The 72,089-nt window shown below is 35.4% G+C and overlaps 1 long non-coding RNA gene across 1 annotated transcript; it reads right to left on the reverse strand.

Annotated features, from left to right (window-relative positions):
• Positions 1-38,592: 38,592 nt before the first annotated feature.
• LOC146762129 (uncharacterized) lies at positions 38,593-45,254 on the reverse strand. The gene is made up of 3 exons (XR_014943725.1): positions 45,060-45,254; positions 39,564-39,651; positions 38,593-38,741 (listed from the first exon to the last, which is right to left on the reverse strand). It is a non-coding gene; the product is annotated as an uncharacterized LOC146762129 (long non-coding RNA).
• Positions 45,255-72,089: the final 26,835 nt, after the last annotated feature.

A 72,089-nucleotide genomic window follows, 5' to 3' on the forward strand; every position in this document is an offset into this window, starting at 1 on the left:
TAAATCAAGCTACCTTGGTATAATGAACCTCCTTGGTCATATCAACAATATAAATTGTGTTAAGTTTTCCAATTTATTCTACCCATTCTCCACATACTCTAACTGATATTGGATTTTTTCTTTCCCTGAAAATCCTAAAGTCTATCTCGCTTCATCTCCATTCCCTATACTTTATGGCAAAACAAGCTCTCTCTCCTTCAGAACATCCAAGTGGAATATTTTAGCAGTTTTCCCTAGGTTATGCTCATCTATAACCACTGAATCTTAAGTAATTGTCTATCTTTGTGCTTGTGATACCGCTTTTTCACAGTTTTCCTTGTGTGTCCTCTTATTAGACACTTGACTGTGTCTCATATATTTAGTGCTTGGTTCTTCTTACATTTGCTTACAGGGCTTTCTGTAATTGGTGCCTACTTATGGGTAAAAGTCCCAGCAGTAATACAAACACCATTTAAAAAATTTTGTCATCCAGAGAATTTCTGCCCAAATACATTCAAGCTGTGAATACAGGAAAAAAAAAAAAATAGTTTGTAGATGCTCAGTAGAAATTTCTTGGTTTAACAGCAAATTCTCTTACTTTTCCAATCCCAATGAGCCTTCCAACTCTTGTGTGCCAGGCAGTTTGGGCATCACCAGAAAGCAGAAACATTTTCTTACATTCTAATATATTTCTTTTAAAATAATATCCCTAGAGACATATAATGGCATGAAAACATGTGCCACCAGCATCTCTTCTGTAAGGAAAGGTGGTGCTCCAAGTTTAACTTACCAAATAAAACAAAGCTATGTATATGAATCAGAAAGGATGGGAGGCAGGAGGTAAAAGAGATACTTCTGAAAAGAAATTCCAATCCCTGTCCTAAGCAAGGTGCCAAGCTGATCATTTCACTCACTACCCTGACACTATGGCAGTGAAGTGAGGACTGTGTTGTAGAAAAATAAAGATCTTTTTTTTTCCTTTCTTTTTTTTCTTTTTTTTTCCCAAACAAGCAAATCCATGATAATATTTTTTTTGTTCACTTAACAAGGTAAAACCCTCCCACTTTAATATAGTAAGGTCTAGGTCTACTTTTTATATCATGCAGTAAAAATGAAGTCAATTTTACCATATTTTTTATTTTCCCTAATATAACTTAAAACTGTTGTGTGTGTGCATGTATGTCTGTGTATACGTATAATTTCTCAGGGCTCAAGAGTTAAACCCTTGCTTCACAATGACAGTAGCAACAGTAATAGTTACATCTTTACATTAAAAAAATAAATAAAATAAAGATCGTTTGTTACTTTTAGTAGGCACTGGGAGGGACTGTGCATAGGTCACAGTATGTAAGCTATTAGGATCGAAGGCATCTGCACAAACAGCCTTGACTGCTTTTTAAAGGCTAAGCTGCACACTTTGTCTTTCATTAAGAGCTGTTGTGCAGTTTTGTGATTTGTAGCCAACTTCACTGAGCTTCCAGAGTGTGTACTTCTATTTTGAGATCTTGTCAATAAACAAATAAGACATATGCTTCAGTGAGTCATCTCAGCAGAGCAAACTATCACAAGAATCAGTTGACCTGCACTTCCTTCCTGCTACTGAATCCCTCTCTACCTTTTCTTGTTAGCACAAAGTGTGCCCCTAAACACCTCACGAAATAGAGAAGCCAGGGTTGGGAAGACAAGGTCTCTTTCATCCATATGGCTTTATTTGTGTTCTGCTGGCACCGTTATAGTCATACAGTAACCAACATAAATTTTTAGTTTTATTATCACCTCTAAAAAGAGACAGAAATGTGAAAATTGAAGCCAGAAGGTTTGTATCACAGGATTAATTAGGCAGGGCCAAGTGGAGTCACACTCCTCCTGGCAGTGAGTGCCTCAAGAAGGTGCCTGCCTTCAATTATGGAGCACACAAAGCAATTAAAAACCCTGTTTCTTTTTCCTGAGGTGTTACTTGTTTCTTGATAAACCTCTTTTTTTTTTTTTTTTTTTTTTTTTTTTTTTAAATTCTCAGGAGATCTGCACTGGCTTGAGGTATAATCTACTAGTGTAGATATTCATGAAAAATTGATTTAGCTGGAACCTAAGTGCAATAGGTTTAAAATGAACCTGAAAGGAATGAACACTGTGTATCTTGGCTGACATTTTATTGGCCATTTTTTTAATACACATATACACACCCCAGAAGACCAGATAATTAAGAACTCAGATATTATGGATCTCCAGGAAAGAATTTTGTCACTGGGACATATGAATCAAATCAGTCAGCCACACTGTGCATTTCCTTAAGTTGTACTGCACCCTTGATTAACCTTTTCCTCAGTACTATATATGGAAGTTTTTGAATGGAGGGGTTGTGTGCACATGTCAGTTTTAAACATATATTTCAGGCAGCTGCCCTCTCTTGCCCATTAGAAATTAGTACTCTGTTTCACCTACACCTAGTTTATAGGATGTGATAGCCTTTTGCTGGATTTACGAGCCTCTTTGCTCTCATGGTATTACCAAGAGTTCTCCTGCCATCACTGCCTCTGACCCTTTCTACCAGGACTCAACATCTGATTTTGTGCAGCTGGACCCACATGTTAATGCTTTTGCCACATTCATTTCAAACACCAGCTAACTCCTTATTATTCCCCATGATGGATAAATAATTCAAAGTATGATATAAACTACGGCGCATATCTGGTTTGAATAGTGCTCTATCAAGACGTGTTTGAGCTATAACAATGACCTCATACTTCCTGTGTAGGAGGGAGAAGCAAAAGGATATTTAAATCAATAGAGCAAGGGAGCCATAGCTGTCGCAGTCAGAGTACATGTGAGATTTCTTTACAGGTATCATGTGGAGGAAAAGACAATAACCATACAGTTTGACATTACAAGGATACAAATAATGGTCATTGGTTTCTTATTGTTTCTAACGTTGGAATGCCTTTTTTTCCCAGACTTCCTCATTAATGCTGCTTAGGAAATAATTTTATTTAAAAAAAAAAAAAAGTAACGAGGGAGATTTTTTTCTCCCATTCTGCACTTTATTTATATTATTCCATAGTTTAAATAGAACCCACAGAAGAATGAGAAAATTCTTTATAAAAGTCATTAAATAAATGCTACTGGAACAAATCTTTAAGCAGTATCATCACTGAAATGAGAAGTTATGCATATGGAACACTTTTACTTGAAGTACAGATTAAACAGTTGGCAAAATAAAGCTTCAGATTGCCAGACATTATGTGTCACTGGAAATCAATTCTGACAGATTTTATTGAGCCTTTTACCCATATTATTGCTGTCATGGGTTTTTGTTGTTGTTTTTTTTTTTTGTTTGTTTGTTTTTCTTTTTTTTTTCAGTTGAAAAATAAAAGAGAGAAGGGAAGAGGGTTGTTAGCTTGTCACATGGCACTTTTAGACTGATTTTGATTTAATGTGCAAAACACACTTATCAGAGATCAATGTCAAGAAGACAATAGTTTCACATTTCTGAGACAGTGCTAAAATAACTTAGTCACACTCTTTCATGATTATTTCAGGACATTTTAAAAGTTTCAGTAATTTTATCACACACATAAACCAAAACAAAAACAAAACGTTTTTTCTTTCTTTATGCTCCAATTTTACTTTTCTTTTGATTTACGAGCTGCCACTATCTGGGGGGAATACAGCAATATATATTCTTAAACTCTATTTATTATCTTATCCCAAAGATGTTTCAAGACTGGCATAAAAAATTTGGTGTCAGTGGATTTTGGAATGGGTTGCCAAATTATCTATACCATATATTCTTCACAGATTCATATCTATTCTTACACAATAATGTAGAACACTTCTGTAAAGGACTAGTAATTTTCACATCAGCTAGAGAATTATTGGCACAGTTTACTTAAGATGTTATATATATATATATATACACACATATATATACATACACACACACATATATGAAAATATATGAGAGCATATAAGAACAACCACAGAAGAGGTATATAAAATAATACACAGTGTTCATGTTGTAGAATTGATTCTGGTATTTACTGTCTTATTACAATAACTAGCTAGTATTAAGTTGCAATTCAACACTCAAAAATTATAAAGGGAAAGTTTTCAAATTCGTCATCCATAATTGGAGGTGTAGCTGAGGCCAGAAGGCACGATGAAGAATCACTGGTAGAAGTACTTTAGGATATTCATCAACAAATAAAGTAGCAATCTGGAAAACACGTGAGTCTTCTATTCACAGCTGCAGTTGGGTCAGAAGTGAGCTGAGTATGGTGTGTTTCGCTCACTAACATCAAGTCCTGGCTTTGTAAAAGTATCATTGTCCTTAGAACTGAGGCCTCATTGTTTGAAAATTATCAGTCCTGCTGGTTTCAGAAATAAAACCCACATTTTTAGGCATCCTGCTTACTTATGATCATCTTTAATCCTCTCCCTAGATTTTCTCTAGGCAGTTTTCAAAACTGAAGTTCAGAAAGCTTATTTTGTTAGGATGAAAATCAGAAAATTGTTAAAGCTATGACTTGGTCTCTCTGGTTCCAGTATAAGGCTACAGTCTTAAGTAAACAAACATCATCTTGTCAGTTACCCTCTGATAGCTCATACTGAAGAGATATTATAGGACAAATTATTAGGCTCAGTGACTTAATAAAATATTCCCCATCCTCCAAAATAACTAACCAACCAAGCACAATCAACTGACAGACTAGGATCAAACCAAACCAAACCAAAACAGCTGTATTTCTGTAACTCAGGTCCCGTCCATGGGTATTGCATCCTGTTAAGGATATCCAAGTGTACTGCTCCCAATCTTCTCTGTAATAACTTTCAACAAGATCAGCAAATGTGGAGGGACTGCTCTAGCCAGTTTGCCATTCCTTCCTGAGAGACCAATGCTCCTCTGCTGTTACAAGAAAAAAGATATCCACTATGACATCAAAATAAAGGTCACTGGGGGCATCTGAGGTGATTGCAGTGGGTCGTGAAAAGGAAATGTGAAAGTATATTATATGTATATAGGCCTGTATGATGTGAACATCTTCATTTTGCTTGTGTTTCAGGATATGATGAATTTTAGCTTTCACATATCTACAGAGAGTCATTAGTCCATCCTTACACTTAAAAGTTCAATGTGTTGATTACACATTTACAGTATGCGTATTGTAAATCTACTTAAATGTAAAGACATTGTTCTTATTAATACTAACAAAAGCAGTGTTCATAAATTAATAGAGCATATTTGCATACAAATGAACTACAAACACACCTATTGTTAGATCTTTTTTATTTCTAAGTAGCATTTTTAATAAGTAAAGAGAATGACTCTTGCCAGAGTTAGCAGCTGTTATAGCAGGGAGCTCTACCTTTGCATATAGATGAGAAAGGGGCACAAACAGAAGGAAGTCAGATGTTCAAGACAGTTCAATGGGAGACTACTCCATGCTACTTTATTTCAGATACTGATAAACATTAATTGAATTAAAGATCCTTAACAATAAGGATGCAAGCCTTGAGAGCACAAAGCTTCAACTGGAGAACATTAGAGACTCATGGTAGGCAAATCTACAAAGTATTTTACTTGTAATTCTACTGAGAAAAAAAAAAATAAATCAATGTGCCCTGGGTCATTTTAGGAAGAATTTCAGCATGAAAATAATTAATTAAAATTTTATATCTCTTATTCTTTCTTAATTCCAATAAATAAACTTCAGTATAATTATTTGTTGAAGATAAAATTAAGCTACTAGTGAAATACCTGATTTGAAGGTCATGAGCTTAGAACTGTCCTGTTTGTGTGTAAAGAACAACATCAATACTCAAAAACACTTCTAGAAATATTTTTCAGGAGCTGACCTTTGTGATACTCTTTTGTTTAACTTTTTAAGAAAGGAAAATTAACACTCCAATATCATAAAAGGCAGTTTGTATAAGGCACATGGCTTTACACCAAGCTATAGAAATATTTACTTGACAAAGTATTTAATAAATCAGACATCAGATTGGAACCCTGTTAGATAACTTATTTCTAAAAATTAGGGCCATTTCAGCATATACTATTGTATGTCAGAAATACCTTTTCTGAGTCAATAGAACATGATAAAACTAACATTCAGAAAAGTGAAGAGAACTGTACTCCATGGGCCAATTCAAGAGCACTTTTGGAAATGTGGTTCTAAGATCTCCTCTCATGATTTCACCGATTTTAATACAAAAACTGTCTAGGATTTTCTAGTAACACATTTGCCAAAGCAAAATTACTTTCACACTGTTGATTTTTTGCAATGAAGGACAAGACATACTGCTTTGTACTCCTGTCTCATTCTTCACTCTTAATGCCAGTTGATTACTTAACGAGGCTGGAGGAACACAGCAAATCATGGTGGTTTTAATACAATTAAGCACATTTTAAGAGCCTCATTAGACTGTTGAACAAACTATCCAAACTTTGCATTTGCTGGTAAATATTTCTAGTATATTTTGATGGGTGGGAGAGCCAATCATAACCATTATCAGACTCATAGACAGAATATTTCAATTAATGACAGTGTTTAACAGTGTTTTGGCTAGGGATCTCTAATTACAAAATTAGATATCTACTACCTGTTATTAATATAACTTACTTTTTTAGACTTCTTGTGCACAACTATTTGCATGCTCTTAGTTACTTCTAAGACCAAAACTAACCCTGGTCCAAAAAGTACGAATTTTGAGATGTGCTAAATCAGCCATTAAAAGTCTGTGGTAATATAAAGAATTTTTGTGTGCTTGATTAATAGATGAGATAGTTTTCAGTTTCTCCTGTTTGTAATTTTTAAATTCTTCATATAAACCACGTAATTTATTAATCATCCACTTGTGGGATCGTGTATATATATCTTGATTTCTTTAGTCCCTGATCAGAATATGTTTCTTCCATCATCGACACAAGCACCCTAACAGTGCACTCAGATGTGTCCACAGCTTCAAGTTTATCTCATGATATTAAGTGGTGACTAACTGTCCATTAACTGTTACCACCAATTTAAGTTCTGGGAAAAGTTGCCTTTATAAATGAACATCCTTCCTATGCTTTTATATAAAACACTATTGGTCTAATAATAAAGCAAGTCCATTTTCTTTAATAAATTAAACAGGATTTTCATTGTCCTTTAATAGCAAGATAGGAAGTCCAAAACTTATTCTTAAGCCTTTAAATTTAGGGGAACATTAAAATAGATGCAAATTCTCAAACTTAACAGTATTTCCAGTCAGTTATATAGAAAATTTCACTAAAAGGCTAACATAGTATACCACAGGTTTTAACTAGATACAGATAGGTCAACACAAGCTAATAAATTTTGATTGACTGATTGTTCTTCATTGTGGATTGAACAAGCCATAGTGTCATGAAAAAGAGACATAAAATAAACTAAAATCTTAGCATTAAATGGTTTATTCTCATGTAGGGATTATCTGATGGACAAATAATAATAATAATAATAATAACAATAACTTTCCTAAAGGTTTTCATCAGAAAAATCAATTTGACTGAGACACTAGGGAGTTATTACTATTTTTAAGAAAAAGTTTTATTGACAGGAATCTGCTTTATAACTAAATGCCTTATGAAATTTTACTCCACAAAAATAAATATCACAAAGAAAAGGTGAACTTGAGTTACATCTACTTCTTAAATGCAACTATGCAGTCAACTTTTGACACCAAAAAATGACCAAATTTTCTGATTTTCACTAACAATTAAATGGAACTTTTTTGATGCATTCAACCAACCAACCAAAAAAAAAAAAAAAAACAACAAAAAAACAAAAAAACAAAAAAACCACACCTCTACAAACAAAACCAAACCTTACCAAAAGGCACAAATATTCACAACACATGCGAAAAATATTTTTTGGGGGGGTGGGGGTGGGGGGGAATATTATTTAAAAATATGAAAATATTTATTCAAGTAAATAAGACAGCGATTACAAGTATCGGTTATCCTATATGGCAGTGCCACAATTTCCAGTAGACAACAAATTAATTCTGTATTAATAAATAATGAAGATATATATATCTTGTTGTTTGTTTGTTTGTTTGCTTGTTTGTTTTTTTATCATGAAAACATGCTTATTATGAAACCATTGCATAAACAATTGTTGCAGAAACAAACAAACAAACAAACAAACAAAACAGGCCTTAGAATGCCTTCCCACAAATTGAGATGAGGAAACCTTAGAGTGGCCTTCCAGCACCTGAAAGGGGCCTATTGTACTTTTTATAAGGACAGGTAGTGACAGGATGAAGGGAAATGGCTTTAAACTGGAAGAGGGGAAAATTTAGACTAGATATTAGGAAGAAATTATTTACTGTGAGAGTGGTGAGACACTGGAACAGGTTGCCCAGTGAGGATGTGGATACCCCCTTTCTGGAAGCATTCAAGGCCAGACTGGATGGGGCTGTGAGCATCCTGGTCTAGAGGAAGGCATAATCACCTATAGCAGGGATTGGAACTGTATAATCTTAAGGGTTCTTCTAAATCAAAATATTCTATAATTCTATGATTCTAAATGTGAAATTATGTGTATATTTCAGGGAATAAATTCATCACTTGAATAAAGTAAATTGAAAGACTACTACTGATTTGAAAAGAACAGAACTTCAGAATAATTATCTGTGGAATAAATTGTGTGTGCACTTTTAGATATCAAAGCAGATGATAATGAAGAGATAATACAAATGTACTTAGGGAATTTTCAAAGGGGAATTTTTAGCTAATAAGCCTTGCTTCAAAAGAACACTACTAAGGATTATTATTTACTCTGCTAACTTTGACACCTTGGAAATTCATATTACTGGAACAAAATTACTCAAAATGCATTTAAAATTTCAATGTATATTAAAAGAAAATTGAGTTCTTTGTTATATTTGTACATAAAATTGCAATTGTATAATACAGACACCAAAAATTGTGTTTGTTAAGGCTTGAATATTGATTCTTAATGTCATTTTTCATAACTGTTGTGACTGTAATTAAAATAGTTGCACATTTCTGTTGTTCTTGTTATCATACAGAGACATCTTACAGAGTTTTGTCCCATATTTTTCAGCTGAATGATGACAGGACTGAGCAATCTGCCTGAAAAACTGTCAGTTTTGGCAGTTTTCTAAACAGAGGCAACATTTCTATTTTCCTTTGAGCAAACTTGAACCCAAGCTCACCTTACTAACGTGGTGCCTGGAAAGGCATGAGCTGTGTTGTAGATAAAAATGGTAGGACAAGTGACATGGGCCAGAGTCTTCTCAGTTATGCTCTTATTTTCAGTGCTTACCCCTGATATTTCTGTCCAGCAAACTCCTTTCCCAACTTGCAGTAGTGTTGTGCTGTCATGAGGTGGACGAAAGGGTCAGGATCCCTTTTACAAGGCTGCACAGTGCAGGAATTACAGGCAAAGGAGCAACAGGTGCCCACACTACTGCACTAGAGACATTCTTGACTTTAAGCACAAGTATAATGCCAGTTATCTGCAAATAAGAGAATAATAGGCAATGGATATTAGTTTTTTTTATGAGCTACAGAGAATGAGTTATTTTATGTATGTGGTAAAATAGTTCTGCTTTATTTCAGAATTTTATTTTTTTTTTTTTCTCTTTTCATGATATTTCATCACTTCTCATTTCCCTCAAAATTAGATTGTAATCTAAATTGTTCATTCTTTATTCCAGTCTCACAGAAAAGGAAAAAGAAAAGCCAGGCCTGAAAAGCAAATCTGCAAAATAAATATTGCTGGTGTGTACATAATGCATAGACTTCAATATACTGTGTTTATGCTTTTTAGTACATAGTTATGATATATTGGTTGAAATAAACTCAGTAATGTTGACAAAAGAATAAGAATGTTGTTTAATTTGTAAACAAAGTGAGATAGGAGGTTTTGAAAATGAGCCTTTTTATTTTTTTTTCCAGAAATTTTAAATAAAATAAAATAAAAATCTTATCTTCATTCAAAAATGTGGAAAATTTAAATAAAGTAAATAAAAATTGACAAAGGAGAAGCTTCTGTAGAGCTCGTAAACTTTCATCAGTCAGATAGGAACATTTTTTTTTCTCATTCTAAGATAAAATGTTTATCTCAGAATTGCTTAATTTTTAAAGCTTATACTAAGCCAGTAGCAGAGCAAATGCTAGCATTTAACAGTAAATCACGTGGAAAAAAAGGAGTTCAGTTAGAATTCTATAGTTTGCAGAAAACACGCACTTAGGAATATTTATTAATTTGAAGATCACTGGCACCTGTAATATGTTACACATCTTTTAATCTGCAGCAAGACTATTGGCAATTTTAGCAAAACCTTAAGGAATGTGACAGCAAAGACACAAGAACTTTGAGACTGGAATATATATATATATATATATATATACACATATATATATATAGTTAAAGTAGTTTAAAATTAGCTATGTAGTTCACATAAGTCTAGATGATAAGCATGATACTATCTGAAATCATTATTGTCATTTTATTTTCTTGCACACTGTAAGTGTAATAATAGTGTATGCCAGATCAAAAGGGATGTTTTGGAGATTGGAACATGGAAACTCAAAGAGAAATAGTAACTTGTATTTAACCAAGGAAGAGAGCTCTCTGCTGATTAACAAAGCTGTCTGTGAAATTCATGATGCTACCACAAACTCAGACTGGCAGAGGATAAAATGTCCATTTGGAGATCAGTAAATTTACTTTGCTGGCCAGAGGAATGCTGTCTGTCACTGAATAAATGTACTGTGAAATATATTAGAACTTACATTCTGCAGGCACAGGCTTTTTTTTCTTTTTTTTTTTCTTTTTTTTTTTTTTTTACCAATTAGTATTTCATTTTAATTGCGTGTCTGTATAATGCCTTGATAATATATGAGCAAGCTTATTGAAAGTTGAGAGAGAGATCAAAAACTGTCACTTTGCATACAGACAATGCTCTTGTTCTTCTCTCTCTCTCTTTTTTTTTTTTTTTTTTTAAAGTAAGAGTCAAATAAGAGGTCCCAAAGGAATCAGAAAATACTAGGAACAGCTTTTGTCTATCCTCACTATCATTATTATCATTATTATCATTATTATCATTATTATTATCATTGTAGTTGAGACAGCAATGATCTGAATACAAAGTTTGTAATTCTTATAATATGAAGTACTTGCTAGTGACAATTTTGCCCACCTGAGTCATCTATTTTATCAGATTATTTTCTCCTGTTAGGAATTGTATATGTCTGTTGGAAAATCCTGCTGGAATGCTCCTTGCAGCTCACAAAAATACTCATTAATGAAATCTAGTGCACATCCTGTATTCCCTGCAAACTACCTGCCAACTCTTTATGTTGTAACCAAGTCTTAGGTGAAACTGAGTATCCACTCAGAGATAATTATTTATCCGAAAAATAGTTAAAAGCAGCATCAGTTTGCTGTAAGTCAAATATCTAAGATTGTAACTGAAATTATAAATTAGACAATGTATATATTTATTGTCCCTGCCTATTTTTATTTTAATCAGAAACTTTGTATATCATTATACATCTTGAAATAATATTGGAAGGAAGACTACTCTGAAGGGTGCCCTGCATCTGGGGTGACTAACTGAATCTTCTTGAGCTAAGATGTCCCTTGTCCCAGTCCTTTGACAGGAGACTTGCTTCTTGATCCTTCCCTGTTAAATAGAGAGGGAAACAACATTGATGGAAAACCAGTGTCATAATATGGGAAAGATGGTTCCGTCTCTACTGCCATACCTCTTCTATCCATCTCAAAAGTCATGGGCCAACATAATAAAATAGGAGGCATTACTTTCCAGTAGCCCTCATAGACTGAAGGCACTTTCACTGAACACCAGTATTTTTGCATTTACTGCTTTTGGACCATGTGGACACAGCAAAGGGATGAGTTAAGGTCTTGTGCATCTCGCAGTAAGACAACTGAATGCATGCAGCATGATCAAAGGAACATACAGGTGATCTAAAAGGTGTGTCTGGGGTTTTCCTTTCCTTAAGTGAGAAGCACAACAGTGACCTAACCTTTTAGAAAAAATAATCAATACAAACCTTGCAATATATTGTAAAGCTCAGAAGCCTCTTAAAAAATAAAATAATTAATAAATAAATAAATGACTAGGGCTATAAGAGAAATAAATATACTTATCTCTAGTGATTTCTATGAACTCTGCATAATAAAATAGTAGTAAATGAACTAATTCTTGAAAGCAATGTATTATTCTTGGTTACACACTGAATTTCATGTAAATACATCTGCAAGAATTTTTGTGACCGTGTCTGTTCTGGAGATCAGTTGTTTGTTGCTGCTGTGTTGTTTTCTTGTTTTTGTTTTTTTTATTTTATTTTATTGGATCAATGTTGGAGAGTATAAAATGTCAGAACTATTATTTTCTATTAACTGTATCTGGCATTGGCATAAGCAGTCAACTTTGCCAAAGAGTTAAGTGGATGAAGTGAGAAAAATAGAAGACAGTCTTTGTTAAAGTTAGTAAAAATGTTACAATCCACATACAAAAAGATCTCATTTGCTTGCACTTTTTTGTTAAAAGAGAAAAAAAAAAAAAAAGGTTTATAAGAACAAAATCCTTTTGATATTGTTAAGCTAAACAAAAATAATCTCACACATGTAAGGGTTTGAATGTCTGGCTCATCACAATTTTAATTGTAAATCCCAGGAAATGCAGAATATGAAAATTAAATTAGGAAGTGCTCAATGGATTGCAGAGTAGTAAATTTTATTAAATTTCTTTACAAAATAACATTTGAAAAATAATTTAATAAAAAGCTGTATGTGCCTTACCAAGAAACAATGAGAAAGATTCAAACAAATTTTCATATATCTAGAATATTTTTACAATCTCTAGGGACTTAAGCAAACTCTAGCTCAAGAGAATTGTTCAAAATCTATGGACTTTTAATCTTACACATCATCTGTGTATCAATAATTAACAATTTGATTTATGACAAACTACGGCAGGTTTGTTTAAAACTAATATATAAACACTTCATGATTTACAACAACTCTGAGGGCTGTAACATAGTGTTTGTCAGACAACGCATTCAATTTCAACTTTTAAGAAACTATATAATTTCAGAACTGTATAGACTTGTGTAGTGCATTCATCAGAATTTATATCCTATTGTCCAGATTTTTTCTAGCATAGAAATCCACATTTCAAGAAATGGGCAAAATATGAAATTTAAGTAAGCTTTTCTTATATATCAAGTAAACGGGACATCAACATTACACAAAGAATACAAAATTTTCAATAGTTTGTCTTTGGAAACAAAAAAAAATTATTTATTTATTTATTTATTTATTTTTGTAGTTACACTATCAGCTAAATATGAAAGGAAAGACAAATTGAAAAATACATTTGCTGTTATCTTGGAATAACTCCACAATATTAGATCTTACTGAAATTAATGGGACCTTTGCCATTTGGATAAGTAAGAAAAAGATTTCTGGTTGGATGGAAATATGGTATTAAATCTGAATTTAATCATTATGGTCAAATCAGTACTGCAGAATTGCCTTTCCTGTTGCAGTTTAATGAAGGACGCAACAAAGACAAAACATGTCAATCTTCCTCTCAGGTCAGTTATTATCATATTGAGCAACTGTAGTGTTTGCAGAGGTAGACCTCCAAATCCTCCAAGCCTACAATTTCTAAATATATTCCACTAGCAAACTGTGGCAATGTTTTTGAAGTCAATTTGCCACATTAGCCCAATGAGCCAACCTCAGAACTACTTATGATATGTGAAGAAAGCACAGTAATCATCCTTCAGATTAAGAGAATAATCCAGTGTTAAATGGCAAAATCCTGCCTTTTTTTTTTTTTTTCTACAGGTAAATGTTCTAAACAAGCCACAACAATTTTCAACTTCCTTAGCTTTTGTTCATGAAACAGCTAGAACACTGCTGAGATTGATCCACTTGATTTATATAATTAGTATGAAAATCTATATTACAAACGGAGAATTACCTAATGGGTTATTTGTGACACTGTCACAGTTTACACCCAATTCAAGAAACTTTTTGTTTTTTAAAGATAAGAAAAAGAAAGAGGAGAAGAAGGAGAAGGAGAAAGAAAGTGAGAGAGAAGGAGAAAAAGAAGGACAAGGACAGGAAAAACTTTCCTAAATCCTGCAAAATCTTGATTTTTAGTCCCTGGCATTACAAAGAAGAAAAATAATAAGTGAGATATCTTGTAGGTATCACCTGTACAAGCACAAAGTGATAGCTCTGCAGACACTGATGTCATCTGTTCAGAGGAGTGTGTCATGCAGAGGACTCACCACTCACTGTCCTAGTCCCTTACTTAATGCCTGTACACTTCTCCGTGATAGTTTTCTTACGTACCTGAGGATCAGCAGAGAGTGAAGAAAATCTTTTATTTCATGGCTTATTTCTTCCAATATCCTTAGAATGACTTATCTCACTCACATTCTCCTAGCAGCTATGGAGAAAAGAGAGTTTCCATAGTTGTGTACACAGGTGCAAACATCATAGCAACAGAGGTGCAGCAACATCTTCCTGCAACATTTGTTGATGAAAATGATCATCTTAGCTAATTAACAGGCACTTAGCTGGCCCACTTGTATGGACTGCAAGATGGGGGTCTTTTAGTCAGTACTGATCTGCTTCAAAGAAAAATACTATTGATTTATTTAGGGTTATTTGATGAGTCATCAAAGAGGATGGTTGCCTGCCTTTTGTGCCCCAGATAGGCCAATACACAGTCATTGTCTGAGATACAGTTGAATTGCTGGTGTGTCACTCAATCAATATCTACATGACACCTAACATCAAAGTATCAAGATATTTTGGATGTAGACACATGAAAATTCATCATTTTGGACTGGGTTTTGATCAGTTTTCAGACACTATTTTAAGAACTGTACCTGAAAAGCACTACCACTGCCTGTAACACCAGTCACCAATAAAAAAAGTTAATGAATTAGATCTGTAACTTGTTTTAATATAAAGTATAATATTGAAAAATTAATAAACATAAGAAAAGTTCAACATCTTAAATTTACTATCATCTTTTTACTTTAAGTAAGTTTCAGGCATAGTCTCTTTCCTCCCAGTCTGTCATTATGAATGATGGATTGTGGTACTTCCACAAAAAAAATCTATTGCATAGCAAAGATTGCTCCCCTTCCAAGGAGTCGCAGATTCCAGTGGAGAAGGATGTTCCTACCAAAAGTTGCTGCTCATCTCAGCTGATTCCAAAAAGGGAAAAGTGTGATTAAAAAAAAAGCTATCGTGTACCTAAAACAGTTATTATATCCAGACTCTTAGCTGTATCAGCAAAGGAGTCACTCTGTTGTCCTTTTTTCAGGCAGATGAAAGCTCACTAAATATTCACAAAGGTGAGCAGATATAGACAAGTTCTGCAGTTCCTAGGAGGTTGCTCATATACTGAATAATAGCATCAAACAGTAACACCGTAGTAGTGTTTAAACCACAGGTGGGACAAGATGCAATAGACTAAGGGAGCTGCACTGAAAATTGTTTTCCTACAGTCACATTGTATGATGCCTGAAATTAGCTATGAGGTGCAACTTCAGTCTTTGGCTACAAATTTCCACCTCCCATTAGGGAATATCAAGACAATATCCTGAAAGAACTTTTAAAAGAAAATGAATTAAATGTAAAACAGAACAATCCTTATTTCTTCTTTGTCTCTTCTTCAGCTTTTCACATCCTTATGTATTCTGTGTTGAAACTAAAATCAACTGTGCAGTATTTATAGTGATGTTACTCTCCTGATAAAGTATTACAGAGGCTGAGGCAACAATCTAGGGCTCAGCAGGGAAGCTGTAAGACAGCTATTTTTGTAATGTTTAAAATTATACTAAATTAATAAAAATAAAATCCCCTGCTGGGCTTCCAGTTTTAAATAGCACATTGTGGTGTAAATGATCAGAGCATCAGGGTTCTGTTAATTTAGTACATATTATAACAGTGAAGACATTAAAGATCATAGCATTTTTCATTATAAAACAACTCTCTGAGAACTGCATGAATAATTATAGGTTATGCTAGGAATTGCTAATATGTGGTCAGTAGGAGAGAGGAAAATGGGAAAGTTGTATGTGGAAATGTAAGGGTTGGAAGGTATAACTGTTTGAAATTCTGACAGGAAGGAATCTGATCCCCAGATTTGAACAGTCTAACTTACTAAATTGCTACCTCCTAATATTAGAACAGTCCTTTAAAAATAATAACTATATTTAATCTTTTATTAAAGCAAGATGAAATATTTCCATATAAAGTAAGAAGGAGAAAAAAAAAAAAAAAAAGGGAAAACGACTGCTTTAAAACTGGAGAACTTTTATTTTCTCATACTTGGCTGTAAAGTGTTTTTAAAAACCCCACCTCAAAGACAGTTAGCACCCAAGTCTTTTAGAATCAGATGAAAAATGCCCAGTAACTTCACCTACAAAGAACATACAGAGGGAATTAGTTGAAATTATTTAATTATGTGTTGGACAACATGAAATGTTAATGTGAGTGCAAGACCAAGACCTATACAGAATAATAGAGGAAGATGATGACATACGTTTTCATAGACAGGAGGTAAAAATTGCAAATATACACTTGACAGAAAATGCACATTGTGCCAATTCATTCCTGGCTGAAAAGGATCAGAGTAACTGTAAGGCAAATGGGCCACAGGCAACTAAGCTGTCTAGTAGGCTTTGAAGAGATTAGACAGATGAGTAACCATACCAGTGATGTGTATGTGTGTATTACTATCACCCACAGGTGAAGCTGTATCTAGAATAAAGACAATAGGACATTTCTAAGGGAAGTACAAGCAAGATCAGGCACTCTGGGTCTTCTCTTCCTCATGGCAGGTTTTCTCACTCTTTAGTTTTAAAATGCCAAAAGCTGCATGTGGAAGCATGGAAAACAACTTCTGACTAGGTCTTCTAGCATTCCTGTTTCCTCATGTCTTTCTTTTCAGAAGTACTGTTTGTTATGTAATTAAAAGATGATACAGTTGGGTTAATTATTATGTTTACAGGGGGTTTAAACAAGGTGAAAGACACTAGTATTCTTGCTGAGCTAGCTGACACAATGCAACCTGAAATAATATGTTACTACTGAAATCATGCAAAAAAAGTCCCTAGAGCAAGTACATTGAGACCATGTCAGCCTTGTAAAGAGAGTAATTTTCAAATTGCCCTGTCAAATACTTAATATCTTAGAATATTGAACCAGAGACTAGAAACAAAATAACTGCAGCTTCTTGAGATGCATTTTAGACAGCAAATCAAATCATCAAAACAGACACTTAAAACAGCTCACTTTTCCTAGATACCCTGAGCTTGAGCAAAACACTTTTTAAGCCAGATGAAGTACTTTGCTGGCTCACTCAAGCTTTGATAAATTGTGAGCTGATTTAGCAAACCCTTGCATTCAACAAAGATAAAAAAATTTAAATCAGTCCTGCTGTAATGAACAAAACTGAACTTGATCTTCAATATTTATTTTATTTTATTGCTAAGTGTCAAATTTTCAAAAGCTGGAATTTTGAATAGACAAATGTAATGTTTGGATAAAAGCTTTGGTAGTGGGGACTGATTTACATCCCCCTATCCACCATCCTTGTAGCACCTCAGAATCTTAGTTTACTCAGGAAGAGTAGATAATGAAATATTGGTCCAAAGAAGAGAAATAATTTGAAGCTGGATCTCCTATACAGCATGTCAACATTGTGATTATGGGTCACAATTTGTTAAGAAGCTGAATAAGACTGTTGGTCATATTGTGCATGAAAGAAAGCTATGTCTGATTTTTGAGTTTTGCTAAACTGCCAAACGCAACATTTTTTTGAAACTGAAATAGTTTTTATTAGCCAGCACTATCGCTATTATTATGTAGCCTTTAAAAAATCTAGACTTCTGCACCTTCACCACTGATTATGCAGAGATATTTGTTTTTGTTTTGTTTTGTTTTGTTTAGTTTTTCTGGTAGACAGTAGCTCTGTGTTTCCTTTTCAACTGTTAGTGTGAGGACAATGCATTTCCAAGGACAGTGCATTTCCCCACCCTTCCCTGGAGGACTATAGAAAGGATACAGTTTTATTCTGTAAGGTATCCCAAGAACAAAGACCAGAAAAAAAACACCTGTACTAGGGAATGCCATGGGACAAAGTCTACTTTCCCTGGCCCAGAGAATATGTGACATGGCGCAAATGATGTTCACCTAGCTTTGCTCCTTACTCCTTGAACTCAGCAGCTGAGATCAGAGTCCTTGGTTGGGAAGTCTCACTTCACATGTTGTGCTGTGCTCATATCCTGCCCCAGAGTGTGCCAGTTGTTAAACATTGTGATAAATAAAGTGCTGGAGTTATCTTTGTGCAGTTTATTAACATAATAAATTTGGAAAAAAGAAGCAAGTAGAAGGAGGGAGAAAGACATATGCAGACCCCTAAAGCCTGAGGTAGTTTTTGTCTTAGACATATCCCTTGACTCATGCTTCATTTTGCGAATTCTTCTTGTAAGATGTCCTGTACGATCCTACATTCTTTTCTAGAAAATCCATGTCTTAATAGGTGCCCATTCAAATTTAGCTAAAGTTACTGTTTAGAAACATCAGTATTTGTGAATTAGTATTTAGAATGGAAATAATATTTACTGCCTTGAATGCAATAGCAGGGAAAATATTGATACAATGTTGAAGTTTACACCAAACATTTATGAATAAAGGTAAAACTAAAAAAGCAGCAGGAATAGTTTGGTCCACACCCTGACTGCTTTGATTGTGAATGCTGTCCTTTATCATTTGTGATTGTTGCTCATGGAGACCATAGTCTTTGTGCCCCAGAGCTTCCTTTTGTTAATCACTTGCACACTGTTTGCCATACTTTGTATGCAAGTGGATTATAAATAATCGCAAATAAGACATGTCCACAGAAGGACAAGATTCTGTATTTTTTCAGCTGCAAAAATCAGCTGCTGAAATTCACAGTTGCATGGAAAAGCCAGTTAACACCTTAGCCTGCAGGCACACACTGTAGAAGAAGGGAGTAAACTGTGTGATGGTATATTTAATCTTCATAAAATAAGACCTGATCTTAAAAAGACCTTTAGCCCAGATATTTCTTCCCAAAATTTTGTGATGGAGTTTCTGTCCACCTCACATGCTGATTGCCTGAGTCTCCACTATTATTTCTAAGCACTTTATATTCTCTTTTCCAACTGTTTTTTGAAACTGCCTCCTTCCTTATGCTGGCTTGTATTCACATGGATTCCTGCTGTTAATCACAGACAATGTTTCTTCTTCATACTTTAATGCAAAACTAGACTAAAATGGACTTTTATTGAATAAAGATGCAATGCTCTTCACTACCAGCTCATATGCTGCTTAGGCAGATTCTGAAGCCTTCCTTCCCCTATCTACTGCCCCTGTCACCCTTTAACCACAATTTATTAAGAACAGCTCTGTCCAAAATCTGAAACTGCAGCTCAGCAGCACTAATTGCCACTTCTGTTATTAAAACTGTGATCCATGATCCCTTGATGCAACCTAACCAAAGAGCAGCAAGACAAAGGAATCCTGTGCACCCTCCATATAAATAAATAAATAAATAAACCAATAAGCTACCACCTACCAAAAACTCTTAGAAAAGTCTAATAAATACAAACAAACATCAAGCAGTGAGTATTTACATATCCTGGAGTTGTGATCCTGGAATTTTATTCATAGTTTGATGGAAACAATGGAAGGATTATAAAGATAGCCAAAATCTAGAGAACAAAATTCAACACATCTGTTTGGTTTTGATGAATTCAAACTCAGAAAAATTATTCTAATTATTTTTTAGAATTTTAGATAACCCAGATTCTGAACAGTTGCAGAAATAATTACAAACAAATATGCAGATTACATATTAAGTTAAGATCTCCTTGGAGGCAGAATCATATGAGATATTTACACACATGAAACAAAGTATGTTAAAATACTTTGTTTCTTCTGTCAAGACATGAGAGAGTTAGTTTGTGAAGAACAAATACAAGACTCGCACAGAATTATTGCTTCTGCCACACTAGAAGTAAGAATAAAACATCTAGATAGAGCATAGTCAGTAAAATGCTGTGGAAATCTGAGATAGCCCTGGTGCTTTGTGATATTTCTAGAATTTGTTTCCAAATGACAGTCTGTTTGCAGAGTTCTTGCCAAACACCAATCCCAAACCCTTTGGGAAGTGGTAATAAAAATGAGTACTTCATTTCTGTATAGACATATACTGTAGGGAAAATGTTCACCTGAAGAAAGGAAAGATGAAAAGGACTGTAAACACACAGCATCCAGAGAAAGATAACTTCTGGATTTCTACAAGGATTGTTGCTAAAATCCATATTGTCCAATGTACTCACAGGTACCACAACAGATGATGAGATGAACACGTATATTGATAATGCATTCATATGACTGTCTATGTACAAAGGAGATTGTGAAGAAATGAGAAAGGACAGGGAGAGGAATGAAGGATGTATGGCACAATTACATCCTTGGGGGAGAAAAATATCTCTCATTACTGACTGCTGTCCGGAAAGGTGCCCTTACAAGAATACACTCTGCTGCCATTATCTCCTTTTGCATCTGCACAGCCCCAGGAAAAGATGCTTTCCTTCACTTCACCACAGACTCACACCCCAGCTTCTCTTCTGCCCTGTGTACCTACTACTACTCAATGGACTGCAAAATACTATTCAGCTTATGCTGTGGCACTCTCCCACTCCCTTCTCCCCTTAAAAATAGATAAATAAATAAATAAAGATATCTGAGAAGCTCAGATTAGAATTTGATACAAACAACAAAGCTTTTGGATATTGCTTTGAACTTGATTGGGGGGCAGCATTTTTTGCCTTCTTTCCACAGTAGTTTAAATATGTAAGAGCAGAAGAAGAAAGACCAAACACACCAGAAACTGCAGGGATATTCCTGTGAGTAGATAAAAATAACAAATGCCAATATTGTGTTCATAGCACACTATCAGAAAACAAATACTCTTAATGTCAGATTTTAGAATTTGTTTGAAAAACAAACATTGAAAAAAAAAATGTAAAAGGAATGTGTGTAACTAAGATCGAAATCTCAGAAAACTGTAATAAGATGTTAAACAAGGTGAATGTCTCATTATATGGAATACAATGTTCATAACCAGTCTTCTAGTCACCTTAAAAGAAGAAGCAATTTTTCTCTGGCAGAGAGGTAACCATTTCCATGTATTTCCATTTTCCATGTATTTCTATGCATGCTACCCTTCTTTCTTTGGGCTTACCACTGTATCCAGCATCATCTTTTACCTTTTTTGAACCCTTACTTCTGATCTACTTTATTTTGTAGAGAAAATTGCTTTGAATAAATTATTTACATAAGTTCAGACTTTCTGTTGTTGAACATCCATAAGCTAAGTACAGCTTTGTCTAATTTTTTTTTTATTTTTTTTTTTTTTTGTAAATATGAAGAATTTTGTGTAAAGAACTTTAACCCGACAGCTCAGGCAGGCAAGAACTTTGTAAGTATCTTGTGGTAAGTCTAATGCAGAGGACCTATATCCAGACAAGTGAGTGAACTTTTACAAATACGGGATTTGAAACCAAAAATATCTTGGCATGTAAAATGAGACTGCATTTAAGCTAATGACCAAAATTTTGGGGGACCAATGTTATACTGCTTGCCCTTTGTACAAAGAATTATTCTTTGTGAAAATGAAATATTACTTGGTTAGAATTGACTCTACAACACTGAACAAATCTGAGAAAAATGACATCTAAATTAAAAAAAAAAAAATTATTATTGGGTTGATTTTTCTTCTCCAAAAGCAGGTCTATTGTACAACAGTTAGAATTCTTTCAGTTGGAACTCAAGAATTTTCTTGTAACACGAGCTCATTAGAGAAGACTAAAAACATATTTAACCTTAAAAAAATCCAGTATTTTTTATTTATTTACTTATATATACATATTTGTAATAGAGATGAGAATTATATTTATAAATATATAAAGCAGTGAAAAACTCAGGCTGACTAGGAAAGGCAGAAATAGAAAAAGCTTCATAAAGAGATTTCTGCCAAAATCTCTCCCTGATTACTTTGTCCCTTCATGGAGAGTCTTTTGCAGCCTAGCTTCAGTCAACTTGGCGGCTTTTTGATTTACAGCAAACTGCACAGTAGCCTTTGATATGTGGGAACTTATTGTTTCTGCCATCTCTAAAGCCAAAGCTGTTTCATCATTGGCTTTCACAGCAGTCTCCAACTGTCTCCTTGAGACACAGAGCCCCAGCTATATTCTGTGACTCTCTCCTGCCTGGATTATTCTCTAAACCAGAAGTTTCTATCCTGTTACCCCCAGAGGATGAAGGAATCTCTTTACTTAACAAATCAGAGTTTCTTTCCTCCCTATGGCATGTTCTCATTCAGTTGTCTTTTCTTGTCATGGAGTCCAAGTTCTGATAATATGCTGGATTTGCCTGAGCTGTCTGCTTCTTTCATAGCTTCCTGATGAGTTTGTCTAAGAGGTGCTGGAGCTGTAAACACAGCTGTTTAAAGCACAGTGAAGCTTCCAGACATTGGAAGAGGCAAAATTGCTATTCAGGAAAAGGATATTTCTGCTTTCAAAACTCTGAGAGGGAGGCAAGGTAGAAAAGGGATAGAGGAGGCAAGAGGCAAGCCAGAATCAGAGCCCTTTCATACAAGACACTGAACACCCATATCTTTACACAAACACAAAAAAAATGTAGGACAAGCATATTTTCATTAACAATGCATCATGGAGATGAAAATAAAGACCATCAGATGTTGAGGTTTTAGACTTTGTTTCAGTTTAGAGAAAGAGGACACAACCTTTTTTTCATCTAATCCATAGCTGCTCTCTAAAGTAAATAAGACTCACCATTTTTTCCCACTCAGAAGTTTCCCTCATAAAAATGGGAAGCAGCTTTGTACGCTCCTATTAAAATTTTCATAGAAAGCCCTTGGAATTGTTACTAGCATTCAAGTCTAAATAATGTAACAGACTTAGACCAAATAAGCCTTAGATAAACAGCTGCATAACCACAGAAGCATCCAGAATGTTCAGTAGTCACAAGTTATATGAGACCACCCAATATGTCCCATAGGTTACCCTTTCTCAGAAGAAAATTTCACACTGTAGTTTGCATTCTCTGCAGTAGACTTGGTGACCTCTGAGTGAATACAAATATATAAAGATGAGCCACATTTGCACCAAAAGGGATAATTAAAGAGAGGAAGGAAATTAAGCAAAGAAAAATACACTGCAAATTTCAGAAAATCTACCTAATAGTGGAATAAATGGATTGAGGGATAAATAGTCTCCCAAGAGATACAACAGAAAGGCTATCTGCTTGGATTAGTACTAAATGGAATGAACAAAACACTAAAAATTGCATTGCAAGAAATAATTTTGCACTGACAGGGGAATGGTCAAGATAATCTAATAGTACTGTTCATTCCTAACCCACAAAAATACAGGAAAAATTATCACAAACAATACTTTTTGATTCTGTCACTTTAGTACTCTCCTATAGTCAAACTTTTTAATCCTACCAAGAAGTGCTTGTTATGTGATATTAAACTGCTTCCAGTGCATAATGAACGGTAGAGTCTATGATATACTTTGGGAGGAGCAGGTCTTTACTATCCTGAGGATTTCTGGCAGTTCTAATATGTCAGAGAGAATGACTGTTCTAACAGGTGTGATGTTCTAGCAGAGAGGCTGTATTTTCCCTCTTTTTCATTCACTGCTTTAAAAGGAGAGGGCTACAGAAACCTTTGCTATTTTGAGGAAGATTTTCCAATTGCTTTCAAATGCAGTGCTGGACTTAGGGAAACTGCTGACAGAAAAATATATAGATTTGTAGGTTTTGTTTCTGTTTTTCAAGGAAGCATGCCTCTTGGGAAACAGCCTTATGACAGCAGGACAGAGGGGTGACATACGTGTGAACATATGTCACTACCCCCTGGGGTAACGTACATGCAAACATATGGCACTGCCCTCCTGGTGCATATTAGTTGTCAACAGACACAGGAAGGACCTTGCCCTGGTTATGTTTTCTATCACCCATATGGTTTTCTATTGCTCTTGATAGCAGATAAATTACAACTACTTCCAAAAATTCTGTCTAATAATAGTTTGTATTTATTCCAAATATAGATGCTTACACTTTCCCTTTGGTACTTCCACAGAATTCATTGAGAACAAGCAACATCTTTTCATTTAACTGCAGGGGCCCTGATGAATTAAAAACAGAGGAAGGAGAGATGTCTGCAAGCACACAGCCAATGAGGGGAATAGCCAAAAGAGGACATGCAACTTAACCTCTGTAATCTCATTTCCACATTATCTATGCACCACTGTGGCGAACAGAGGGAAATAATATAGCAGCTCTAGAGTTTCCCTAAAGACTTATCCAAAATTACAATGTATCAAAAGAACAGTTGTAGGATAACAAAGTGAAATCAATTAACATAAAGATTCTTCTTCATTCAATGAGAAATTCATCAAATGGAATTTGTTATGGTCAAGGCTCCACTGGCAAAAGACCAGATCAGTCTAGATAATGCTGATGTTTATGCTTTCAAGGACTAGTTGTGTAAACCAGGAAGACAGAGAATATGAGGAGTAGTTAGAAGTGGTTCTGTGTTTGCTTACTCTTTATCATCTTTTTTTCAGAAGGAACACCAAATCCACAGCTAGTAAGTTCTGTTGCTATAATAAAAAAATCCTAAAATGCAAGCATCCAAAATTTGGATTTATGTAAAAGTGTCCTTGTAATTTGTGTTCCAAACTCAAAATACATGAAAATCTTACACCTGTTCCTCCATAAAATCAACCTCCTTACCTCTTCCATTCCTCATCCCCAAATGTCAACCACACCATAGCAGTTAAAGCATCTTTCAACCATACTGAATGAGACATGACTTCTGCTGAGAAAATAGAAGATCATAGAATCGTAAAATCATAGAATCATAGAATCATAGAACAGCCTGGGTTGAAAAGGTCCACAGTGATCATCTAGTCTCAACCCCCCTGCTGTGTGCAGTTTTACCAACAACTAGATCAGGCTGCCCAGAGCCACATCCAGCCGGGCCTTGAATGCCTCCAAGGATAGGGTATCCACAGCCTCCTTGGGCAACCTGTTACTGTGCATCACCACCCTCTATGTGAAGAACTTCCTGCTAATATTCAACCTAAATCTCCCATGTCTCAGTTTGAAACCATTCCCTCTTGTCTTACCACTATCAACCAGTGTAAACAGTCATTCCCCCTCCTGTTTATACACTACCTTTGTACCAGAAGGTCACAATGAGATCTCCCCAGAGCCTTCTCCAAGCTAAACAAGTTCAGTTCCCTCAACCTTTTTTCACAGGAGAGGTGAAATATGCACTGCACTAAAACAAAGGAGAAAAAATTATCTTGAAATGAAGATCTCAGCATAATGATGTATTTGGAGATTTTATCTCTCTGCTGTTTGAATGGTAGGTACTTGAGCCATAGCAATTCATAGAATCATAGAATTACTTGGGTTGGAAGGGACCCCAGAGATCATCAAGTTCCAAACTCCCTGCCACAGGCAGAGCCACCAACCTCCAGATCTGGTACTAGACCAGGTTGCCCAGGTGGTCTTGAACACCACCAGGGATGGAGCATCCACAACCTCTCTGGGCATCTTGTTACAGTACCTCATCACTCTCTCTCTGTATAGAACTTCCCCCTGACATCCAATCTAAATCCTCCTTACTTGAGCTTTAAACCATTCTCCCTTGTGCTATTGCTGTCTGAGTAAAAAGTTGATTCCCCTCATTTTTATAATCCCCTTTTAAATACTGGAACACTACAATGAGTTCCACTCACAGCCTTCTCTTCTCCTGGCTGAACAAGCCCATCTCCCTCAGCCTGTATTTGTAGAGGAGGTGCTCCAGCCCTCTAATAATCTTTGTGGCCCTCCTCTGGACTCTCTCCAGCAGCTCCACAACTTTCCTTTATTGGGGAGCCCCAGACCTGGATGCAGTACTCCAGATGGGGTCTCACAAGAGCAGAGAGGGACAATCACCTTCCTCTCCCTGCTGGCCACCCTCCTTCTGATGGAATCCAGAATACTGGCCTTCTGAGATAAAAGAGCACACTGCTGGCTTGTAACTGGTTTTTCATCCGCCAGGACTCTGAGGTCCTTCTCCAGTGTTACTCTCAAGGAGTTTTTCTTCCAGTCTGTATACATATCCAGGATTACTCCAATCCAAGTGCAAACCTTTACACTTTGCTATGTTGAACTTCATGAGGTTAACATGGGCCCATCTTTTGAGTTTGTTGAGGTCCTTCTAACACATCAACCACACTACTCAGCTTGGTGTCATCAGTAAATTTGCTGAGGGGGCACTTGAGCCCATCATCAGTGTCATTGATGAAGATGTTGAAGAGCATCAGTCCCAAGACAGACCCCTGGGGGACATCACTCGTCACTGGCCTCCGCCTGGACACAGTGCCATTCACCACAACCCTCTTTCTACAACCTCCCAACCAGTTCCTTATCCACTGAAGAGTCCACCTCTCAGACCTGTATCTCCGCAATTTAGAGACAAGGATATGATGGGGGACCATGTCAGAGGCCTTGCACAAGTCCAGGTAGATGATATCAGTTGCCTTCCCTTTGTCCACCAGTGTCATCACAGATGTTGAATTGAGTTTGCACAAGTGCAAAAGATCAAGGAGAATAATTCATAACAACTTAAGAATAGGAAAAAATTAAAATGCTATGGACTTGTACTATAATTCAGCTTAAGTGATCTTGTGGCACTGAGAAGTCTTTCAACATTGCATGTCATGAAATACATTTGAATTCTTCTACATCTTCTACATCTTCTGAGGTCTCAGAACAGTTTTTGATTGAGAGTTCATAGAATGATTGTTATAAAAATGCTCTTGTGCAATCAGAATCCAAAGCCCTAGATCCTTTGGATGTTTTCAAAAGCATTGTGGTGGATCAGAAATTCTGTTGTTGTTAGCCAGATTTTGTACAGTAATTAAGAATGGGCAGAAGATGAGCATTGGATGCAAAGGCAAATGGTGCATGGACAGAAAGATTTCTCACTTGCAGTCAGGAGAGGATTTTGTAGAATCATGCTCACTGGCCATTCTAAACTAACTATATTTCTAGCAAGTAAGGAATATTTAAACAAACAAACAAACAAACAAAAAAACTAATAAATAGAAAATTATTAGGACATTTTAACATCTTAACAGGTGAACAGAACTTTATGGCAGGAAACAATGATAGGCTAATGTAAACAGCTTATTTTGCCTACCTTTGTACTTCAGTACAGTAGTTCAATATAACCACATTTCTCCAAAGACTCATATTCTGTTATTGAAAGGTAATGGTGGGAACCAACTTAAGAACATGTAAAATGTAAGATTTTTTAATCAATGAGAAGCTATTAATTTAACCAAGCCTTCCTGTAATAATATTGAGACAGACTGGCTGCCTGTTTTTACATTATAGCTAGCTTTGCAATCTGTATGGAATCTAATGAGGTGTGGACATTTTGTGAATTTATTGCTTGAGAGTAGTCCTTAGGAATTTAATGTTGCCAAAAGCATAGTGTACCTCCTTTATTTTTTGAGGGTTTGCTTCTTTTCTTAACTATGCCTGCTTAACCAACCTGATCTCCTTCTATGATCTAGTGACCCATCTGGTGGACAAGGGAAAGGCTATTGATTTAGTCTACCTTGACTTCTTCAAAGCCTTCAACACTGTCTCCACAGCATTCTCCTGAAGAAGCTGGCAGCCCGTGGCTTGGGCAGGTACACTGTTGGCTGGGTAAGGAACTGGATGGAGGGCCGGGCTCAGAGAGTGGTGGTAAATGGAGCTAAATCCAACTGGCGACCAGTCATGAGTGGTGTTCCCCACGGGTCAGTGCTGGAGCCTGTCCTCTTCAATATCTTTACTGATGACCTAGATGAGGGCACTGAGTGCACTCTCAGTAAGTTTGAAGATGACACCAAGTTGGCTGGAAGTGTTCATCTGTCTGGGGGTAGCAAGGCCCTACAGAGGGACCTGGACAGGCTGGATAGCTGGGCTGAAGCCAATGGGATGAGATTCAACAAGATCAAATGCCAGGTCCTGCACTTTGGCCACAGTAACCACAGGCAATGCTGAAGGCTTGGGGCAGAGTGGCTGGAAGACTGTGTAGAGGAAATGGACCTGGGGTTATTGGTCAGTGCTTGGCTGAATGTGAGCTAGCGGTGTGCCCAGGTGACCAAGACTGCCAATGGCATCCTGGCTTGTACCAGAAACAGTGTTGCCAGCAGGAGCAGGGAAGTAGTTGTACCTCTGTACTCAGCTCTGGTGAGGCTGCACCTCAATTACTGTGTTCAGTTTTTGGCCCCACTGCAGGGAAGACATTGAGGCCCTGGAGCATGTTCAAAGATGGGCAACAAAGATGGTGAGGGGTCTGGAGCACAGGCCTTATGAGGAGCTGCTGAGGGAGCTGGCATTTTTCAGCCCGGAGAAGAGGAAGCACAAGGAAGACTGTATTTCTCTCAATAACTACTTGAAGAGAGGTTGTAGGGAGCTGTAGGTTGGCTTCTTCTCTCATGCTTCTTCTGGTGATAGGACCTGAGGGAAGTTGTGCCAGGGGAGATTTAGGCTGGACATTAGGAAATAGTACTTCTCTGAAAGTGTGGCCAGGCAGTGGAACTGGCTGCCCAGGAAGGTGGTGGTGTCACAGACCCTGGAGGTGTTCAAGGAACATTTAGACATTGTGTTGAGGAACATGGTTTAGTGAGAACTATTTTTGATAAATGAATGGTTGGACTGGATGATCTTGTAGATCATTTCTAACTTTGATGATTTTATGATTCTATGATTCTTTGATTCTATGTTATTGTATCAGTTAAGAGATGCTGGCTCTTTTTTGTAACTGTGCATGAAACTCATTTAAATTTTCTCAACTTGATCACATTTAGCTCAAACTTGAGCTCAAAGCATCAGTGATCTAACCAGGATGCATACTAAGGGAATCAGAGTCCTGTGTAAAATATATTATTTGTTAGGCTTCTTAAAGTTGTTTTGCACATGTGTGGCCCAGTAAGAATATGCATATTTATGTGCCCAGATACAATGAGACTGTATATGTTTTTGAGCCTACTATATATCTGTAGGTCATTAAAATCTCAAAATTTTGCAGAAGATACATATATTTAAGAAACTCAGTAGGGTTTCCTAAGCTAAAAATATGTCTTAATCCTAACTTTATGTTGCATCACTGCTGATTTCAGTTCAGAATTAGTTCACAGCTGAAATCCAACACACAGGTTTTTTGTACTTTTTTTTAATTGTGGCTTTTTCATATTCATACTTTATCAAAAATATGACTAATCTCTGGATTACAGTATATACTTTGGAAACATTCTTACTTTGTACATGGAAAAACAAGCTATTGTCATGCAGAAAAATATAATCAGTATACATCTCTCACTCTTGAATAGAGTTGACGGAAAACATCCTTTTATCTTTTGTGAAAATACCAAAATATTACAACTTGTTTTAATCCTCCATTTGAACAAACAAAATACAGATAGATCCCACTTCACCTTATTCAAGAGTATGGATCTGAGAAAGACAATTTTATACATTCTCTTGAAGTTAGAGACATAGATGAAATTTCTATAGATTAGCTATCAGAGACAACAAATTTTCTGCTGTCAAGTAGATACACATCATTCTATCATTTCACTTCTTTTTAAGTTCCAGTCTGAGAAATGAGTTATTTGAATGATGGAAGTGATGGAATTGAGACCTCCTTTGGTCTGCTCCAGACCTCCAGACCTCCACAGTCTGCTCCAGTGGATGGCATCTTTCTTCTCACATGGCAGCAGCATAGACAGAGCTAAAGAAATACTGAGACCGCAGTATATTTAGGGAAGTCACATATACAGTCTAAAGATGAATTTTACATTAAATTACCTGAATATATTAGTTTGATTACCTTGTTTTATTACTTATATACTTCAATTATTTCCATTTTAGTCTACACATCAGCTAACTGCAATATAGTTTTTAAAAAAATGTTTAAATTGTTTGGAAAACTGGAACATTTATTTCTGTTTGATAGAATAATGAAGAGAACTTTGAATTTTTTCAGAAAAAAAATCTAAAATATCTTTCTAGTACAAATCAAATGTATAATAGGTAAAACTGGCAAAAAATTATTTGAAAGTCGAAAGAATACTTAACTATGGGCATTACTTGTACTCAAAGGAAGAAATTCATTAAAGTAAAAGGCAGTTTTACTATAGTCATATTTTGGGCCAGAAGTTTATGCTTTAATTTGAGTACAACAGCTTATGTGATTGAAGTTTATGCTTTTAAAGCCTCAGGTAAGTCATTTAATCTCACTTATTCAAGTCAGAATCAGAATAGGATGATCTATATTCTGTTACCTGTGTGTATCTATACCCATTACTTACAATTAATTTTAACTTAAAAATAGGGAAAGAAATCTGTCCATTTGTAATTTTCTGCACTTGGTCTTTGAAATCTCAGGTTGTCCAAGTGCCTTATAAAGGTGATTCTAAAGCTTTATTTCTCTAAAAGTAACAAAGAAAAACAAAGTGTGTTGCCACATTAGGCTACAGCTCAGTGTAAAACAATTTCCTTTGCACAATGAATAGAGATCTGCAAACTGTTTAAGGTGTATACTGTTAATCTGCCAATTAAAATGTACATATAATGTGAATCTAAGCAATTCCAAAATTAATTCAGTGGCCTTCTCATTTTTATGTGTTGTTAGTTTCAAAAACTTCTAATAGAACATTTATAGAGATGCTAACAATAATTATTTAGTCAAAAATATGTTATTTGGTATAGTGCATTGATTTTTACCTTTATAGATAAAGTGAATATAGAAACAAAAATGTAAAAGTACTTAAATCATCACAAGAGAAATAAATATCAAATGAGAATAACCTATGAATGTGTTTCATGGGAAAAGGAGACCTGAGGTGACTGGATATGTACCCACTAGCTAACAGTGTATGATAAATGAAACATATTTAAGAAGCCTAATTTTCTTTCTGATTTAATAGGATCCAATAAATGGAAACTGTATGGCCAGAATAATGAAAAGAGCACAAAATTTATCTCATTTTGTTGCGTCCTCTCTGTGTTCTTTTGTCCTTTGATTGCACTGGTGGATAATATTATTTTGTTCCCAAGGAAATATGTCCCTTTGATTAGGTTGCAGATATTCTCTCATTTGTCACTGTTCTATCAAGCTATGCCATGTAACAGCAGGAACCCTTGATTATTTAATTGCTTGTAAGAACTCATTAAATCTTACTATCAATCATTGGACATATGGCAAATATCACCCAATGGCATGAGAGGTTTTAACAGTGATCTGTCACTGGGGCATACCCTTTCTTTAGTATCACAGGCCCTTTGTTTAGTTCTCCGATCATAATAATTTTTAATTAATATTGATTTGCAAAAGTGTTTATGCAGTAGCCTAAGTCTGTGGGTACAAGGATAACCTTCTAACAGAAACATTTATAATCCCATATAAATAGTCAGAAACCTCATATAAGAATGTTGAAGCATTTCACAGTGTTTTGTCGATAGTATTAGTATGATAATAATCAAATTTATTCTTCAAAATGGTTATGGCTCACTAAGAGAAATACATCACACAATAGGCATTGCATCAACACCTTAATGAAAGTCTGTGAAGTAACCTACAATGATGTAAAGGAAAATGTTTTATCAAAATATGGAACATTATAACTGTAGCCAGTAGAGGTAGCAACTTACTTATGCAGCTACTTATTTTGCCCATAACAAAGAGCAAGTCAAAGAATTTGGAAGAAATCATGCCAAATACTGTTCAGTTTCTTCACAGATGCCAAAATTGTAGAGATTATAAATAGAGAGATGGATAGAATTTGAATCATGAAAAAAAAAAAACAAAACAACTGTGTAAATCCTATCCTGGATTTACATGAGCAAAATTTAGACTTCATCCTCTGTAATCAGAGCTCCAGTGGCAGTTAGTTTTACCTAAAGAGACAGAAAATAAGCAATGCTTTAAAGACAAATAAAATTTTAGTGGTGAAATTTTACATCCACTGTCAACTGAGTTACTTCCTATTTACAACCATAAATGTTAGAGTTACATTTGAACTTCTTTTTATGATGACAACTGTCACTTCCCTGGATCCAAAATCTTTTAGTATTCTTTCTTGTTTTTGTTTTGCTTTGTTGTTCTTTGTAGCATTTACTTGAAAACCACATTATCAGAAAATCAAAGGAAGGCAAAAACTCACCAAAACCAAAAAGCAACAACAACAAAAACCCAAACAAACAAAAACAAACAGACAAACTCTAACTTGATCAGTACATTCAACAAAGCACTTGCTTTCACTTTCCTTATTTTGGTTCTGCTCTTGTAGAGAAACCCGTGAGATCTAAGCAATTACTTTGTAATAACTTTTTTTATTTTACTTTATTTTATTTATTCTTTTCATGACTGTGTTTACAAAGCACAAAGAATAATTAAAAAGACAGAAAAACAACAAGTGGAAGAATTCTCTGAGTCAAGCTTCTATTTGTGTATTCTGTATATGACGCATTATGCTCTTTATTTGATGTGTGGCTCTGTATCTTTTTAAGATGACATGCAAGTTTAGTCATAGTAACAATTTAGGTTTGGTCATCAAAGGGTAAATTCTAAAATGTTATTTGAAGGTTCTTGGAATAAATTTTTGGATATGGATCACAGCTGGTGTCAATTTGGTTTGTGGTTTTGGTTCAGTGGGTGAGCTCTATAAAAGACGAAGTGGAGATTTCAGTCACCATAAATAGTAAAAATCTACAGACACTTTGCTTTAAAATACAGTGGAAAGGAAGTTGTGAGAAGAAAAAAAGAGAGCAGCAGGACTTAATTACCTGAGATACATATCTGCTTTTAGGCATGGAAATGAAGAAGAAAAGAGAGAGAAAAGGAGACATTTTTGTTTTGTTAATATTTCAGGCTGCATTTTCTTCCTCTGTAAACTACTGCCTCTATATGTTTCTGAGTATCCATCACTGTCATGCTAATAGCAGTACTGTACCAGAAACATATAGGCCACTTACTTTATGATATGCTAAGAATTAAGGCACAGTTTTTGCTATTAAAAAATTACCAGTTCCATCTTTTCACAAGCACATTATCATACAATTATTTTGGTCTAAAACATATATTTATCACCTTAATTTCTTAATGTTTGACCTTTTTCCAAAGAGGATTTATCTATGTCTAAATAAATATAAGCAGAACACAATTATAGAATAGCTTCATTTGGAAGGCACCTTTAAGATTATCTATTTCCAAACCTTTCCAACTTCTCTGGGCAACCTGTTCCAGGGCCTCACCACTCCCTGAGTAAAACATTTTCCCCTGACATCTAAACCAAAACTCCTTTTAGTTTAAAATCATTCCCCTTTGTCCAGTCACTGTCAGATTATGTAAAAAGTCTGCCTACCTCCTGATTATAAGCTCTTTTTAAGTGCTGGAAGTCTGCAGAGTGGTCTTCCCAAAGTCTTCTATTTTTCTCCAGGTTGAACAAACATTCTCTCAATCTTTCTTCATACAACAGGTGCTCTGGACCTCTGATCATCTTCATGGCCCTCCTCTGGACCCACTCCAGCATCTCTGTCTTTCTAAATGCTGGGGCCTCCAGGCACGGATGCAGTGCTCAGACAGGGCCTCACAAGGGCAGAGTAGAGAAGGGCAATCACATTCCTCTCCTTGCTGATCATCCCTTGATGCAGCCCAGGATACTGTTGGCCTTCTGAGGTGCAAGCACACACTACTGACTCATGTCCAACTTTTCATCCACCAGAACCCCCCAAGTCCTTGTTCAGTTGGATAACATCATTAGCCCTTTCTTTGTCTACTGATGCTGTCTCTTCATCTTAGAAGGCCACATAAAAGACTGGTCAGGGATGATCAGCCCACAGTGAAGCCATGCTAGCTATCTGGGATCACCTGCTCATCTCATGCCTTAACATATCATCTATGATCTTCCCAGGCACAGAGATGAGGTTCATCAGCCTGTAGTTCCCCAGATCTTCCTTTCTGCCTTTCTTAAAAGTGGGAGTGATGTTTCCCTTTGTCCATCCACTGAGGAGTTAACTTGACAGATTTGACTTTTCATATATGTTGAAGAGCAGCTCAGCAACCATATCAGACAGTTCCTTTGGGACCCTGGGATACACGTCACCCAGACAGATAGATTTGTACACATTCAGTCCCATGAGATTGTCACAGACTTGCTCTTCTCTTAGAGTGGGAATCACAGAATCACAAAATCACCTACATTGGAAAAGACCTACAAGATCATCCAGTCCAATGATTCACCGATCACCAACAGTTCTCACTAAACCATGTCCCTCATCACAACGTCCAAATTGTTCCTTGAACACCTCCAGGGTCTGTGACACCACCACCTTCCTGGGCAGCCAGTTCCACTGCCTGGCCACTCTTTCAGAGAAGTACTATTTTCTAATGTCCAGCCTAAATCTCCCCTGGTGCAGCTTGAAATCCTCTAGAGGGAATCCTCTATTCCTATCACCAGTTACAGGAAAGAAGAGGCCGACTCCCAGCTCACTACAACCTCCCTTCAGGTAGTTATAAAGAGCAATAAGGTCCCCCCTGAGCCTCCTCTTCTCCAGGCTGAAAAATGCCAGCTCCCTCAGCAGCTCCTCATAAGGCCTGTGCTCCAGACCCCTCACCATCTTTGTTGCCCATCTTTGAACATCCTCCAGGGCCTCAGTGTCTTCCCTGCAGTGGGGCCAAAAACTGAACACAGTAATTGAGGTGCAGCCTCACCAGAGCTGAGTACAGAGGTACAACTACTTCCCTGCTCCTGCTGGCAACACTGTTTCTGGTACAAGCCAGGATGCCATTGGCAGTCTTGGTCACCTGGGCGCACTGCCAGCTCACATTCAGCCAAGCATTGACCAATAGCCCCAGGTCCATTTCCTCTACACAGTCTTCCAGCCACTCTGCCCCAAGCCTTCAGCGTTGCCTGTGGTTACTGTGGCCAAAGTGCAGGACCTGGCATTTGATCTTGTTGAACCTCATCCCATTGGCTTCAGCCCAGCTATCCAGCCTGTCCAGGTCCCTCTGTAGGGCCTTGCTACCCCCAGACAGATGAACACTTCCAGCCAACTTGGTGTCATCTTCAAACTTACTGAGAGTGCACTCAGTGCCCTCATCTAGGTCATCAGTAAAGATATTGAAGAGGACAGGCTCCAGCACTGACCCGTGGGGAACACCACTCGTGACTGGTCGCCAGTTGAATTTAGCTCCATTTACCACCACTCTCTGGGCCTGGCCCTCCATCCAGTTCCTTACCCAGCCAACAGTGTACCTGCCCAAGCCACGGGCTGCCAGCTTCTTCAGGAGAATGCTGTGGAGACAGTGTTGAAGGCTTTGCAGAAGTCAAGGTAGACTAAATCAATAGCCTTTCCCTTGTCCACCAGACGGGTCACTAGATCATAGAAGGAGATCAGGTTGGTCAAGTAGGACCTGCCCTTTGTGAACCCATACTGGCTAGGCCTGATCCCCACATAACCTTCCCTGGCACTGAGGTAAGGCTAACATACCTGTAGTTCCTCAGGTCCTCCTTACAGCCTTTCTTGTAGACGGGAGTCACATTGGCAAGCCTCCAATCTTCTGGGACCTCACCAGTCATGAAGGAGCACTGACAGATGATGGAAAGAGGCTCAGCTATCACCTCTGCCAGCTCCCTCAGGACTTCTCAGGTGAATCTCATCCAGCCCCATGGACTTGTGGTAGTCCAGTTGGAGTAGTAGGTCTCTCTGACTGTTTTCTCATGAATTGTGGGGGGTTTAGTCTGCACCCCAGCTGAGACTGCCAGATCAGAGAGTGGACTACCCTGAGGATAACTGGTCTGATCTTTAAAGACAGACATAAAGAAGGCATTCAGAACCTCTACCTTTTTCTTGTCCTTGGTAAAGGAATGATATTACTCCCCTGACTGTACTGTTTAAATACAGATTATTCAGGCACGTTTTGTTCTGTACTAAGTTAAACTGTTTCATTCTGATGCAGGGAAAATTGAGCCCCACAGCAAGACAAAAATCCTTCATGACATATATCCAACAGTATCTAAAATGTGCTTAACAGCTCTATAATAGTCTAAAGGATGTAAAAGAGTCATTCTCAGAAAAACTTTCTTGGAATATTCTGTTAGACGGTCAGAATGTTCTTCTTAGCAGTGCTACCTATGGAAACTATCCTAGGGAGAAATCTATAAACCATGGCTGAGGAAAATCTTTCAATGATAAATATCCTCACTTTCCATAATGGTTTGTTTTGTTTTCTAGTTTATATAAATACTTTGATACCGTATTACAGATACATTAATTGCAAATTTCAATGGCTTTTTAAGGATTCAGTCCATAATTTTCATCCTGACTCTTCCCAGATATCTTATGAGTGTCAAACAAATTCATATCTTCTGTTTTACATTCTGAACATACTAAGGCTATTTGTTTATTTCATTTTCCAAATTCAGAGAGACTAAGAATTTCCATTTTGTCCCATAAGCCTATACCATTATATTAGTGCTACCATTTCTGCAGGGTTTTTCAACTGACAGTACATTGTGGGCATTAAAGATGGCTAATGAAGTACTGTTTGATACCATAACATTATCATAAATACAGTTAAAATTGAAGTTATTTTTAATTAAAACCAACCATCCAACCAAACTCCCAACACAATAACTCTCAGATTTTGCATTATCACCTCAAAATACTTGTTTCCTATGTCCCTGCACAATTCCTTCAATATTGTCTAGAAATTGGCCAAACTTCTTTCCTTTTGTGTAAAATAGAGGAATAGGTCTTTGCCAAATGAGTGGAGATTATGCAGAGTACCTCCTTAGCCAATAAGAGCAACTGGAAAAAATATTACTTTCCTGAAAAAAAAAAAAAAATTTAACTGAACAACCTCACTGATTTAGTCTATAAACAAGAACTACAGAACATTACAGTAAATCCTTTACTTCCAAGATACACTTGAACCAAACACATCAGCTGAGAAGTAATGAATGATGCTTTAGGGTAATAGAGTTATATCTGTCCATAGTGATATTCTGGTGGAAGTGTACTGAAGACACTGTGAGATTATGCCACAAAGTACAGAAAGTCTTCCAGGAAGCAAATGAATAAGCTTTGCTATGTGAGTGTAGAATAAAACCCATTAAAACCCATTAAAGAAACCCAAACTGTAGAGAAAAGGCAGAGGAAGATTGATTTGTTATAGCTGTAAAGGCAGTACAATGTCCATTTATTAATTAAAAGTACGTTTTATGTATTGTGATGTGATAAATAGTTTGACTGTTTAGGTTAATTCCCTCAGAAATGCGCCGAAGGCTATTAACACTGATAAATTATGCACTACTACTTCTTACATTTCTGATAGTCTTCACAAATATGTTCCATTTTATTTTCAGTTTTAAAGATCAGTTTTGTCTAATCATATTTGACATTTGACTACTGCCACTAATAGCTTCTTAGCCAGAGGAAAAAACAAAAAACAAAAACTGAGCTTTCACAGTTTTAACTCTGCTCTTTTTCCTTATTTTCCTATCAAACATACATATATATGAAACAATTTCCTGTTTTGAAAGATTCCACTAAAAAGAAATAATGTACTGTTGACTTTATACTCCCTTGAATTGATACTCCTTTAACTTGAGGATCACAAATCAAGTAGCTTCTGCATAGAAGAAATGTTTAAATTATGATAATAATACTTTTAGATATAAAGAAGCAGAAAGAGCATACTGAAGGTATACATGCATGAATAAGTCTATGTATTTCCACATCAGAGTCCCAGGAAAAATATATTCATCTCCTTTACTTCTTGTAGGGTATTAAGTAAATCAGCTGTAGGTGAAAAGAAAATCATTTTCAGAGAAATTCTGTTTCTTTGAATATATAATGTTTTACGTCAAATATCTATATTTTTGCATGCATATGTGTAAATACAGTGTCTGCATTCTGATATAGACATATCTATACATATTCTGTATATTTTGAGTACTTAGTACTGAGTCTATTTCTGAATAAACAGGCATCTATGTAATACCCAGCTAAACAAAAATCAGTATATTTGCATTTTTCCATAAATTTGAGTGCTCAATCAAAGGTATCCTTGAGTGTGCATATGTGGATGTGTTTGTGTGTGTGTTCCAAAAAACAGATTTTTATTGCCACACTCTCATGGTGGTGATGGAGTGATACCTTTCTATCTCCATAATTTCTAGAGGCATTTAAAGGGTTTGTTGTTTCAAATAAAACAGCTTTTCATAACTTCCAATAAAATGCAATCCATCACAATTCTTCATGAGAAGAAGCTTTCAGCTTGTGCTTATTTTGTCAGGAAGGCAATTTAAAGCTTATAAACACAAATCATATCTTTGGGTTTTAACCACAAAACATTTACAAAGTACTGACTTACCACCTACAGTGTCTCAGTATACAGCCAAGAAACAGAACATTCCACCAGGAATAGCAGGAAGGAACATGAAGGAAGGACTTGGAGACAGTGTGTGGTTGTTTGCTTTTTCTTTGTTTTGTTTTGTTTTTTTAAGGCAGAAGTGTAGAAGCATCAATCTATGGACAATGAATACACAGATATAATTCCTGATTCCCAGTCATGAAGGCAGAGAGAAAAAGACATTTGTTTCCTCGTGTTTATATCACAGTTCTTATTTGATATAATAATTAAAAGAGTTGTTTTGTTGGCAGACATTCCTGAAATAGGTTTCTATATCTAGGAAGAAGATCTTTGGACCTCTTATTTACCTCTTTTTATGTATGCATTATATAATGGTCCCTGTGAACTATTAACTACATTGACCAGAACCACAACTGCTATAATACCATACACTCTCTCCTCATTTGATAGTTTGATTTAGTCTTCTAAAAACAAAACAAAACAAATCAAAACAAAACAAAACCTAATGCATAAAATGAATTACTCTTAGGAAGAACATAAAGAAAGATTTACACCTGTTTACCACAGGAAAATTGGAGCATGGAGATATTCTGTTGTTTACAAATATTACAGCAGTTTAAGGGACATACTCAAAACAGCTTAAACTACTTTCTCAGTGGAGTAGCCTACCTTTATGTAAAAAGATTGATCTTTTATTTATTTATGTATTTATTTCGCAACTCTTATTTTATTCCTATCTTGGGAATCTTGAAAGAATGGCAAAGATTCATCTTTCCAGGGATCTAGTATTCATAAATTCATTAGTCATTGTACAGTCTTAGCTGAAAGGAACCTCTGTAGGTTGTCTGATTAAACCACGTGTTTGTAACAGGGCCAACCTAGACATTAGATCAGGTTATTAAGGGCATCATCTAACTGAGTTCTGAAGGTCTGGTGAAAAGTCCATGACATTTCTTGGCAGCCTTTCCATCACTCACCTATTCTGATTATGAAATCTTTTCCCTCCATAAGTAATTTCCATTGCTGCTGCTTGCAGTCATTGCCACTTGTTATTTCTTTGTTTATCTGTGAGAAGAGACCATCAATATTTCTTCATAATCATTCATTATGCAAGAAAAGAAAGAAAAATATAACTAACTGTATCTCAAATAATCTTCTGTTACCCTATATATTTTTTTCTTTCTTTCTTTCTTTCTTTTTTTTTTTTGTGTGTGGGTGGGGGGGGGGGGGGCCTAATTGTTTTGTTGGTTGTTGTTGTTGTTGTTTTCTAAAGTTGAGACACATACAGAATTACAGAATCAGTATATTCACAGTGGAAGTTCTGAACTAGCACAGATGGGCTGATAAATAAAGGAAAGAAAGTAGTCAGATAAAACTGAGCTACTTCCATTTTGCAGAACATAGCTTCACAGGAAAAAGACAATGACTTGTTGCCATGAGACCAGGGATAAGGATAGCTGGTACCCTGGAGGCAGCAACTGGGGGACAAAAACAACAGAAAAAGAAGGATAAATGTTGCATGTCTATGGAACATACTCTCTTATGTTTCAAGAAGCCTGATTTGTTTTATTCTCAGTTTATGTAATCAGATATATGAGCTGAATTTGTAAAATTCTGCAGAAGGAAAACATTAAGAAACAGTCACAGAAATAGTTTTGATTTTTTTTTTTTCTAACCAGTTCAGAATTCAAAACTCTCTTCCCTTTGCACACTTTTAAAAATACACATGGTACACAAGATGCAAGGTGGATATCTGCACTCAGCTGATATTTTGGGGAACACTAAGGAAACAATAGATGCTTTAATCTATGGGAACAGAAGATTCACAGTTTCTTGGCTGTCTCAAAGGAATGTAGTAACAATTCTAATAATGTTAGGGTTTAATTTAGGAACAAGTACTATTTCTGAAAACTCTGTTCAGTATTACTCACTGATAGTTTTCAGTAAAATGTAGCAGAAAAAATGAAGTCATATCCATGAACATAACAATGGTTCGAAAGGGATAAAGCATGTTTTAGCATTTCAGCATGTTAATGTAGTGTAAGTTACTTCTAGCTGTGTTGTCATTTCTCATCATCAGCTAAAGGATAGACCCACAAAGAATATAGATTATTATATTTGGTAGCTTAGATAAACACCAAACTTCTGCCCCATAGTTTACCTGCAAGATCTTGTTTTCCTTTTTGCCCCACAAGAAGGTCTTGCACTCATCAAATCTTTCTCTATCACCTTATGACATGATTTATTTCTTCAAAATCTGTGAGCAAACAACCAATTTGTAACCTTTTCTAAAAGAGTAAATAAATAAATGCAAGCAGGACTTTTCAGTGCTGCTAAAAAATAAAACTGTTATATGCAAAGCACATCTTTAACGATGATTAAAAAGGAGCTAAACATCTCTATGGGAATTCTTAAAACACTTATCTCTTAGGCCCTTATTTAGTTTTGCAAGTCTTTGTTGTTTAACAAGCTAGAGAAATGGGTCATCTAATGTTATATTAATCAGCAAATTAATATTTTAATTTGATTTTCTTTATAGTTGAGATGCTTGCGGCATCTTCAGTGTTTTCTCTCTCTACATGCTGATGTTAAGCACTATCATTATCATAATGTACCTTGGGGTTGTGAGATAACAGGGTCCAGTGATAGCTCTATTCTTAGGAGAGTGGGAGGTTTATGATGACACTTATACATTTTAAATGACATATGGAGGCTCTCGTGTAATGAAATGTCTTACAGCTGAGTCATAGGCTTTTCTACATTGCACTTTTCAGTTCATATACTGGAAATCACAATTTTAAGGTCCAAGAAGGCGATACATTTTGTCAGTCTTTTGATAAGATCTTTATATTGTATTGAATACCTCCCTCGCTCATTTATTTTTTAATGAATGATTGTATTTTGAAGACTTTTGATAAATTACAAGAGATGACTATGATCAGATGAAAGAGATAGAAAAAAGAAATTAACCCATTGTTTGAGATTGGAGTTCAAGTTAAATATTTTTTTTCAAATGATCAGTAAGTCAAATACAGAAAAGATACAAACTTTTATTTAGGACTGTGACCTCTAATTACTTTTTTGAGTTGTGCTTGGAAAAAAATCAGAATTTGTGATTAGATTGGACCTGATTGTCTCTGGCCCTTCTGCATCTATACAGCAGATGACAGTGAAAGCTTTCTCCTATTTGCTGTCTTTCGTATGACCTTATAACAGGTCAGAATAGCACTGATGGAAATGGTCCACAGGTTGCTCTTAGGTGAGTACAAAGGAAGAAACAGTCTTTGTTCCTTTTACCTCCTTAGACAGTCACAATCTGACCTTCTCACCTTCTCCTTTCCCTCTAGACTTCATAACTGAGGGTATTTACTGCATCAAAGATCTCATGCCCCCTCCCTCTGTTAAAAATACACAAATCACACATTCCAGTGCATGTTCGCTTTGGTCCTATAGTAAGTTATATATCTGAGAGAGAAAAATATATGCTTGGTGATGCTCTCACCTATCAAGGTCAAAGAAACTCAGATTTCATATTACAGTCATTTTACTGACCATACTTCATTACATCTACCGCAAGCAGATATGACTGAAAAGTAGACAATTCTTTATAATTTCTTGAGTTTCATTTGTTTGGTAATGAAGTAATTCACACAAATAATAATAATTCAGGTTCTACTTGTGTTCACAATTATTCTCTTGCAAAACTGGTCCAAAGGGAGTGTAAGCATAATACTTTCCTTATCTTCTTCTTACCCCCTTCTTCCTCTTTCTTTTTAAAAATAATTTGAGTCTTGGAATGTGAGATGACATTTTAAACATTGCACAGTGGTGGATACTGGCTTGAGAACCCAGTCATCACTCTGAATATCTCACCATACTTAGGTGCAGTTGTAAGATTTTTCCCATTTCAGGATATTGTGCCAGCATTCCTGGATATAAGTTTACCTAGTTTCAACCAGGCTGAAATGAATGTTTCAGAGACCAGAAATTATGTGTGGGCCATTGGCTGGAAGATCCTTATCAAAATATTGTAAAGTTAAAACTAATTCAAGAATCTACGTGAATGTATTGTACAACAGTATTTTATATGTAATCAGAGATTTACGAAAAAAAAAATGGTGGAGATACAAATGAAACCTATTTTCACACTGGTTTTGAAAGGTACTAGTTTTCTCTGAGAGAAGTACTATTTCATTTTTTTTTCTTTTAAACAGAAGCTTGTAAATAGGATAAGAAACCCATCAGTAGGTCTTTAGCAAGGGTGAAGTTCTGAGCCAAATCCAATATCAAAATGCTTTTGAATTCAAAAGTAGGTTTTACTCCAGTTTTAGCATAGTAGACTTTTAAACAAGATGTTTGGCTTCATTGTGAACATTTCCTCCATCTCCATGATAAGGTCAGTATTTACTAATATCAATGGAACTTGTTTCTGCTGCCAGTTACACATCACTGAAATTTTCAGAGACAAGTTTGATTTCCTATATGTCCTTTAAGATCCTCTGCAGCAAATAATATCTTTCTTCAGAGACTGTCTTACTAGCATCCAGGACTTCTGAAGGAGACTGATAATGGATTATTTGAGTAGAGACAGAAGAATATGTCATAATTATAGTTGCCCCAGAAGTGAATATACGCAAAAATGAATGACTTGGTTTGCTTAAGGAAAAAAAATAACCTAAGGGGCCTAACTACAATCCTATCTTTACAATGAATACAAAAGCAAGTTAAGAAGATGCTTGCTTTAGACATTTAAAATATAGATTGAAATTCCAATTTTTCTGTTCCAGAAGCACAGTGACATTTTTTCCCTCTATTGATTATCGTTAGACTTCAGTTCAAACAGTCCTGACTAAGATCAAAATCTCTCTGAAAAGCTGACTTTAATCCTAATGAAGTACCAGCACTATTGCACTGTGCTATCATATAGGTATTTTTTGGAAAATGAAAGTAAATCAATATTAATACTATAAACCAGAATTTGATTGATTTTGCCATTAAATTATGTAATGGTGAAAAGCCCATATCTAATGATTTTTCCTTTTTTTAAGTCTGTAAGTAACATATTAATTAAACTGGATACATGAAAATATCTAAAGACATTTGTAAGACTTACTCAGGTCAACCAATTTTTAAAAGTAAAAGTTATACCATTAATAAATTGGAGAAGGAACATAGTCATTAAGCAGTAGGGATGAAAGTTACATGAAAGGATGATTATGAGAAATTCAGAAGGAAAAAAAAAAAAAAAAAAAAAAGAATTTGCAGTCTCCATCATTCTCTGTCTCTTACAGTCTAATAAGTTAACTTATACTGACTGGCAAGAGAGGTGATAAAAACTGATAATTCTTTAAATGACACTAATTCCAGGATGTATGCAAAGCCTCACCAGTGCCTTAGCATCTATCAAGGACATATTAAATAACTCAAAATAGTGGATTAATATTGTGTAACCATCTTCAGAAATTCTAAACCATCCATTCCAACATCCTTACTAGCATTGATTATGAACCACTGAATCAGTACTTTATGTTCATTTCCTTTCATTTGCTTTATTTTACACCAGGGAGTATTTGCATTTGTACTGCATTCCTGCTTCAAGTCAAGCACACTTTAAAATTCATACCTGCCTTAATGCAATAGTAACTTGGCCAGCTTATTTTTATCTTGAACAACTATGTCCACCCCCTCTAAATAACAAAAATGTCTGTGATTTGATAACAAAAATAATATAGTAGTAGGTAACTAGGAGCTAATTTCAAAATCATCTAATAAATACAAATAATGTTCTAGTAATGCCTTCCAAAATAAATTTAACAAAATCATCACCATCAAAGTAAGGAGTTAGAAAACACATTACAGTAATCAGTAAATCATTTTGAAAAAGAATAAAAATCACTATACAAAAGTGAAAACCACTAAGTCAATCCTTATTGTCAAGCCTAATGTGATCCAATGTACTGTAGTGAGGGAACAGGAAGGAAGTGTCTACACCACATGTTGAATTAAAGGGAATCAACCAGCCATTTACTTTCATTTATTTAGTAACCTTCAAGATGAGATCATCAAATATATCATCTCCTCAGGAGTCATAGAAGGCTACTATCTCATTCTCTTTTTCCTAGCCCACCCTTTCCAGTCTGATTTTACTGTCAGACTTTTCAAACTGTTAGCATGGGTTTGGGTTTTGTTTGCCTGTTTTTCAGTGGGAAGGATGTTTCTAGTCATTACATAGCAGAAAAATATGCATACAGATAATGTTCTAGCAAATTAATGTTAAGTGACTATGAGGGATACTTTTACTGGATGTCTGAATATTACAGCAACATACTTATAAAGTGTAAAGCTGTTGTTGGTTAACTGTAGCCAATAAGAAATTATTTTACTACAGGAAGTAAATAGAAAGAAGCAAAGAATTTCCTGATCTGCAAAAACAAAATGAAACACTGACAAAAAAAAAAAAAAAAAAAAATCACCGTGTTAGGCATCCCCTTGGTATGCAAGTCTTCTGCAGTTGAAGTAATTTTCTGCGTATGATGGGTCAGACAATCTGCATTCATCTTTCTTCTTTCTCGCTTCCACAGAAAGAACCTGAGGCAGCAGCCTTAGGTGTAGATTGATATTCTGTACTTACCTAAAAGTAAGTGATCTGAATCATAATGGGTAAGGAGACTTCTGTTCCCTAATATGGTGATTGTAACCAAAAATCTCCAGGACGCAAGCATCTAAATGACTCAGTGGGTTTCTGCAGCTCAAGATGAATGATCTGTCCTACCTATCATTAATTTATTAAAAATTACTCAAAGCTTGTAATAACATCCACAAATATTTTCTTTTGTCACTGTAGTCCTTAGTACTCTTCTCTGTCTAGACAACACTTCCTATTGTGGTTTCATAGTGAATCATATTCGATCTCCAGGTGTTTATGCATGTATTGGAAGCAACACACTAAGTATTTTATCTTTGCAGTTTCCTTCATCTTCTTCAAATACACATTTCTTGTGCATTCAAAAACCTGGCTATTTTTCTGAACTATGGAAGTCAGTCCAAGTACAGACATGACACTTTGCAAATCTTACCTTATAGTATCAGAGCACTGTGGCAAGCATTGAGAGTTTCCTTCCTTGGTTGTGTACACATAGTAAGACTAAATTCACACTTCATATTATCTTTAATACTTGCACCCCTGTGTAGCTTAAGAAGATCTATTTACTGAAATATGAATGAGACTGAAGAGATATTACATTGAAGGGATTTACTGATTTATTTAGGAACTGTGCTTAAATTAACTTATCATAGGAATAAACTGGTGGTATGAGTTCTATTTCTTAACTGCTTTCAGGAAAGCAGCAACAAAACCTAAAATTTAAAATTCAGTAAAAGCAAGAATTAAACAAAATAAAAGTTAGAAATGCATTATGTTTTTGTAACACAGATTATTTCATTATGGAAGAAAGCCACAGGTTCTCTCTTTTTGAGAATAATTTCAGGGGCTAATTTCCTCTCTGAAATAGATTCTTGTACAATTCTTTGTAGTTTTAATTTGGTAATGGTGTTGTCTATTTGTAACTGAACAGAGTTGGATTTTGAGAAAAACAGCTCATAGAATTTTCAATTTTTTGATCAAACAAGGCCGAATTATTATTATTATTTTTTGAACATAGAAAACTTCCTATTAGAGATAAGTGGATTATTCATAATGCATAACTTACCTAAAATAGTATATTATGTTATTATGTTCCAGACTGAGAGAGAACAACCTCAAATAATAATATAAATTTATTCATTGTTTTGATTAGATCTTTGAAGTACATATACTGAACTTCAGTACATGGGGTGATTTGCTGACTATTTACTTTGTTCACAGTTTTGTAGAGCAAACTAAATAATTTGTTTTTGTTTTGACAAATAATTTTTAAATGCAAAAAAAAAAAAAATATTGCTCAGCCAATATAAAATAAAGAATAATTCACTCTTTCAGTCATTTCTAATTCCTTTCTTCCTCATACTCGTGTAACAGAAGATGTATCAGTGAATATTCAAAAATAAAAAAAATAAAAAGAACACAGGAAGAATGGATATTCAATTTGTTACTTTAAAGACTTCCATTAGGTGTCAGCTGATTACATTTCTAAACATTATATCCCACAGTAATGAATAAAGGACTTCCTAATGAAAGGAAGGCTTTTTTGGATGAATGTTATGAGTACCTACTGAAGACTAAGTTTAATTTTCTGCCTCACATGAGCACTCTGGCTGGCAGATACAGAAAGAGTTTGATTTAGGAATGGGTCACAATCTTCAGACATGCAATATCCATCTGTCATATGGAGAGTCAAACTTGAGAGTGAATGAAATTTCTCTGACCAGATCAGAAGAAAATAACCAAGAATTTTTTAATATTTGAACTCTCCCCCAGCTGTGAAGACCTATTGAAGCAGCTCTACTTATAATACATTTGTCAGAATGCTAATTAGAAAAATGACTTCATAGTATGAGTCATACAATCACCTCTGTGGACCTCATTAGATGTAAATGAACAGACTGAAGGCCTGACTGAAGAGCAATCACTCAGAGCACAACCATATGTTGGTGAAGAAGATCTCTCAGAAACAGGCTCATAGCCAACTTTGGATACTTGCAAATAACTAGATGGAAGATGGAGGTCTTGGTGACAGGAAATACATTAGAAATACATATGTACAGTGTTCCCCTTCACAACTAAGGACAATTTGAAAATATGTCTTCTTTTGAAACGGCAGATTTTCTAGCTGGTAATTTTTAAATCACTTGCAGTGTTTTGAGGACAATGATTTGGCACATGTCTGTGTGGTTCTTTATAGGACAGGTCATAGAACTGATTAGAAATGTTTAGGAAACATTTTTTTCTATGCAGTGAGATCATTCTAGACAGATGTGAAAAGTTATCAGCAACAGTCATAATAAATTATTAGTTGACAGCGAGTTACCTTGAGAAGCTAGCTTGATGGAGATTCTGACTTCCTGCATTTTACAATAAGGTAGATCTGGGGTGGGGCGGCAGGGGGACGGGGGTTTAATAGAAAATGAGATCTATTTCCCATCTTACACTTAAAGATGTGATCTCCAGCTACAGAACTAGTGCAAAGAGAAAGATAATATATTGATTCCTTTACTTATCTATTTATTTAATCAGAGAGATTCCACTAGTAGGATAGCAGATTCAGAATGATTCAGGGAAATACTATTTGAAGACAATTTACAGTAAACTATACTTGATAATGAAAGCCAGATAAAAGAAACGAGGAATACTCATAATCTATTGAGGTCATCTAAATTTATTATGAATTTGGAATGAGATTTGGGCTGATTTACAAATTTTGATTAACAAGCAGGGAATTAAATTGCATTTACCTTTACAGAGAAGTTAAAAACAGAGAATGTAGTCATGAAGATTTATGGAATAATCTCATCTAAAAAATATTGAGCTACAAGATTTTTTGATTATAGACATGTCTTACCTTGAATATATATTTTTGAAGTTGCAGATTAAAGGAGTTTATGTAGTTTTGAGAATCTCACAGGTTTGACTATTGTGAATTTTATGTCAGATACTCACATATGACTGAGCTTCAGAAAAAAAAAACAAAAAAAAAAACAAAAACCACATCTTCCTTCTGAGTTAATGTGAGCTCAATTCTTCCATTTGACCTTGAAATAAACAAGCATGAGGAAAACATTTTCTAATACTGGCATCTCACTACAACTAAGCAGAAAGAGAAACTTCTGAAAATCTACATTGTTACTACAACATCTAAACTAGCAGTTGAGGTTCAGAAAGCTATTTTAAGTAGAACTGAAAACAAGACTGAAAATCTTGACATTTCCATCATCACTTGAGACAGAGTTGTATCTACTCAACTACGCCTTTCTGCATGATGAAAAATAAATCTGAGGCACGACCTCAAAACACCAACCCCCCAAAAAAACCTCTGCTCATGTGAGTTATGTTCTTCTTACAGAAGTGTTTCTATTGCTCGTCTCAGTGTTGTAATTGGTAGCAAAGAGGTGAAGACCGTCTCACAAAAATGGCCACAATTCCTAAGCTCCCATATAAAAAGCATACAAGTCACAAACAATTTGTAACAAAACAAGAAAGAAACTATGAATCAAATACATTGGCCACTTGAGAGAGGCCTCACATCCAGCAAACACATGTGTCTAGCTATACTTTATTTATCCAGCAGACAGAAACCAGTGACAAAAACAAGACTGAAAAAAATAAAAAAATAAAATAAAAATCACTTTTTTGATTGCATATTGTAACCTGTATATCTGCACCAATACATCAGACTTTCAGAATTTCCTGCAATAATTTCATAAAAGTATTTGGGAAAAATTTGTTTTCATTTTTCCTAAATCTCAGAACAGTTCCTAAAATTTCTATTGTTAACTATAGATTTAAATATAGTTAAATCACTAAAATAACTGTTATAATCTAGGCAGGATGGTGTATCCCAGACATAGTATGGGTAAATGGGAATGTTTGCATAAACAAACTGTACAAAGGAACTTTGGATCTATTGTTTAAGTCTAAATAATGTCTCCACAGGGACATAAAAATGTTATCACATTTACAGATTACTAGCTACTTAAAATGTGTAGATTTGTTCTAGAAACCTTATGTAAAAGATATATCTCATGTCATAAGTATACATATATCTCATAAGTATGAAGCCTTGATCCCATTAATAGAGTGCCCCAACACCAATTTGGGTGTGCTTTCACTGGTTGGACCAGAGGCGCTAGCTGACACCTGACATCATGGTAGAGAATATAAGAAGGTGACAGCTGTCTCTGCTATGGTTTATCAATGACTAAAATTAATCATTACCAATGCTGTACCTTGTCAGTGTTTCTTCTCCATTTGTTTATGCTTATATTTTTCATATTCTGCTTGGGCTTAATGATACAGGTAATAAGTGTGTGTGTTATAACAAAACCAATTGGTCTGTGGTCTTTTGTCATCCAGTATCCAAATAATTTTGTCCTGTGAAAACAACCAAATTACCAAGACAAAAAGTTGTCATCTGAGAAACAATTTCTTCCTTAGTTTTAAGTCTCTTTGCACTTAGAGATGCTGCTTTCAAAGTAAACTCAGGAAGCCCAATTCACCCTGATTTTTAGCAAAATTGAGATTTTTCTAGAAACAGACCCAGGAATAAACAGCATTGAACCTTATATTAAAAACTGTTATTTATGTCAGTGCTACAACATTATGGTGATATCATTTACTCAATTATAGTACCACTACCCATCTGATTAAAAAATTCCTTCTCCTTGGTATACCAACAAATTTGTTTGTTCTTTGCAGCGTCAATCTTTTTGTCCATTATGAAATTATTAACAATTCATGCAATTTCTCCTTTGAATATACAAAAAAATATCTGCCACTTATTCTTACATGAACTAAAATGCTTTTTTTCATAATCATATTGCTAAAGAAAAATGTGAATATATACACTGTAAAAGCCTCTTGTTAATAATGGAACACGGATTCAAAAGCAGACCTGTCCTTTCTTGAAGTGGATATATATGTTCAATTTTAATATCTGATTTTTTTTCTCAGTAATCAGCAGAATTTATTGGAGAATGTGTTAATTTCTGCACATAATTCACCACTCACATAACTTTAGTTACGGCAAATGTCAATAAAGCAGAACTGTGAAGTGAACATTTTGAAACACAGGTTCAAGCATCATCAATGTTTTGTTCAGTTACAATACTTGCCACTATTCCTTGAATGAAAATAATACATTCCAACTGCCTCTTCTCAAAACCCTTTTTCTCATCTATATTTTTTGTCCCTTTGGCAAGAAATAATCTTAATGATGCATTTCCCCAACCTTTCATCAATCAGGATAAATGGTAACATCAACATGGTTCTCTGAGTTAAATTTTAGGATTATTTGTTCCCCAAACTATGTAACATTTAGCAGCAGAATGTAGTTAACAGTTTACTAGGTAACCTTAGCAAACTTCCATGTTAGTATTTTCTGGAATGATCTAGTTTTTAATAGCTCTGTTGCCTGTATACATATTCTTCAGGCATCTTACCAATTAGACAACACAGTTCTGACATTTGAAATCAGCAGGTGGAATTTAGCCCCAATGCTACAAATATGTGAGTCTCTATTCAGCACACTGTGTCTAAATTTCTAAACTTCTGACACTGACAGTGTTGTTCTAAGCCCTTGAACCAAGCATAAACTTCCATTAAATGGAGAAACAATGCTGCTCAATTTTTAGAGACTAGCCTTTACAAATAGTCTCACAAGTCTCGTATTGCATCAGAAACAGAAAATGATTTGAAGTTTTCTTCAGTCTGATCACTGTCTCTATCAAATTTAAACAAATAAGGAAATAAAGTGCAAGAAGCTAAAGAGTCATGCACCACTAAAGATGTTAAGTAGTTCTTTCAGAAATGCTAATTTCTCCACATAGCATATACTGTGGTTTTAATTTAGAATTAGTTATGCTATTAAATTGACTGAAAATCTACCATAATTCCTCAATAAATCTATTTTAGAATTTAGATTTAGATTACACCCTTAACTGTGAACACACAAGTGATGGTTTCATAGTGTAATACAGACATACACTACAGAATTAATGTACATTTCAAGTGTTTGTAACATTTCCAAACTTCTGCAAATTAAGAGACACCAAAATATTATTTTGTTATACAAACAAACAAACAAGCAAAAAAAAATGCATCCTCTTTCAAAGTTTCACAGATCATACTGCATTTGAAACAGTGTTCCTCTTCATAACCTTGGTTAAATGCTTTCAAGTTCAAAATAATTAATTTTCTGGTAGTCCAACTTATTTCACAAATCTGCAAAATGCCTCACATAACTGGTAGGCAGATACTACAGTTGGTATTACATATTTTCTCCCCATTACCTGCCTGCTTATTAACAAGTCTACAGAAAAACCAACATAGCACCTGTGCAAATTAATCTATGGAAGATAAGGTTCAGTTCATCCACTTTCAATTCATTCATGGCATGGAAATGAAAGATCTTCAATACTGAAATCTTGCTCACCCTAGGGCTTGTAGATTTATACATGGCATATGTTTCTACATTTATTGTTTAACTGCTGTTCTGGAGTAATTTTTGATGAAGTTTAATTACAGCAATAATTCTATTGATATGTGAATACAGATTTCCAAAATCTTGGAAAAACTGTAATTTATAAAAAGTGTTTTGCAACATTTCCTTTTTTCTTGTTTACACATTACAGAACTACCCCAAACAGCCACTTTCCACAGCTAATGTCAGTTGGTGTACTTCCAGACCTGTGGTAGAGGTGGTTTGGTCCTGTTTCCCAACTGGCAGCTAAATCCTGCTTCTTGCAAGCTCCACACTCTATACACCCAAGAACTGCTGCACACATGCCTGCCTCTTAATTAAGCTTCTCCTCTTCAGCTTCCTGCCCTCACCCCTTCCCTACGAAAGCCCACTGGTATTTATTTGGCAGAGCAAGAGCAAGGCTTGATGAGCTCCACAGATCTGGAGCTACAGTACAGGGCTCAGAGCTGGCTTTAGGCTGCAAAATTCCACAGAAACCAAGGAGATTTCTTCTGCTGAGATGAAAACATGCAGGAGGGTTTTCAGAATCAGGATCTTACATACCACTCAAGAGAAGAAGAAGGAAAATAGAAATCTTTCCAATGGGTCTGTTTTCTTTGTAGTATAAATCCATATAATGAAAGAACATTCACATCACTGTGATTTTCTAATGTTTTGTACTTCTGTCTTATTTTTCATAGCAGTATCTCTGATTTATCCACTTCAATTTTTTATGGTTTTTTTTTTGTTGTTGTTGTTGTTGTTCCCTGTTTATTATTGGCATATATTTTTAGTATTTTTCTTTTTGATTTTTTTTTTAAATTGACAAGATTTCATCTCTGTTTGTTAAAGAGAACCAGCTGTTTTCTTCAAAGATAATTTTCTGAAGCTGTTGTGTGCCATAATTACACTGCAATTACACAGCAATATCCATAAAAGAAAATGAGGATTCTATGTGTCCTTCTGACTCATTAGAAGTTGCAAAAATGATGGATGCTGTCTTTCTAGTTTGACTATCGCCCTCTGTTGGCAAACCCAAGTCTTGTCATGTCAAGAAAGAACAAGAGGTTTTCTATTATTCCCTGCTTTAAAAGTGGATAAATTTCAGTTTTGGTGATGGGAATAGTGAAACAGCATTGAAGCTGAAAAATATATTACATAGAATATTTTGAAAGATTTAGTTAATGTTAGCAGTAAATCAACATCATATATATTCTGCACTCTGTTTTTCAGACATTCTTCTTTCTCTCCCAGGACAATTATTTGAGCAATTGCTCTCCTTTTCAATCAGTCTCAGATCCATGTAATATCCATACAAAAACCTTCAAAAAATTGCTTATTTTCAAATATGTAATCAGATTCTATTTATTTCTGTTCATCTATTCTGAAATCTGCTAGCTGTTAAAAATCAAGAATATGTTTCTATGAGATTGGAATACCTAAGACTTTAATGCTTTATATGTGGAGATAAATAAAACCAGTGACCTTTTCTTTCTTGGGATCAAATCCATTTTCATCTGAAACAATAGTCCCAAAAGACTTTCAGTTTGAAATAAGTTATCAGATTTTTGAGATGGCAGAAGATAAATTTAGACTGGGGGAGAGTGGTAGTGGTGGAAAGTGTGAGGGTTTTTTTATATTGCTTTTTTGTTGTTGTTGTTAATGTTGACTTGGAAGAGCTATTCAGTTTTCTAGGTTTATTTTCTAGTTAGGGTTTTGCTGGATGATTTTAAAAGATCTTTCATGATAAGCCTGAGCCAACGCCAAGAGAGGCAGTTAAAGTACCTGTACACTTTCAACACACTCTTGTGCATTCCTGTCACAGATAACATTGGATCATCTTTCACATTCACTTGTAAGAGAGTTCTGGATGGATCAGAATGTTAATAATAATAATAATAAAATTAAAAAAAAAAAAGAGAGAGAGAGAGAGAGAAAATAAAAGAGTTTCATTAAGACCTTGTAAAGCTTAATGTGAGTTGTAAGTCTAGAGAGACCTATCAACATGTTCTCTTGCATTCTTTCAGTTTTGAGCAGAGATGGATCCTGATAAAAATTTCAAAACATTTACTTTGGCTTGGGTGATGGGGAATACTCTGCTTTTGTTCAACCAAAGCACAAAAGTGATTATTAGTCTTCTAAAGAGTTTTAGCAAAGGGATCTTGTTTAAACATCAAAGTTAAGCAAAACAGTTTGGAGAGTTAAAAGAAAATAAAAAGTGAAATGAGCACATTTTCAGTTATAATTGTAACTCCTATCATACCTATAATGCATCTCTTAGCTTGCAGATTTATTTATTTATTTATTTATTTTTTAGATAATCAGAATTAAAGTATTTCTTTAAACTCCAGGTAATTACCAGGTTTTTTTTAAAGGCTAACACAACCACAGGACTAAATTTTCTAAAGTACTCAGTTTTTTTGGTATTAAAGCTTTATAATTCAATTGCTTCTTGTTTAGCATCATCAAATTAACCAGAAATTACTCTGTTTTATCACATTCCTCTCTGTTCCAAAACAAGTAATTAATATTTCTTAGATTATTTTTTTTTCCATGAATTTAGACTTGTTCAGAAAGAAGCAGTGAAATTAAAAAGACACCCACATGAGAAATAATTGAATTTTGGACAGATACTACTTTTTAATACAAGGAACTAGTTGTCTTTGTTCACTGCAAACATACCATCAATTTTCTGTTTCTGTGTAGGGTAGTGGTTCTTCCAATATATAAGACAATTGCATAATTGCAGAACTCAGCCTTTCTTCCATCTAGTGACTGTTGATTGAACTCTCTTGATTAGCTTTCAGTACAAGGCTTGACAATGGTTCTACAATCATTCCCCATGGCTCAAACCAAGCAGTTTGTTTCTTTTTTATGAGAAATACCTGATGAAGCGTAATGTCGCAGTCACAGTTTTTAATCTGCTAGTCTTGTAGAAGCCACCAGTTTTGGTGCTGAGTGATTTCTCTGCAGTTCCTTTGCAATTTGCTTCTACAACTACTTTTTTATTCCATACTTGATTTAGGGAAGTTTCCTTCTGTTATCTTAATTATTTACAGAAACAAAATTAAAGCAACAACACCACAAAATAATTTTTTTTTTTTTTTCACAAAAACTTAGAGCAGTATCTTCTCTGTTCTGTGAAAACTCACGTAATGAACAAATAAGAGTCACTTACCTCTGCAAGCTCAGTTTGAATATATTTGGCATAGTATTCACTTAAAACATGAATTGATAGGAAATTATAATTCAACCACCAATGTCACAATACCTTGTAAAATGCATCATAAAAAGAAAAGATCTTGCACATGTAAGTAAGAAAAAAATATGCTGCAGTTAAACATTTTGCTTTCTCCACATTCACAGAAACTATCCTTTCAAATTGTAAACAATTAAAAGAAGACATTATCTGTACAAACTCATCAAAACAGCTGAAAAGAGATTGATCCAAAAGTCCTTTTAACCATCAGCATCTGATGCAGAGAGACGTTACAGTTAAAAGCATTTACTTTAACAAATACTGAAATGTGTTTACAGGCTTCTTAGTTTGCATAAATTCTCAATTTTTGGCGTCAATTTTTGAATATATCTCAATATAAGAAATATAAGAAAAAGTAACTGGTAGGCATACACTCTTGTTATTGTATAGTAAGTGTCTTCACTTCAGAGATATGAAAGGACACTCTATTGCTCTAAGTATCTCAGGCATCAGGGAGCAGAAATTCAGGCTCACTGCCAAAGTAAGTGATTTATATTTTTTCTCTAGTTGTACTGAGATTAATATACAAGTTATAAAGTTTTTCTGGAAAACATCTTATAGAAAACAGTGTTGTCTAAATATTAGAAACTCGCTTTGAAAGAGTGTTTCTGTATCCCCGTACCTGAAACACTCAATGGAAGTCGTTTGAAGATGTGAGCAGTAAAATTAAAGTGCCAGATGCTTATTTGATACATGTCACTGTAAGTCAATTGACTTGGAACAAGTAAATGCCAATTTTCACCAGCTGAAAATGTGGTGAAGATCCTCCCAGATAGTTACATACCTAAAATCTGTCATTTAAACCCATAAATTATCTGCTTATAAATGAAAGATACCTTTTAACCCCTCTTAAGGGGAACTAGCAATGATTCTTCCAGAGGTATGACAATCTATGTGTTATTCAACAGTTCAAGATACTCTAAAAGATTTTACTTTACCTTTTGAAAGTACATAATTCATACTAATTTTATTTTATTTTTTTTACTATTTCTGCCATCATATTATTTTCAGTTTCTTTCTAGACTCTCTATTGCACTGGTGCTGTGTGCTTAATGATGTTATATATATGTACAGTACATTGCTCACAAACACCATTAGTTTCATTATTTCTGATTTAGGGTTAAGATTTGTCTTTCAAATTCACAATTTCTGTCGACTGCAATCACTTTCTGCCTGCCTTTACACATAAGATCAATGCTTTTAGAGTTCAGGTTTCTGTGAATGTCATCCTGAACTTGATGGTATTCCTGGTTCTTTATTGCCTTCCGACATATCAGTACACTTATGTACAATTTTTCTCCAGTGCCTGAGGCTGAGCTGACTGAAGTGGTCCTTCAGTTGCATTCTGTCATCTGTGTGTTGACCATGACCTTCATGGTTTATTTATGATCAGGAGGTTATGTCTTTCTTTACTCTAGCAGTGCCATTATACTGTAGTCCTTTACAAAGTTTCTTCTACAAATAATTTGCAAACTTGCAGACTCCTTTGCAATATTCTCCAGGAAATAATGGGAAGCTGGCCTGAACTTAAAAAACAAACAAACAAACCAACAAACAAAAAACATTTTAAAAGCCCCACAAACATTTCTACATATATATCATGTTCACGCGGTCGGCTGTCCTATAAAATCAAACTAATAATGAAGTGTTCTCTTTGACATCTCTGGATCACATCACTGTATGATGAGTTCTTAGACAACATCTTACTGTGAAGTCTTTTTTGATATGGTAACAAATCTTCTCAATTACATATCACCAGCCTGAAAGAGTCATATTCTGCCTGGTAGATATTGAAAATTTCTATAAGCTGTAACTATTGAGTTATGTAAACTTCTGCATAGATGTCATTATTGTTTCTAATAGTCTGTGTCTGGAGCTAAATGCATTTGAAGTTTTATCTGTGATTTTGCTATTCTTAAAATTACATTTACTTAAAGTTGAGGAATAACACTTCCTGGGGCAAAAGCCCTCAACGAAATTAATGATATAATTGACATCAGGAAACATTATAAGATAAATTTACTTTCTAGTGTATTATTTAGATCAGGATTTTGCTCCAGAATAACATCTGGAGCAATTATACAAGTCAATTGTCCACTCAAGTAAATAACAATGAATAGCTTCTCACACTTGCATTTTCAGACAGACAAATTATTTAAGAAAAATCTATTTAAAAAATCTATGTTGATGTCCTAAGAAAAGAGACTTCATTACAGATTGTGTTTATGAAGCTAGTAGATCATATCTTAATGTTGACTATAAATTATTACCTTTGGGGGTGTTAGCTAACACAAGTGCTAAGACCTTTACCTAAGCATCTTTTTCCACATGCAAGTGTTTTTTATTATTTATGCCACGTTTTGTGTAGGTGCTCTGCATTCCCTTTAGCAGTACTGAAAGTAAACTAACCATCAACTTAAAACTAAGTAAGCTGGCCACATCACTGCTGTGCTTTGTTCTATGCGCTTTTTCAAGTTCATACTTGTAATGACATCTAAATCTTATCTTTCATTATAGAGAGCTTTTCATGACTTTTAAAAATGTTTTTACTCATATACTTCAATATTCTGCTGTAGCACACACTGATATTATGCTAGGTCCAGTTCAATAGGAAATTAGTAAAAATTAACAATTTTGGTAGGTTTAAAAAGAGAAGTCTTTCTAAAGGCAGGAATACACATTAAGGTTGTGGTCTGGCAGCCCACACTCACTTACGAGAGCATATACATCCATGATTATACTTTTGGTATGTTAGTAAAATCCCACAGAAAGAGATTTCAAGTAAGTCTTTCAATTGTGCCTGGAGAACAGAATCTGCAAATCAAAATGCGATGCAGAAGAAACAATCATCAATCAGCTCTGTCAACAACCTCAGAAAGCTTATCTGCATACTTGGCTTATCACTAATTCCTACCTTCTCCTCTTCCTCCATCAACCTTCAGTACAGATCACTGCTAATCCTGTTACAAGACTTGTGTGAACATGTTTTTCTGAGGATGAAGGCCATACCTCTTCCTAGAGCAGCTTTCACACATCTCTCACTGGAATACAAGAAACAGAACTGTTCATCTCAGCTTATAGATTTTTAACTTCATCTGAGTAAACTCATCGTTGGGTAACTATAAACATACCATACTGTCTGAAATGAAAGTATTAGGACAAATCTGCTTATCTGTAATGTGGATGTGATTAGTAATGCTGTCTTTAACTCTTCCACTTTCTACACTGAGAAAATAAAGCAAAGCCACCAAAAATGCATAATCAGTTGATGTGAACATATTTATTAACAAAGAAAAATTGAATGTGACATGTTCATTAATGTGTGTCTTAGTCCAAAGTACATAAACGCAGCTAATTTGTAAAGCTGTTAACACACATAACATTTACCATCTTATTTGAAAATCTAATGTATTCAAAAACTTTAAGGAGAGAAAAAGCCAATAATATTTGTTGATTCATTAGTCTGAAAGTCATACATGCTCTTCCTTGTGAAGACAATTAAAGCTTTGGTCACAAATCCTTCTTTGGTTTTACTGATTTGCCAGAAATCATAACTCCAGCTCATTTTGCACTTAATACTGAAGTGCTCTGAAATAAGGGGAAGATGGCACAGAATAATTACTTAACCTATTTATATTGACTTGGTCCTTCAATATTGTAAAACAGATCACTGTTCAAACACTGTGCTGTGATACAATGTGGTCAGAACAACTGCCATTCACCTTGCTGAGAGAGCAAACACAAAACTTCTGTATTAATAACTTGAAAATCTAATAGGAACTAATGACAAATCATTTTTTGTGCAGATTTCTCAGGGTTCAGTCTTCTATACACAGATGCTTTGATATATTAGTCACCTAAAGAAGTAGGTTGCTCCAAAAGTTATGCCTCCAATTTATTTCCACAAAAACTGCACCAGATATAATATATGCTTTTCAACACAGTCACCACCATTAGCCAAGTCTTTTCACCAGCAATGAATGAGAATCTGCACTCATAAAAATCTGCACCAGCAGAGGTGACACACTGTTTCACAGCTGTTAAGGTGGCATAATTTTTAGGAAAAAGCTACCCATGCATTCCATCTTTCATTGGCCCAAACAAGTGGAAGTTAGAAGGTGTCAAATCTGGACTATATGGTTGGTGTGGTAAGACAGTCCTGCCAAGACAGTCTATGCATTCCACAGTCTTCAAACTGTTATGGCTCCCAGAGTTATCATATTACAAGAGAAAGTTTGTCTTCTTCTCTGGTCTGACTGTGGAAGTGTGAGCCTTCAGCTTAGTGAGCAGTGCAATGTAGAGGTCAGAATTTATTGTTTGTCTAAATTCCAGGAAATCCAGTAGGATGATCTCTTTCCTATCCTAAAACAGCATACATCACTCACCTATGGAGAGCTGCATCTTGGACTTTTTCTTTGATGGGAAGTTCACACGTCACCATTAGTTGGACTGCACATTATGTCTCTGCAACACCATTTGTTGTCACAGGTAATGATGAGATCCAGGAAACTGTCACCTTCAGCCTCATGTTGGTTCAATAGGTCCTCAGAACTGTGCAAATGATGTTCTTTCTATTTCTATGTGAGCATTTGTGAGACCCACCCGGCATAAATTTTGTGCTTTCCCAACATTGACACCACCATTTCCAGTGAACTGAAGTAGATATTCATTTCTGTACACAGTCGCCTTGTTTTAATGCACCCATTTGTGTGGATGAGCTGATTGAAATGCACTTCATGTTGTGAAGTGACTGCTGTGCATTGCTGTCCAGAACATGGCTTGTCTTTCACAACACTGTCACCACTGCTGAAATGCACTGCACACCAAATAACTCTGTGCACATCCACTATTTGGAATGTAAGCATTCCACAAGCTTGGATAAATGTCAGTGGGTGTAATTTTTTCCACATAGAGGAATTCAGTTCTACACCTTTGCTTCATATGGACTTCAATGTCAGATGCCATTTTTTAAGGCTACCCCACTACTGCCATCTGCCACATAGCAACAAAATGTAATGAAGTATCAGTGGAAAGGTTCAATCTCTGCTGTCACACCAGCCAAATTTGCCTCTGATGTCATGGCCCAACAACGTAGTAAAATAGGAGGCATTACTTTCAGAGGAGTTATCATATTTCCCATTCATAGGAGGTAGAAAGCATTACTCATAGTGTGCCACTTCACTTTCTTTGTAAACCCACTCTAAATAAAGTGTTGAAATATACCTTGCAGTCACTAGGTTTTACTTATGAAAGGGTTCTATATTTTATTTCAGTAAGCCCTATGTTATCTCTCATGCACATGAAAAATTCATGACTGAGAGTTACTGCTCAGGAAAGAGAAGCCAGAGCCAGTATGGACAGCTTTGTAAAAATCATAGGCTTGAAGTTCAACAAATGCCAATAAATAAATAAATAAATGAATGAATAAATAAAAATAAAAATAAAAATAAAAATAAAAGAAGCATTGGACATCATCATGTCCTTTGAGAAAGGACAGAAAATATCATACTGTCACTACGAAACTGCACAGTATCGATCTCTGTATCAAGGACATAATGGAGTTAATAAAGGTAAAAAGATGAACAAAAAATGATTGAGATAATGGTACAGGTGTCTTAACAGAGACAATCAAAGAAGAGTTAGGTCTTTCAATTTGGAGAGCTAAGGATGAGTAAGGATATGATATCAGCAGGGCTATGATGAAGGTGATTGAAAATATGAATGCAAAAATACTGAAGGTTTATGGCCTTCTATTGCCTGTGCTGAACAGTGAGCAAGATGGACTTGTGGATCAGTTCTGCTCAAAAGCACATAGTTTTACAAATGGAAGTGCATGTCTTATTCTTGTTTTCCTTGTCTTTTTATCAGAAAGTAATTTTAAAAGCCATTATTTATTTCTAAGCTTGATTGAAAAGAATTTATCATTTCTAGCTGCATCCTTTTCAAGGGTTATTATCATCCTTCTACACTTGAGTTTCTGGCTTGCATACTTGTTTGGCAAAATTATGAAAAACTGGAAACATGCCTGTAACTGAGGATCTACCATACATAAAAACTCATTCACAAAGACTTTCATTTGAGTTTTGCCATTCTGTCACTGTCTAAGACAAGACCAACGAGTGGCAGATCACTTAGAATTAAGACCTTCTCAGACTCTAGGAGACTGTTTGACAAAGCCTTCACTGGTGCTGGCATACTTGTACTAACCTGAGTCTTTCTCGGGTTATGTTTGATTAGTTTCTTCAGAACAGTTACTCCTCTTCATTTCTTACATACAACTTCTCAATAATTGAAACTGCAAGAATCTCACAATAACCAGTAAGTCAGGCACTTTGCTTCAAGCGTCCAACAGCATGGATCTGGACACTTGGTTGACAAGTTTATCTGACATGGTCAGAGCAACAAGAAGATTTTCTGTTTATATTGTACCTCTTCCTACTACTTAATTTGAGGCAGAGACTTTCAAAATTTTGCAGAAACGTCATTTTTCCATAGTAATAGTTTTAAAATATATACTTTATTTTATTTATTTATTTTTTTTAAACTATTTTTAAAAACTATGTATCACTATAGGAAGTAATATTAAAGTGCAAGGGGTGCGTATCTGGTACCATTCAAAGAAAATGTAAAGCTGTTTTTCATAGAAGTCAGGTTCTAGTTCAGGTTCTATCAGGACAAAAAACACTTCAAAGTAATGACATAACAAATGCATACACAAGACTTCAGGGGACTTAGTTTTAGTATAGGGTTTCTGTGTGCACTTTGGAGGAAGCAACACCACCTGTTAAAATGTACTGTTTGGGTTAGTCATATCTTAGAAGTTAATAGGGAATTAATCATCTGTACACTAGGGGAGAGTGGTTTGATCAATACAGAAAATATAATCTTCACTAAGGCAACACATCTAACAAGTACATCTTGAATAAAATTCCTTCATGCAGTGACTCATTTTTCTTAAAACATGAAACCAATAAGCATTAGAATCTGTTTGGAGTGAGGGTGATCTCAGCAACACTTCTGACTGGTCTAACCAAAGTGTACCCATCTATACATCCACAGATCTGCAATAAGCACATCTAATACATTATTAACATGCAGCAAAAATAATAATGGACCAAGAATTAATCTTTCATGAGCACTATGAAAGTCTGGTGTTGTGCTTATTAAAAAAAAATAAAAATACAAAACTGCAGTTGAAAGAGTTAGAAACTTCTTTCTCAATCAGGTAACTACAAAAAAATCATATGTTTTTGGCGCTATTTCACTGTGAGAGCAAATACTGTAAGTAGTATTTTTACATAAATTAGTTGATGCATTAAAGAAGGTAGTTATTATATCTCAAAAGTGTAATGCAAATCCTAAGAGATCCTTCAATTCCCTCATTTATATTTTTTTTTCCTTTTTTTCCTTTGTTAATATAATTTTAATAACTGGATAGAATCTAAATTGGAGTAGAAACTGAAGGCTGACAGTAAAACCACACTTTATTTAGTATATCCAAGCGAACAGTGAAGTATGGTCAAGTTATTCTATGAATTGTCTAAAGATTATTAAGTAGTCAAAGAAGTTACTCTGAGGTTTCCCTGGGATCTACTAATAGACTCAAAGACACTGTGTCACTCTCTCATGCACATTCCATATTCCATAATAATAAAGAAATAGGAAAGAGATGTAAATGTTGAAAGTTACCTAGAGGGTCACAAATGAAAACAGCAACAAGGCTACAACACTTTTAAACTGTTTCCATACTTCCACGCTTTCTGAAACCATTTCACCTAATCATGACAGCTTTGGTCAGAACAGACTGCATATAGGCAGATGACTTGCTCTGCATTTTTCCATCAGGGAAATAGAGGGAAAGAGAAACAAGATGAACATGAGAGATAAAGAGATAGAGAAAACAAAAAAGAAACCATTCTCAGATTGGAAGTTCAGAGCTGAACTTCTGTCTGCCTCATCAAGACTGAAACTCTCCACCCTGCTTCCACTGCAGTAGGTAAAAATATTTTCTATAAATATTTTCATATTTCTATAGACATTTAAATCATGAATGTGAATAGTAATCACTCTTCACTAATTCTTCAAAATTTAATGGTCCCAAACACGTTTCTGTAATGTATTCCTGAGGAAGACTATGGCAGGATTGCATAGAACAGGGATGCTCAGCTAGGGACCTAAGTCTGCTGCAGCTCACAAGCAATTCAGAACTGTTTTAGTACTCAAGCTCTGTTACATGACAGGCAAGGAAAGCTGTGCTGGAATGGCAGAAGCCAACTAAATCAAATCAGCCAGAAGAAAAGAGCACTGCCATTGGCTCAGGTACACAGTGAGTGCAGTGGCTTTCAGGTCTGTGAAAAAGACCAGAGCTTTTTGGAATTGTGATGACTAGCAGCACCTGCAATTAATAGAGTTTATTTATGTATTTGCAACAGCATAACATCAAAATGATTTTTTTTTTAACTGCAGTAATATGTAAAGAGCAGTGTGATACTTCATGACAAATTGTAGAAAGCAGATACACAAGCTGCATCCTGCAAACAAAAAGCATAGTACTGAGATTTGACTGTACACTACACATCCTTATTTGTGCATATCTATAGATAGCTACTGTTTCATTTTGTCCCAAAATCTCCACTTACCTAGCAAAGCTATACCATGTTATTCTATTAAGCAATTATGAAAGTTCCCAATAAAAATGTAAATGGATGGAAATAAGTAACTGTTGTCAAAATTATTTTAGTTTTAATTATTTAAATTACAGCTAGTAAGAATGTGAGAGACAAAAAGTCAGAAGATTATCATCTTGGCAGTGCCTTGTCTAATGATATTTTCAGTCCCACAATCATCTTCCACATCTCAGGCTGTGAAGAGCTTGTCTTGTCAAGTTGAGGTTAGCAAACTCAGTAAATGATGCAATATCTCCATACTCCTGTTTTCACAGCATCAGATAATAAATAGTAACTATCATTTGCTGATAATTTTGAGTGTATCTCTTTAAATCTTGTACAATTTTCAATAAATCAATATCTTAATGCAATATGTCCTTTATATTACAGTATCTTCACTTCTAAACAGATTCCCTTTTTTTCCTGACCCTTGTTTCAGATGAAGGCTGAGCCACATAATTAATATCTTTATGCGTAAAAAATGAGCTCTGTATAGAGAGACCTAACTTGAATGCAACCAGGTGCAACTTCATATATAAATAAAATTTAAACACTTCAGTTTAGTATCCAAACTGCATTTAATATCTGAGTTCATACTTCAGTCTGGTAAGCATCCTCTGAATACACCTAAACAGTCCACATAATATAGAAGAGTCACTTAGAACAGCCTAATGCTACGAACCTTGAAATAAAACACCCTCCTTTTCTCACAGAGATATAATCCAGAAGGCTGAGTCAATTTGAAGCACCTTATCCCACTGCCTGATAGCCTACAGCAAAGTAGGAGTTCATCAACTTTCCACCTGTTTTGTTACTGTGAAAAATCAAAGAGAAGAACAGGATGCTCATTTATAGAATCATAGAATCACCAAGGTTGGAAAATACCTCCAAGATCATCCAGTCCAACTGTCCACCTACCACCAATATTTCCCCACTAAACCATGTCCCTTAGTACCACATCTAAACTTTTCCTGGACACCTCGAAGAACAGTCACTCCACTACCTGCCTCAGCAGCCCATTCCAGCACCTGACTACACTTTCAGAGAATAATATTTTTCCCATTATCTAACCAAAACCTTCACTGATGCAAACTTGAGGCCATTCCCTCTGTCACTAGTTACATAGGAGAACAACTTCCCAGATCACCACAACCACATAAGATCTCTCCTGAGCCTCCTCTTCTCCAGACTAAACAATCCTAGTTCCCTCAGCTTCTCTTCATATGCTTGTGCTCCAGACCCTTCACCAGCACTGTTAACTTTCTCTGGAGATACATCAGGGCATCAGTGTCTTTCTTCTAGTCAGGGGCCCAAAACTGGGGATACAGCCATACCAGAGCTGAGTACAGGGGGACTGTCACCTCCCTACTCCTGCTGGCAACACTATTTCTGACAAAAGTCAGGATGCCAGCAGCCTTCTTGGCTACCTGAGCACACTACTGACTCATATTCAGCCAAGAGTCAAACTTCAACCCCAAATCTATTTTCTCTACAATATGATACATAACAATTTATGCCTTCTATCTTATGGCAATATGATGTGAAATACAGAAGTACAACTTTGAAAATGAATTCACATGCTTCTTTCACCCAGGTCCTCAGATTACTAGACTGTACAATCAGGTGCACATTTACTACATTCCTGTGACATAACACATAATTGATTTCTTTCTAGAGGGAAGGGAATTGAGCAGATGATCTAATCTCTATGACTGTCTTTAAAAAGACAACTGCACCACCACATCTGTCTTTGTGCTTCATATGAAAGATACAAACCTTTCCTCGTTTTCATGAGTAAAACAAAGATATCCCCTTCTGACAAAAGGTTTCTGAGACTTCCGGTCCTCAAAACACAGAAGAAAGCCAGGATTTATACTTAATATTGTCATCAGAAACTCAGTAGGTAAAAAATTGGCTCATTAATTGGAATATTGCTTAATCTTAATCCCTTCCACCCCTTCCTTATACAGGGCCACTAACAGCAAGTCCCTCATACTGAGTGCCACATAACCATTAAATCAATGCTGAAACACTTGGCGCATTTTGCATTTCATTCACACAGTAGGATGAGATGGAAGTAACAGATCCTTAATACTAACCAGCTAAAAGTAGACACTCCGGTACGTGTAACTCTTCTGAAAGGCTTTAGTGGCTCAGTTTAGTTCAGTTTCCCCGCCCCCTCCCCCATTCCCACAGTTATCGCTGTCCAGATATACAAATGAAGCTTGACAGAACTGTGTAAAACCTGAGACTAATGAGCTGGAGTTTCTATCTTTGCTAGTTAATACTGCATTATTTTACAGCATGAAATCAGAGCCTGACTTCATGAAATTCTGTCCTTTGCCTCTTTATCCTCCTTCAAAATAGGAGTGAGAGAGCAAAAGAGTAATTAAAAGAAACCACAGAAATCAGAAACATAACGATCCTGTCAGTTTATTTTATTAATTTATACATCACCAAGAATAAATATGCATTTTAAAATGTAGCCAACATACATAATCTTAACTCCTCTTCTAACTTAATTTCTAACTAACTTTCTAACTGCAGGTGTTTTGTTGTTTTTTTCCCCATCCCCCTCTACATTTTAAGAAGTTATCTGTTATGTGCTTGTTGCATCAGAGTAACTTTACTGAGCTATTGAGTTCCTTTACAGATACAAAAGTACACTATCACCCCACAAAACACTTCCAAGCTTCATCATCTGAGTAAAGATATGACAAGGCTGTTTATCAGTAGGTAATAAGACAGATAATTTAACTGTACAAGCTCTAATTGGTCTAATTCACTAACTGACCTCTCACCACTTGATTCACTAGTACAATTGAGCTCTGATAAAGCCTTTAATTGTAAATTGCACACAGCTGTGAGCTGCTTCTCACGCTGGCACAAAAACACTATCATCGACTGTTTCATCTCTGCGACCTGCTAATTTGGAGCATATGTAACTGTTTTTAATGCTGAAGGCTTGACATACCACAAACAGCAGATGTTGCAGCTGCCCCTGAGACGCTTTATTTAATTCAATTACGTCTTTTGGAGATATGTAAAAAAGCTAGGCGAGATGAGAGAGGGCAGGAGAATGTTAAAAATGGAGCCCCTGGTTGAGGCCCAGGTGGCTCGATAGGCAAATGATTGGGTGAATGTCTAAATGATCTTTTTAATTGAGTAGACTGACGGCTAATCAGGGTCATGAAGTGTTATCACACTGATGAGCTGAGTGGAGCCCTGGGCTGCTCTGCAATTAATGCTGCTTTTGTGAAAGGAGAAAAAGGGAAGATAATGTATACCATCTGGCAATTGTTTATGATAAAAGCAGCAGTTTGCTACAAATTCAAGTTAAATGCTATTCATAGCATTATTTCTTCTGCTGCTGCTGTGGAGGGCAAGGATGTAGAGCTCAGGTCTTTGTCTGACTTTCTCATTCTCTTTCAACAAGCAAAACATTCATTTGCTTCCACGTGTGTTGTTATTAATTATTTGCCTGCTTCTTAATGTATGGCCTGAATGATGCTCTCCTCAAAATGCCATGAACAAGTTCAATAATCTATGTTTTGGATGATTCACACCAAGGCATCTGATTAAGGGAAAACAAAAGAATGTCTGAATTTGTAGTTTAAAAACTGGAGAAAATAAGTCAGTTGTTTTGCTTTTGGTGGGTTCCCGAACCTTCTCATCTCATTTTAAAGATCTTTTTTTCTCTGGTGGACACACTTATGTTTCAGAGAAAAACATCTTTTGGAGAAAGAGGGGGGACAACTGAAGTCTGTGAACATCTGTGCAGAGTTTTCTCTTGATGTAAAAGGGCCAGATTTTACAAAAGAAAAAAAAAAAAACCAGGCAACTAGTGATCCAAAGGACTCAATTCTCTAGCAAGTTATAGAGAAGTAGACAAATATGAACTATGAGATAGCACATAATGCAAAATCAACATCTCTATAAATTTTCTGCTACGAGATACAAGGATGTAACTGGTGAAAAATGCAATCATGACAAGTATTCTTTAGCTTTTAGGTTAGTTGTAAGCTGGAAATAATAACTGCTGATTGTACATCTAGCAACTGAGTTAGAAAATCAACAATATATAGTATCAAAATCTTACAAGTACCTGGAGATAAAAATATGAAGCTTTGGCTTAGAATTTCCATGTTAAGAATTTATTTGTTCCTTAGGGATAAGTTCTGAGAGTCAAGCGCTCAGATTCCATTCCTATTTGTGTCACAAATATATTGTTTGCCATAAACATGTAACTTGTATGTGCTTTATCTAATGGGGTTGTAATTAGGAAATACCCAGTTTTGTGTACCTTTATTTTAAAACTTAACCTAATAGTAACAGAGTGTCTGACCTTGCTACACAAGGTGGAAGGAACAGAACATTTTCAAGTTCCTTTGACACTTGTAGGAGTCAGCAGTACTTTCATTTTGTTTTACGCCTTTTTTATCATGGGACTGACTTTAAGCATCTTGTAAAAGAAGGCACAGATTCAGAAGAAAAGAACATCTCAGAATTAGCCTCAAGCTTAACTGTTAAGACTTTCTGTTAGGTTTTAGGTTCCATGGACATGGAGACAAAATACGTCACAAGCTTTTTGATTTCACTTTTTATTTTCTGTGATTACCAACTACTGCATTTTTCAGATACAATAACCATAACATTTATAGGCACCATGTACTGACATCCATGTACAGAAAATAAGATAATCCTGCAACCAGGATTTCATTCTATAGTTTTCATGCTCAAACCAGGCTTTCAAAAAAGCTTGTAGCTATGGTTAATAGTTTTAAGTCGTAATTATGTACTTAGCAACTTCCCACCTTCTCCCTACACTCTTCCAGATTCTTGGGAGATTAGAACTGTCTGAGAAACTGTTCTCTCTCAATTGAGAAAAGTTTTAGATTTGTTTTAGGTTATCAAATCAAGTCAAATGAAAACAGAAAGAAAAATAAATAAATAAAAAGTGTGGGAAGAAGGAAAAAGGTCAGCATCATAAAGAACGATCCACAACAGGATTTATCTATTTGCTTATCTATTTACTTGCTTACTTACCTAATGCTGGTGAAGAGATCCTGAACTTCAGTAGACATAACCCACGTGGTGCACTATACACAAACCTACTACATCACCAGAAATAGGCAGAAAAGGGAGTAACATGATTTTGAGCTAGTATGCTGTTACAGAGTTATCTAAATCAATCTATGTGCATGACAGAGGGACAGTAGGCCCATGGGCCTCCTAGCCCCAAAAATGGGAAGGAAGGGAAAAGGGGAAGGGTTAGGGAGATGGGAGCTGGGCTCAAGGAAACAAACAGAGCAGCAGCAATGTTCTAAGGAGGAAAACTTATTTTAGTAACTATGATATTGGAATACAAGATAACACAGTATAATACAATCTAATTGAAACTGAGGCTAATAAATCAAGTAAAATAAGAGAGAGAGAGAGTTTTCCAAAGACCGAGAAGCCTACTTTGGGTGAGCTTGGAAGCACACCCACAGCTGCTGCCAGGAATTGAGAGAGAGAGCAAGCATCACTTCCGTCACTTCCGTCACTTCCGTGACATATTTTCCTCTCTGACTGTGAGGTCCCCTGGGATGTGTAGTTTTTCTTCTCCGAGCTCCACAGAATGTTTTGATGTGGGATACAAAAATTACAAAACCATGACATATGATGAAATCCTTAGCACAGGTAAGTTGTCAGTCCAACAGCAGGATGACATAATCATATTCTTTTTAGATTTATATTAGTCTGTGCTGCTCCATTTTACATATAAACAAGCAGTCGTGGCCTTTTTGTGTAATCCAAAAAACCCCTACTTATTGGTAACAATTTGTTTCTACAATACATAGTGAAATAACGCATTTTAAATTCTTATTTTATATGAGCCAAGTGAATAGTGAGTCAGTGCATTTGTCTTCTCTCAGTTAAAAAATTCCTTGCTTTTATGAAATAGTGTAGTACCTGTGATCTTAAAAATAAATATAAAAGTTTCACTTTCAGCAAACTGTGTATTCTGAGAAAAACACTTCAGAAGAAAATTCCCAACTGTGTCTCTTCAACAACTGCTGTTCATAAGGCTATTGCGTCATTATTATGCTAGTACCAAAAAAGGCTTTTTTTTTTTTTTTTCTTTGTTTTGTTTTGTTTTTGTTTTGTTCTGGACAACTGAAATAGAATATTGCCCTACTTTATTTTTCAAGAAATGAAGAAGGAGAAAACAGTGGGGAGAAATACTGTGATAATAATATGTTGTGAGTTGTGTTGGGAAGAAGTGCCTGCTGAGGGTGTTTTGACAGTACAGATAGTTATCAGATATCATAGCAGGCAGCTACTCTTGTTAAGATGATGGAATCAGATAGAAATGTTACTACTAACACCATGCTTTAGAAGATAGCTCAAAATAATACTTAAGATACTCCTTCTGGCACTTTGAAATCATTGTATTAAGCTCAGAATTATGGATGAATGCTGCTTAACTTTAGTTTAATAAAGGTATCACACTCCTTCTCTCAGACTAGTATTAGACCCAATAAAAGAGATATATTCTTTCCAAGATCTAATATGCTATTTGAGTTCTCTTTTGTAATCACAATTTCCTATTCCTTTTCTGATACTTCAGATATAAAAAAAGAATCTGTGGTAAAACTACTTATTTTCAGAAGGGTTAATGAGTCCTGTATTTCATATACATATTATGGGACTGTATGTAAATTCTACCTCTTTAACATGGTTGTGGTGTGACAGATATTTTTTTCAGTATGCCTGGGACTATAAGAATAACCAAATTTTAATTCTGATCACCAGACCTAAGTATATATATATATATAATTTATAATTAAATAGATAATTTGTTTCAGCTCAAAGAAAAAGAGAATGAAGAATACCTCTCAGCACTTTGGGCTGTTTCCTGGAAGTGTAAATTCACATTCCAGCTTTTGTATCCAGGAACACTGGAATACTTTGTGAAACCTATTTCAATACAAGAGATGAAGAGAGAACTCTCTGAAAACAATCCCTTCCAATAAACTTGGTTATATTTTTCTATTTGAATAATGAATGCCAGTGCTCTCATTCACAGAATTGTCACATGATTCTTAGGTAGTATTACAAATACTTAACAAATGAAACTAAGGTGTTGGTTTTTTTTTTTGTTGGTAATGGTATTTCAGCTTCCTTGAACAGGTAATTGATATGCTTTGCATATAGCTGGGGAACAAAACAAGATATTGTTTACAACCCATAGACCTGTCCTGTAGGTTCATCAAATGTATCCTTATGGCCCAAAATACAAAAGAGAAAGCAGTCACTCTGGGAAGAAAACCTTCCTCTTTCAGTTCAGTATTACTGACTGCCAAATCATTTCTCCAAGTAGTGGGGTAGCCAATACCCTACTACTCTGATACTAAAACTAACACTGGATGTGTCTATGGGCAGTGCCAGAGCACTCTGTAAGCAAGTCATTTCAGGAATATAATGTTCTTTATACAGTGCACTGAATTCCAGGCACATAGGAAATCACATTAAACTCCTGCTAGATACAACAATATGTTCTCTAAGTAAAAACACAGCAAACAGGAAATGTAAGGTAGACTTGTACTGCTGCCCCTTTGAACATGAGAAAATAGACATTTTTGCCATGTTTCCTTCCAAACTTGCTTAGAAATGTGAATGTTTAAAGTGAACATAAATGCCACACGGTGAGGAAATATTCATGCTTTTTTCCACACAGTTTACTGAGTTTGTTGGAATAATAATCTGGAAATGCTCATGTCCCTCTGTTTAGCATGGACAACTAACTTTAGCCTAGTTTAGGCTTCTTCACATGACTAGGGTGATATTCAGAACAGCTACAGGAGACTGTATGAATACTCCCCATGGTTCAAAATGCAAAAGGTAGCTTTGAAAAGGTCTTGGTTGCTAAGTTTACATATTCATCCAGTAAATTTAAATTGGATAGAAAAAATCCTATTATGTTTTGCTATGCAGAGTATAACGCTAATATAAATCCAGGAACAAAAATATCCAACTGTAAACACAGATTGATATAACTCAGACATTCTAGTTGCTCTTGGAAAATTGAGTCTCACACAGGACTTATAAACTGTGTCATCATGATAAAAAACACCCACAGACCCTGGAGTTTTCTATTGAGATTATTTTAAGTTTATGCTAAAATAAAAGTGAACCATTTTCAAAGGCACTGTACATGATTAGGTGTTTTACTCCAGACAAAGAGAACACCTGAGACGATATTTTAAAAGATGGCTTAGCTACCTTGGGAACATTTCCAAGGAGTCGAAAAAGAGATAGGGAGAATTCATTCACTGATACCTAAGAGTGGTTTTGTATCCTATATAAGACAATTTAAGACTGTTCTGCCAAAAAGGCTATTTATAGCTTCTCACTATCCCATGTCCATATACTTCATTGTATTTTTCCTGTCCTGGATCTAGACAACATGCAAAGGTCTTT

Source organism: Coturnix japonica, chromosome 2 (genome assembly GCF_054131305.1).
Source record: "Coturnix japonica strain WE chromosome 2, WE-NBRP24, whole genome shotgun sequence".
NCBI classification, from domain to species: Eukaryota; Metazoa; Chordata; class Aves; order Galliformes; family Phasianidae; genus Coturnix; species Coturnix japonica.